A 72089-nucleotide genomic window follows, 5' to 3' on the forward strand; every position below is an offset into this window, starting at 1 on the left:
TTTCGATTCACTAAATGAGTATGTGGAAAAATAGCCAGAAAACATCATGGTATCCACAAACAAAAGTCAGGGATTAATTTCTTTCATTGGAAACCCAACTGATATCCATTTCTGCACACTGAGCAATAACTGAGTTTCATGCTTTACATGTCCCTCCATAAATGATTGCAAATCAGAGTAAAGCCTGATTAACCAAACCTATCAGCCATCTTTGTCATTCTCGCTTAACATGGAAGATGGAAAGTGCCTTCACAAGGTCTCTGTCAGCAAAGCAGTCCAAGCTGCTATACCTGTTGCTAACATGCATTATAGAGTTGACACAGCAAGTGACCAAACAAGTTAGCTGCTTTCTCAGGCCTCTACACAGATTTCCTTCTCCTTCACTTTTGTCTGATTTGATGGCTTTGGATCCTTCTAAAAGATTTCAGAATTTTTGTCCCCTCATTAGAATTATAGAATAATGAGGTCTTGTGGCACTATAATACCGTCCCTACCTCTGGGCCAGAAGTGCCTGTTGAAGTCCCACTTTAGAACTTGATGGCCATGACAGGTGTGTGCATAACATAACCAAATAGATTAATGATCCATAGGTAAATCTTTCCAATGTGCCTGATGGCAGAAGGTAAAGAGAGGGAGAGTTTCCTGGTCAGCCATAACTGCAGAAGGCAATGGCAAACCACTGCTATACTCTGAAACAAAAATAGAAAATGCTGGAAAAACTCAGCAGGTCTAACAGCATCTGTGGAGAGAAAAATCAGAGTTAACGGTCTGAATTTTCCGTTCGTCTGGCAGGCGGGCCTGACCCAATCGCAAGCGGGTGTGGAGCCGATCGCCACCAGCGATTGGGGCCGCACCGCCATTTTACAATGGCAGGCTAATTAAGGCCCACCCAGCGTGGTGTCCACCTGGAAGCGCTATGCGCTCCCTGTGCGGGCAGGGGGTAATCCTTAAAATCAAGAGTGAATAAGCTAAGTGAAGCCTGAGGGAGATCGCCTCAACTTTTAAAAATATTAAAAATAGAGAAAAGAAAAATCTCTTACAGGTCCCCTCGTGTGACAATGTCACATGAGTTGGGACATGTTCATAATTTCCATAACAAATTTATTACAATTTTTAAAACCCTACATGAAACCTCATCCTGCCCATGGATGAGGTTTCATGTTTTCTCTATTGCCCGCCGGGGCTCCTGGCCTGTCCGCTAACCTTAAGGTTGGAAGGGCAGGACCTTTAATTGATTAAATGATCCTGTCAATGGCCTCAATTGGCCATTGACAGGTCAGCAGGTGCACAGCTGATTTTGCTGCACCCCTGCCTTCCTGAAAATTTAAATGGGGCGTGGTGACGTCGGGGGTTTTGCTCGACATCATCCCGCGCCTTTTTACGCGTCAGCGAGTGGGCCCCACCCCCGCTCGCCGATGGTAAAATCCTGCCCCGGGTCACATGGTACTTGAAGGAGGAGGATAGAATTGTACAGCAGGAGCAATTTAGCCCTCTGTGTCTATGCCAGCTCTTTTAAAGAGCAATCCAGTTACTCCAACTCTTCCCCCATATTGCTGTAATGTTTTCTCAGTACTTCCATTTATATTTCAATTGCTGACAAACTAACTTTCATACCAGGAGTTCTGACTTACTCTTTCCTATCTGGATCTGTGATTAAAGAGGTGACCCAGGAACTTTGAGTGGGTCTGGGACCTGCAGTCAGATTCTGCACCAGGACAACAAAAAACAACTTGTATTCATACAGTCCCTCTAATGTAATTAAGCACCCCAAGGTGCTTTACCGTGGAATTTTAAACCAAAATATGACACCGAGCCACATAGGCATCTGATCAAGGGTGTAGGCTTTAAGGAGTGTCTTAAAGAAGGAAAGTGAGGTAGAGAGCTAGGGAGACCAGCAGAGAGGTTTAGAGAGGGAATCCCAGAGCTTAGGGCCTCGACAGTTGAAGGAATGGTCACCAATGGTGAAGCAATTAAAAATCTGGGATGCCCAAGAGGCCAAAATTAGAGGAGGTCTTGGAGGGTTGAGGGGATTAGAGGAGTTTGCAGAAATAGGGAGGGGTGAGGCCATGGAGAGATTTGAAAACAAGGATGAGAATTTTAAAATCAAAATGTTGCTTAAACGGTGAGCCAGTAGTGGTCAGCGAGCGCAGGGATGATGGGTGAATGGAATTTGGTGTAAGCTAGGAGACAGGCAGCAGAGTTTTGGATGGCCTCAAGTTAATGTTGTGTAGAATGTGGGAGGCCAGCCAAGGGTGTGTTAGAATGATCCGGTTTTAAAGCAACAATGAGGGTTTCAGCAGAAGGTGAGCTGAGGCTGGGGCAGATTCTGGTGTTTTTACTGAGGTGGAAACAGGCAGTCTTAGTGATGGTGTGCATATGTGTTTGGAAGCTCATCTCAGGGTCAGATGTGACACTGAGGTTGCAAACAATCTAATTTAGCCTCAGATAGTTGCCAGGAAGAGGGATAGAGCCAGTGCCAGGGAGTGGAGTACATAGTGGGAACCAAAGACAATGGTTGCAGTCTTCCTAAAATTGAATATTTAAGAGGAAAATCAGTGCCCCAAAGTATTTTGATATCCTCTCAGTGTTTTGTCTCTATGTTTTCCCTTGGGGACTTTTCTTTTAAACTTATTTGCTGGCTCTCTGCTTTGTTTACATTTTTCCTAGTGTTTAATGTTTTTTCCTGCAAAATCCTTGTGGTTTGCTGTTGGAATTATTACAGCATTTCATCTCGAGCTGCTTTCACTGACAACTGTCATTGCGGCTGCTGAATGTTGCTGTGTCTCTCCATGTCACACCTAAGAAACCAAAGAGAAAAACCGAGGCCCATAGTCCAGGGGGATACCAAGGCTGACAAGTATGAAAGATATGGGCCAGGATTTCACGGCCCTTCTCGCCCGGAGGGATATTACAGTCCCACTGAACTGAATGGAGATTTAAATGGCTCACCACATCTGCTGAGGGAGACACGCCATGGTGGGCCGTAAAATCCTGGCCATGAGGTAAATCAAGAAAATTGAAATATTGGTTGAGGGCATAAAACAGGAAATACTGGAAGTATGTTGCCATTTTCCAACATCCAGGTGGGAATAGATCGAAGGTATCAACACTGGAAACTGGGAGAACAGCAAGACCTTTTATAGAATGAACAAAATCAACAATTGAGGGAAGGATGAGTGGGCGTTTAACATCAGCATGATTCCACATTAAACTTTGAATGTAAGCCTCACTACAGGACTTATGCAAACAATCCAAGACGCCACTACAGCACAGTATGAAAGGAATGCTGCATGGTCAGAGATGCTTTATTTCAGGTGAGAACTTAATTCCAGGTCCTGCTTTAGTAAAAGATGTCCCATACAACAAGGCAAGAGCGAAGTTCTTCCAGCGTCCTGGCCAACATTTTTCCCTCAGTTAACACCACTATGAATAGATTAACCAGTAATTAATAATAAATCCAATATGCCGTATGTGGGGCCTGTGTTGGCTGCTGACTAATATGTTTGCTGGTGTAGCAACAGTGACTGACTTTGAAAGTATTCATTAGCTGTGAAGCATTCTGAGGCCAATACAAAGCACAGAATAATTGCAAGATCTGCCTTTCATTAGCTTGAGATAAGAATTAATTAAATTTACTTTAAAAAGAACTTTACTGGAAATCTATTGCACTGAATTTTATGGACATAAATCATCCCTGAATATTATTTGAATATTATACATTTACCTGCTGCAATCAATTTTTACATTGTAGTAAAATAATCCATCATCTTCTGCACTAAGGGCATCATTAATATGTTCATGAGTTATAGGAAACATATTAATGCTCCTTAGGCTAAGTTAACATTTATATATTTCTCAGTGATTGCTGTGTGAGAACTGTCAGGCACCACTTGGAATCACATGAACATCTTAAAGTCACCTAAATTCCAAAAAAACAATTGTAAGCTTGTGAAATTTAAAATTATACTGAAACAGGTAACATAGAGACATTAATCATTTTGGAACTAGATTAGTATGGCAGTTGAGTAGTAACATGAGAAAAAAATTACTACTGCCAAAATATTGCACATTTAATTAAAAATATGTAATATAAAAGTACAGAAAATGGAACAGAACTCGCACATGGAGACTTAGAAAGGGACCTGGAAACAATAATAGACTTGGCACCTCTGGTGTCTAGACAATGGGGTGAAGCAGGCATGCCCGCATTTTTCTAAAACTTTGAAAGCTCCTTAGGGCAATAAATGGAACCTCTAGGGCCAGCAATAAAGTTTAAATCAATGTCCCTGTTAATTTACATTATATCCTAAGCGCAGATATTGATGGATTTTGGTTTCTGGCCTAGGATTTTTCCAGCTTTTCCAAACCTCCAGGAAGACAAAAGTCAAATAGGGCAACTCACCAAGAAGGCTTGTGGGTCATATGCATCTATGGGCTGCTGTTTGGACACCCTTGTGATAAAAAATTTTCCTTGGAGCAGCAAAGGTTGAGAGGGAACCTGATAGAGGTGCATAAGATTATGAGGGGCATAGATAGGGTGGACAAGAAGGCACCTTTTCCATTCGTAGAGGGGTCAATAACCAGGGGCATAGGTTTAAGGTAAGAGGTAGAAGGCTAAGAGGGGATTTGAGCAGAAATTTTTTCACCCAGATGGTGGTGGGAGTCTGGAACCATCTTGAAAGGGTGGTTGAGTCAGAAACTCTCGTAACATTTAAGAAGTATTTAGATATTCACTTGCATTTCATTTGAATTGCCATAGCTTCCAGGGCTATGGGCCAAGCATTGGAAAATGGGATTATGTAGTCAAATCTTTGTTGACCGGCACCGACATGATGGACCGAATGGCCTCCTTCTGCGCTGTAAACATCTAAGAGCCTATAATTTAAAAAATATATGATAAAGCAATTTTTAAAAAATGAATGTTGGAGTGCACAGTCGGAATACAACAGAATAGGCCTGCCAAGGTTATCAGTCAGAGAATAGGAGGAGCCTATTGTTCCAATACTGAATCTTTGAAAGAGCTACCCAATTAATTCCAACCTCCTGCTCTTTTCCCATAACCCTCCAAATTTTAAATTTTCACGTACTTATTCAATTCCCTTTTAGAAGTTACAATTGAATATGCTAATGCCAACCTTTCAGGCAGTGCAGTCCTGATCATAACAGCTCGCTGTGTAACCACATTTCTCCTCATCTTCTCTCTGGATTTTTTTGCGAATTATCTTAAATCTGTGCCCTCTGGTTACTGATCCTAGTTACGTCAAGGCTTTACAATAAATTAATCAGAACACACTCAAAGGGTATTACCATAAATATTTGAAATGTTAGAATTATGTAAGTTTACAGCACATGCCTATGCTAGCTCTTTAATACTGCAATCTAAAGTTTATGCTACTACCTGCTGTCTCCATATTGACTTGTGCCTTCTTTTACTTCATATGTTTATCTGCTCTTCTCTCAAGAAATTTAATGGCCTGTGCTTCACCTACATCCTCTGACAATGCAATATATGCTTTAACAACTCTATGTAAAGAACTTTGTTTAACCTCTCCCCTCATTTTCATATTGGCAGGTTTAAATGGAAGATTCCTCTTCACTGACTTCTTAACCAGAGGAAATGCTCTTCCCCTCTTCACACCATCAAAGCATTTCAGAATTTTTAAAACACTCCATTAATTCTTTTCTTAGCCTTCTCAAACCTCATTTCAAGAACTATAGGGCTAAATTTTACATGTATGAAGGAAGTCCTACCACCCGGATCCAAAGCGGGTCCTGAGACCTCTGGGGCAATAATACTGGCCCATTATTATTATTAATATTCCCATACCTTGACAACCACCTCTCTCAAAGGACAACATTGATGAAGAGATCCAACAACAGGTCAGGTGCGCCAGCTTAGCCTTCTACAAACTACAGCAGTGAGTGTTTGACAGCAAAAACCTCCACAAGTCAACAAACGTCCTAGTGTACAGAGCTATTGTTGTCACCACACTCCTGTGCTACAGTGAGGCCTGGACGGTGTATCAGTGACACATAAGAGCACTAGGGAAATTCCATCAGTAATGCCCCTGCCGAATCGTTCAGATTCAATGGGAGGACTGTTGCATGCTAGCATCCTTCTTGCTCACAAGCAATCAGGCAAAACTCCTGAAAACCAGCTTTGGGGAACTCGACACTGTCCGGATTGCTGAAAACAAATCTCCCCTGCCAGGTCTCAATTCTCTCAAATGGCCAACGTTCCAGGGGAGGACGAAGAAAATGTTTCAACAACACTCTGAAGCTCTCCTTGAAGTGCAGCAGCATTGACCTTAATGACTGGAAGGAGTTTGCTACCAATAGTTAGTTCAAAATGGCAACAGCTTGTCCATCAAGCTGCATCACACTTAAAGTCCCAATGTCTTAATGATGAGGCGGTGCGGAGGCAGAGAAGGAAAGAAAAGGGAGCAAATCCTGCTTCACTCTGAATCCTACTACCTCATAGAACATCCTGCATATGTGCCCAAATATCAGTGGGTCAAGAGCTGATCTGTTCAGTCACATGAAGACCCATGGCAGAAACTCACAACCCCTGAGTACACATCATCCTCAAATCGAAGAACTGCCAAAGATTCACTAATGACCCTCACACATGAAGAATGGCTACTAAATGAGCTGCCTGGAATTGTGAAATCATAGCCAGCAAGAGTAACTAGTCTGGATTTTCCATCTGACATTATTCTAATACTGGTGGTTAAGCAATGCTGACTGGAAAATGTAATCCACAGGAGGGAAAAGACAACAATTACTAGTATTACTAGAGGCCACCGCTAGAACTGCCATGCAATTGAGGGCAGTGGCTTGCCTCAAGCTACTGGACTAGTCAGAGGGCCAGCAGCTCGGCAGCACCACTGATAGAGATGGCTGCTTCCCCAAGTAACGAGAGAAGGACAGCGCTCTTCCGTGTCAAAACATATTTGAAGGGCGGATAAGAATTTTTTTTAATGTGCTGGGGTCAGGTAGATAGGCAGACCCTGGCAATCGAGGGGTGAACCCTCCAGCAATGGCTTTGGGCTTGTGGGGATGGCCATTGCGGCAAAGGGCCCCCCCTGTTGGCCATACAGTATCCAGAAAGGAAGACCCCCACTGTCCCCCCACGCCCAACTTTGCCTGCCCCAGGAAACTACTGGGAAACCAGCATTGTGTAACTGGGGATCTCCTCAGGTTGTGGGGGACAACGGTGCCACTGGTAAAATCCCTACAACATGGTAAAATTACTATTAATTGGTTGGTTCATTGAATCTGGGAGTATCCCATGGGAAGACATCTTCTGTCACTGTTTTATGAATTCTCTGGCCTCCCAGTCCAAAGGGCTGGTAAAGTTCATAATGTGTCAACATAGATCCTTGAGTTTATTGCTCTTTTTATACTCAAATGTGCAAAACATCAGACAGTACTCTAATTATTGTCTATCCTTTTGCTGTTGCACTTTATGCACCTATTAATTAAGCAACGTTTAAAAATGACATTTTGGATTTTATCAACTTGCACATGCCTAGCATAATAAATGGATTCAAACAAATAAAGCACATTCAAAATTCTGTCTTGGAAAGTTAGGTAACCAGGCGGGCTAAATACTGTCCTTCATGTCCTTCGCTGCTCATGTATTTTTCTAAAGCAGTCTTGTACCTCTCTCAGGGAGTTTTCAGGCCAGTAATGAACCCAGTGGTGATGACAGATTGATAATAGATGTCTACTTCAAGATGGGGTATAACTTGGAGGAGAAATTAAAGGTGATGGTGTATGCTTGGCATTGCTGCTAGAAGTCAGGAGGCTGGAAGGTGCTATTGAAGCACATTAGCAAGTAGTTGCAGTGTATTCTGTAGATAGTACACAATGCAGCAATAATATTGCATCAGTGGAAGGGGTGAAGTGAGTTTATTGACAGAAACGCTGAATAAACAACTCTGTCCTGGATGGTGTGGAGTGTTTTGAGTGTTGTCCTAATTGATCCTACCCAGTTAAATAATGAGTATCACCTCACTCCCTACTTTATCCTTGTGGAGGAGATGCTTTGAAGTGTTAGGAGTACAGCCATTTTCTGGTCTACACATGTGGTAATGGTAGCTGGTCCAATTATGAACCGTTCTACGTTGACATGTTCTGCTTATTTACTGAAGATGCCCACATCCTGTGAATGAATTTAAAAAAACAACTACATCTGCATTGCCACGTGTTAGGTAGAATTCCAGCCACTGGAATATTTTTTCTTTGATCCCCATTTAACTTAGCCAAGATTCCTTGATGATCTACTTGGTCAAATGCTGCTGTGGTATGAAAGACAGTTACACTCTTCTCTGGCATTTAGTTTATCTCAATCTGCATCAAAGGCATGAGAAGGTCTGGCATTGAGTAATACTGGTAGGACATAAACTGAGCAGCTAATGAGAATTGATCAGGTGAGAATCTGTTATATCATCAACTTTTATAAGTTAGTTTTTGCAAAAGTGTGCAGATTTTCTTTGCAAACAAACGCTTGGTCAATACTGTTAATATGTATTTAACTGCAGGACTATTTTTATCCTTATTTTAACACATATTCCCAACAGCTAAAAGGGCATATGAAGAGTTACGGTCACGAAAATTTGATCAGATCATACAACTGGAAGAAATGGAATTATGATGTTATGAAACATATGGTTGTATTTTGTCTTTTTTTAATTCCCTTCTTGGCAATGGACAAACACTAATGCAAATAAATGTGACATTCATGGGGACAGTGGGATAGCAGTAATGTTACTGGACCAGTAATCCAGAAGTCTGGCCAAGTGCTTCTGAGACTTGAGTTTAAATCCCACCATAGCAGCTGTGGGAATTTAATTAATTAGCCTTTACAATCTTTTTTTATTTGCTCGTGGGATGTGGGCGTTGCTGGCTAGCATTTATTATCAATCCCTAATTGCCCTTGTTCAGAGGGCATTTTTAAGAGTCAACCACATTGCTGTGGGTTTGGAGTCACATGTAGGCCAGACCAGGTAAGGACAGCTGGTTTCCCTCCTTAAAAGACATTAATGAACCAGATGGGTTTTTACGACAATTGACAATGGTTTCATGGTCATCCTTAGGCTTTTAATTCCAGATATTTATGGAATTCAAATTCCATCATGTGCCATGGTGGGATTCAAACCCAGGTCATTAACCTGGGTCTCTGGAATACCAGTTCAGTGACAGTACCACTACGCCATCACCTCCCCTAGATGATCATAAACTTACCAGATTGTTGTGCAAACCCATCTGGTTCACTAATATCCTTCAGGGGAGGAAATCTGCTGTCCTTACTGATCCAGGCTCACAGGGCTATGGTTGACCCTTAAACTGCTATCTGAAATGGTCTGACAAAGCACTCAGTATAGGAGGCTCACCAGCTGGTCCCAAGGTCAAAAAGATATGAGCAATAAAAGCTGGCCTTGCCAGAGAGGCTCACGTTCCAGAAATGTTTTCTTTTAAATCTGCTGTAATTGCAATTCATGCTTTAAATTGCAATGGCGTAAGTGGTGCAAACATCATGAATTTGACGAGGGTGCACACTGATTCTCCAGGAGTGAATTCACGCTAGCTGGAAAAATAATCAAAATACCTCACCAGGAGCAAAGCAACAGATTGGGAGAAATAGGCTGTCACAAAACTATAATATTTTTCACAATATTATTGTAGGTTATGAGTGTGAGTGTGGATGGTTTGTTCTGTGTGACTGATTTAATTAAACTGGAGTCCGATAGACTGCAAGGTTGAAGTTATCAAGAGAAGTTAGGTGTAAAAGACATTTGAAATGTTAATGAGTAAACATGGATGAGGGCAACATATAGGGTGTGAAGGAACTTTGCATTTTAAGATAAGTGGGAAGGTGTTGGGGTTTCAGATGGATGGTAGGATGTTTACAACTAACAAGACAAATAGCGCAAGATTCTTATATTTATTTTCCCCAAATGAAAGAGCACATATTGACAACATGAAAGATATTATGGGAAAAGTAAATTTTCAAAGGCCTATAGAATAATGGATATTACAGATTAAAGAGAGAGAACCATATATGGAGAGTAATGGAAGACTATGTAGGGGGCGTGGCCAGGTGAGATCAAAAGGTCCACTTTGTGAAGCAGTCGTTGGGGAAAAGCCTTCAGCCACTTTAGCAGAAGTCTGCTGCGTCCAGTGACTAAAGTTGTGCTACAAGCCTTTGGAATTCCACTGTTGAGTGAGTGCTGTGGTAACCTTGCTGGGTTGATTTTATTACTTCAGATCTGTTTTGAACTGCTGCATTAAAGGGGGGTGTGTAGTTGGGAGCCTGTTTAATTAAGAATTTTGGAAATTATTAAGAGTAACTAACCGTGCAGTTGTAACCTTGTGTGCGTGTTTATTGTTTTGTTTTCTTTCTTTTGCTAATAAATGTTTTAACTTAATTTTAAAATCTCTAAAGGTGTTAGTGGACTCAATTCAGTGCATAAGCCTTGGTAATAAATACAAATTGCAAAACAATTGTGATTGTGTGGCCAGGTTTCCCTTGTGGATTTGCTCTGGCTGGCACACATCACCTGCCATGTCATAACAAGACCAATACCTGATACAAAACCAAGATACAGGGCCCAATACAGAATGGAATAACATGGGACAGAATTTAATGCCCCCACCTCCATCTCCAGAGGTGAGTTTGGAGGCCGTAGGGAGGTGTGGTGGGCAACATTTGACCAGCCTAGAAGGTGCGGAGTGGAGTCGCCACTGCCTTCCCAACACTTTACCCCCAACCCCATGCTCAAGATCAAGATCTGGGGGGTGGTAGTAGTGGAAGTGTGGGGGACTGTCACTTGTGGTCCTTCTCATCACCGCTAAAATTCTACCAGTGGCTGGCAAAGAACTCATTGTGCAGGACAATTGCCCACTACATACTGTCAAGTTTACATGCAGCCCAGTGGGAAAGGGGTCCCTCATGCTCCGGTGCCTAATCAAGGATCCACCCCCAGCTCTTTCTAACGACCCCTTCCCTGTTACTCCCATCCTACCCGTACAACCTCTCCGTTCCCATCATCAATCCCTGTTGAAGGCTCCAGCACAGTGACAGCAGCGGCCACTGTTCATAGTGGCACTGCTGGTACAGGAGAGCTACTGGCCTCTTATTGGCTAGCAGCTCTCAGGGACGAGTTTCTACCCCGTGCCAGGTTTAATTCACCTTGAGACCCAAAGCTGCCCAGATAAGTAATGATTGTAATAAAATTCCATCAGGCTTCCCAAAAATGTTCGAGGCAGGGTTCCCACCATTTGTCCAGCTGGTTGATGGGAACTCTACTGCAAACAATAAATTCCACCCATGCTATTTACTAGTGTTACCTTTTGGAACAATTTCTCTAACCTAGTATTCCTTGCAATGATAAGCAGGAACCTTCTGTTCCATTCAACCTGTCCCACACAATTGTGATACCCCGTGTTATCACAATATATATATAATTCACCCCACCTGGAACCATATGATTTCCTGAGATGGGGTGAAGCATGTCTGGGAGAATGTCCAGGTCAAGGTTAATTTAATTAATGACTTTATAATGGAAAAGCATAAATATATAAATTGGCATTAAGAAGTGACCCGCAAGTATAAGGATTGTCTCCCAAATAGTGTGCGATCCCTAGACAGATATTATAACCGGTTGCAAACCAGGCTTAGTGCACAAGTTCAATAAAGGTTGGCGGGCAGGTTGGGAGCACTGGCGGCCACCTGAAAAAGCACGGGCGGAATGAGGTTTCATTGCTGAATCAAAAAATCAAGAGACACTTTTAATTAACGTTATGTCCATGTCCCAACTCATGTGACATTGCAATAACTTTTTTTTACTTCGGGAACTGATCTCTCTGAGGCAGCACTTAGTCTCAGGGAGATCAGAGCACTCCGTCGCGCATATCGTACTTCTGACTTTAGGAATCTCCCCGCCCACACAGGAAGCACATTGGGCTTCATGGCTGGGCGGGCCTTAATTGGCCTGCCCACTAAAAATGGCGGCACGCCCCTAATCAGGGGCGCCGATCAGAGCGCTGCTCGCCCACGCCCGCCCCTGCACTTCCCCCCGCCCCCCGACAGGGGGATAATTTTGCCCCGGTGTAATATAGGTAATGGCTAAAGTTACTCTCATTATAGTTTCCTGCCATTTATACATGGTAATAATAGTGTTGTAATAATAGTGTGCAAATTTTCAACATATGAGGCATGATCTCAGACTGCTTATAAGAGTCATAAATAGGAAAAAATTGTTCCAGTGCCCTAACATTGCTATCATTTACTTGGATTAGCACAAAGTTCACTCAAAACATACAATAAAAAAATCAGGTATACTTATTATTTTGGCTGAGAGTCCTACTGTTTCCACACTTTTACCGTTTCTACACTCTAGGGTTGCACATTATGTTTATTGTTTGAGCTAACAAGCTTGCCAGACCAAGTTTAAAGGAAGGCATTTATGGCTTGTTTTCTAACATATTTTTTGTGGTTCTAATGCTCCTACCGTCTTGGAATTTGGATGCATTATTGAAAAAGAGCCTCTTTAATGAACATTTAATAAAAGCCTTCATCTCTAAAACGCTCGAGCCAGGATCTCCCGTTTCCATTCACAGTGGGCATCATGGTGGGTGGGAGTGGAAAATATTGCGAGAAGGCCAAAAATCGGTTTTGCGGCATCGTAAAACTAGTTCGTGATTGTGCGCTCCAGCCGTCAATCAAGGGTCGCGTTTCCACCGTGGCATGTCGGGAATATCATTTCAATATATTTGCATCTCATTACAAGGGCTCCTCATCAGAATCATCCCCACCCCCCCGGGCTGGATCATCGGGACACATCAGCGTCAAGTTGGAACAACATGTTTCGCAATGGTATATAAAGCGATGTGCACCTGGCGACGTGCACTTCACTCGTGACTTGGAGGTGCGTTCGCCTACCTTGCATCATGCAGCACTCACGGTAACCAGCGCCAGACTTCGCAAGTAGCACGTTACTTTCAGAGGGGTGTCACAGGCAAGTCCTTTTATCAGCAAATCCTTTTATGCCGGATTGTATGACGTGAAGCCCACAGACAGCACGGCCTCCCAGTCCTTCCTGTCCTCTATCACGGAGGTCTTAGACGACAGTACAGGGGAGAGCCTGGACAAAGCACTAACTCCTGACGAACTGACTAAAGCCCTTGAGTCCTTCGAGAAGAGCAAAACTCCCGGAAGCGACGGCTTGCCGGCGGAGTTGTATTCGGCTCTGTGGGACTGGATCAGCCCGGACCTGCTAGAAGTGTATGAGAGTATGCTCCTGGCCGGCAGTATGTCAGAATCCATGAGGAAAGGCATTATCACCCTCATCTACAAGCACAAGGGGGAAAGGGAGGAAATTAGAAATTGGCGACCCATTTCACTGTTGAATTTGGACTATAAGATTCTGTCCAAAGTCATCGCCAATCGGGTCAAATCCGCTCTGGAATTGGTGATCCACCCTGACCAGACCTGCACTGTGCCGGGCAGGAAGATCTCTGACAGCCTCGCGCTGCTCAGGGATACGATTACCTATGTACAGGACAGGGGTGTGGATACCTGCCTCATCAGCCTGGATCAGGAGAAGGCCTTTGACAGAATATCGCATACCTACATGGTGGATGTGCTCTCCAAAATGGGGTTTGGGGAGGGAATTCGCAATTGGATCCAACTGCTCTACACTAACATCAGTAATGCAGTCTCGATCAATGGGTGGGAATCAGATAGCTTTCTGATTAAATCTGGAGTCAGGCAGGGCTGCCCTCTCTCGCCTGTTCTTTTTGTGTGTTGCATAGAACCCTTTGCTGAGTCCATCAGGAAGGATCCGGGCATAAGAGGAGTGACAATCCCAGGCAGTGGAGGCACTCAGGTCAAAGCCTCCCTGTGCATGGACGATGTCGCCGTCTTCTGCTCGGATCCCCTGTCAGTGCACAGACTGATCCACATCTGCGACCAGTTCGAACTGGCCTCGGGAGCCAAGGTAAATCGTGGGAAGAGCGAAGCCATGTTCTTTGGGAACTGGGCTGACCCATCCTTTGTCCCCTTCACTGTCAGGGCTGACGGCCTGAAGGTGCTGGGGATATGGTTCGGAGGAACCAGGGCACGCGTTAGAAACTGGAAGGAGCGAGTGTCTATGGTGAAAAGGAAACTGGGCATGTGGGAGCGACGCTCCCTCTCCATTGTGAGTAAGAACCTGGTCATCAGGTGTGAGGCACTCTCGCTGTTGCTGTATGTGGCACAGGTCTGGCCCATTCCACACTCCTGTGTGGTGGCGATCACCCGAGCCATCTTCCGCTTTATCTGGAGGTCGAAAATGGATCGTGTCCGCAGGGACACGATGTACAAGCCTTTAGATAAAGGGGGAAAAAACCTGCCTAACATCGCCCTCATACTGATGGCCACCTTTGTGTGCGGCTGCATCAAGCAGTGTGTAGACCCTCAGTATGCAAACACCAAGTGTCACTACATGCTGAGGTTCTACCTGTCCCCAGTGTTACGAAGGATGGGTCTGGCCACGCTGCCGCGGAATGCTCCAAGTAGTTGGACTGTGCCGTACCACCTGTCCCTCGTGGGAAAATTTATGCAGAGAAACACCTTTGACCACAAGTCCATCAGGCAGTGGTTGGCTCGTAACGTCTTAAAGGCCCTGAGGGAAAAGGAGAGGGTGGATCCTGTGGGATGTTCCCTGAGCAGACTGACAAAGTCATTTGGCAGAATGCCTCATCGCCAGAACTTTCCAACAAGCACCAAGATGTAGCTTGGCTGGTGGTGAGAAAAGCCCTCCCCGTCAGATCCTTCCTACACGCCAGGAGTCTCACCCCCTCTGCACATTGCCCTCGAGGTGGCTGTGGTGGGGAAGAGACCATTGTTCACCTCCTTGTAGATTGTGCCTTTGCAAAGAAAGTCTGGAGAGAGATGCAGTGGTTTCTGTCGAGGTTGGTCCCGAGCAGTTCTGTGACACAGGACTCCGTGCTCTACAGGCTGTTCCCAGGGGCACACACTGAGACAAACATCAACTGGAGCTGGAGGATCATCAATTCGGTAAAAGACGCTCTTTGGTCTGCCCGTAACTTGTTGGCCTTCCAGCGCAAAGAGTTGAACCCGACTGAGTGTTGCAGACTGGCACAGTCCAAGGTCCAGGACTATGTGCTGAGGGACACAGTAAAGCTTGGGGCAGCCGCCGCAAAGGCGCAATGGGGAAGGGTCACTGCCTAAGACCTTTCTACCATAGTGCACTGAGGGGCTGGGAACTGTGTAGAGCCCCTTGGGCTGTACAGCTCAAAATGAATGTCTGCAAATGATTGTAATATTCATTGTCTGTACTATACACCTTGTGATTCATGTTGTAAAAGTTGAACCTGATTGTATTTTTGTAATGGTGATTTTGAAATGCTTCAAAATGTTGTTGAAGATTTATGAATAAAGTATATTTTTGCAAAAAAAAAGGGTGTCACAGGCAAGTCTTTATCTCCCAGGTCAGCAGTAAGGTTGGCTGTTGGTGGGCTGCACTGGGGAAGTGGGGCAACTGGCCTCAGGCATGGGCAGGGGCTGCAAGGCTAGGGCTATACTGGGGGGTGCAAGTGGGGAAGGTTGCGCTCAGATACATGACTGGGGTGGGGGAGAGGCGGGTTTGGGTGTTAGCATCCTCAGTGCCAGGGTGGAGAGTATGTTACAGAATGTCATAAGCCACTAGAAGGAGCGCCGAGTGAAGAAGCACTTCAGTTTACATTGTTGAGCTTGCAAAGGCTATCCTTGTCCCAGTCCAAGGAGGGGCAGGGCGTGGCAGTGCAGTCTCAGTCGTGCCCAGCATGTTGTGCGCAGAGCGTGGTCATAACATCATGTGCCATGGTCCATGGGATTTCCAGCATCAAACTGGGCCACAGGCAACAGTCAGGGTAGGCATCTGCAGCCTACTGATAGAGAAAAAGGCATTGTGGGGGTATCTGAGTGCGTGTGTGGTGGGGGGGGCAGTATATGTTTAGCTGTGCAAATGGCCTCAAGATGGGGAGGGGTGAGTTCCACAGGGGGCACAGGCACATCCACCTCAAAACATTCAGGGGCTAACAAATATATATCCACCACAAACATGATGGGATCAAGGAATACAGGGGAAGGATGGAGAGGTCTGTGATGGAGGGAAACCTGAACACTACGCTTCTCCAGGACAATGGGAGGGGTTTCCATACTCACACAAGAAGGGCCCAAACTGGTCTGGCAGTGAGAGCTCAGCACCACCATCTGCCAAACTGCAGCAATGAGAAAGTACAACATTAAAATGAGGAACATCTCTGCTGATGAGGGCTCTGCAGGTGGATGGGAGGGTAGCTGCATGCATTGGAGGGGGCACTGAACTGTGCATTCCCAAATGAGGAGAGAGGCACAGCTGAGATGTTAGGAGCCTTTCAATAACAATACAGGGAATCAGGAAAGTGAAGCAATGATGCGCAGACCGATAACACACTCCAAAGCAATTGGGTGACTGGATAAGTTTCAGAAGCACTTCAGAGTCATGGCACTGCAGGATTCACAGAAGAAAAGCCTCAAGCCCCCCCTCCAATACTCTCATTTCCTGACTAAAAGTTTATCCCCATGTTTATTCCAAAGCCTGTAGTATTAGAGTGCAGTGAATCAGGATCCCAGCACCTGGGCTGAAAGAAGCACATCCAAGCACCTGGCCAAAGCAATCTCATAGCAGTTGATCATGTAAAGAGGTGGGGGGAGTCGCTGGTGGGAGCACATTGATATGCACTCTGCATTGGCCATCATTACAGGGGCAAGTTTTGACAATGCAGGAAGAAAACCCTTGAATCACATTCACTGATAAATCAATGACAGAAAGAGGACCTTTGGAGACAAAAGCTGACCCTTGTCTCTTTCTCACTGATACCGCAGAGGGGAGACCATCAGGGAGATGGGGGCTGGATTTATCACTGCCTGCATTATTGCAGGAGAGAAGGAGAAGATTGTGACGGAGGAACCTGACTCACCAAGAGGAGGTGCTAAACCCTCAGGACCAAGGGACAGCAGGGCCCCCTCCGGACACAGAGGATGAGCCTCACACAGACGTTGTGCGTAGGCACTTCACAAGACTGAGGGTGTATAGAACACAAATGTCTTATCTGCAGATGAGTAAGAGACAGTGTCGCCGACACCGCCACATGTCCAGGGACCTGGTGACTCATGTTTGCCACGTTCTCCAGGAATTGGTGCCGCAGGGACTGGGTAGGCGTCCATTGCCAGTGGTTCTGAAAGTAATGGCCGCACTTAACTTCTATGCCAGTGCGTCCTCCCAGGGTTCCACTGGGGGCCTCTGTGTGGTCTCTCAAACATCCACACACAAATGCATACATGAGGTCACAGACACCATTTTGCCAAGGCCCACAATTACAGAAACTTCCACAGAGATCAAGCAAGCCAGGACACCAGAGCACTGGGCGTTGCAGCAATTTCAAGATTCCCACAGATGCAGGGTGCCATCGACTGCACTCACGTGGCTATAAAAGCTCCCTGGCAACAGGCAGCTCCAATACATAAACTGGAAAGGCTACCACTTGCTCAATACACAGCTGGCCTGTGACCACAAGAAACTGATCATGCAGGCTTGCGCCAGATTCCCAGGAAGCGTCCACGACTCATTCATCTTGAGTAGATTGCACACCCTGGACATTTCTGAGGGATCACACAGGATCCAGGGCTGGCACTTCAGTGACAAAGGGTAACCACATAGAACTTGGCTGATGACACCTGTGTGATTCTTGCAGAGAGAAAGTACAATGAGGCTTATGCCGCTACCTGAACATTGGTGAAGCACTCCATGGGGATCCTAACGACGCGATTCTGATGTCTGGACAGATCTAGCGGAGCATGCCGGTACCTTCCCCAGAGGGTCTCATGGATCATCATGACTTGCTGTGCATTGCACAGCCTGACACTGCAAAGGGAAGAGGAATTGCCAGATGCCGACATGGAGGAGCTGAATGTCCTTCCAATCAGGAGGACATTGAAGAAGATGAGGGCGTTGACTTTGAGGAAGCTGAGGCTGCAGAGAAAGATGGCATAGCACTGGCCAGACGAGGCAGGCATGACCAAGAGGCCCTCAAAGCCACCAGATTCCACAAGGAGGATGATGAGTTGCAGTGAGCACCCTCTTGGACAAGTGCCCTCCATCATGAGCCAACGTTAACACCAGCATAGCTATTCCTCTCATTTCGCCCTTGCACTTCAATATGAGAGTGAATAATTACACATCAGGTTCTCATTGTGCTGAACCTTTGAAGGAGGATGAAGCCTCAGGAGCATGTGTCCCTGCTGAGATGAAGTGGTAACTCGAGGAGGGAGTCCCAGCATCAGACAAGAGAAGGTGCTGTCTCTTCAAGTATGTCTCCAGCATCCCAGCTGCAGCTGCAGCTTACAAGAACCAGGAGCTGTTCAATATCCTCAGTGGTCTCGTAGCTGCAGGCCTTCAACCTGACAAAGGTCCTCACAGAGATCCATCTCCAGCAATGGGACTTCCCATTCTGTGTAATGTCAATGGTAAAACTGATAATTGACACTTGGGCCAAGGCAGCCGTGGACATTCCGCAGGTATCCATCTATTCTGAGATGACTCAATCCTTTGTGTCGCCTTCTTCTCTATCACATTAACATCTGGCACTCTCAGGTAGGGATGCTGGCCTGCTTTTATCCACACCTTAACCTGCATGTGAACCACCTGAAAATGACAACATTCAACCACTTGCGTACCAGACATTAAAATGCTTCCTCTTAAGACACACATTTTGCCCTCATGCCCAGCCCTGGCCCTTGCAAACTCCAAAGTTTTCTCATACATGAAGCCATCAAGGTTACAAGTCATTGCTATGGGGCAGGTGCACCCTCCTCGGCCTGTGGAGCTGGAGGTGATGGAGTTACAGGAAGAACGGATTGGTGTCGGCCAGACAATCCTGGAATCACCTGGGAGGATGGCACCTGGGTTGTCCAGCTGCTGGTCTTCCCCCCTTTGGGTGGCTGAGGGTCCCTGGCTGAATCCTTGAATATAAGGGGCAGCTGGAGTGGGATTTGTGTGTCCTGCCCCACTCTCACATAGCCATTGATGGATGCCACCAAGGACTACAGCGATGGAGTGCTGTTCGTGCAGCAGTGCAGGACCGATGTCCTGGACCAAGGTCTCCATGGTGGATACCATCCTACCAGCATTAGCCTCGTTGCATTGACATGTTGGTATTATCACCTCAGATTGAACTCCCCCATGAACAGTTGCAATCTGAGGAATGCAGCTGACAACCCTTCCTGATGTTCCCGTGACTATCACTCCACCAACTGATTTAGGACCTAGTCCAGGGGCTTGTTATCTGGCTCGGACTAAGAAGAGTCATGGCCACCAACAGCCCTCTGGGTGCTGATGACCTCAGATGTCCCTGCCTCCACCTGCTGTGTACCAGATTATGTGCTGTGCTCACCAGGTTTTAACCCTGAGCCTGCTCTAAAACTAGGTCCCACTGAGGTGTGTGTCTCTGTACTGGTGGAGGGTGTGGGTGAGCGCTGCAACGGGTCTTCTTTGGTGCTCTTCTCTGGTTCCTCATCTGTGGTGTTGTCATGGCTGGAGCTGAGGCCTGGATGCCCTTAGGCACTTGCCAGAGGTGCCTATGAAAGAAAAGAGAGATAATTACTCCATGTCAAGTGACTCTAAAACAGGACAATGCACTCACAGCATGGTTGTCTGAGGAATGAGCTGGTGCAGGATCCTCACTTGGGTGTGCATTGCCCACCTCACCTCTCCAGCCAGCTCAATGGCTTAATTCTCGTAGTGGGTGAGGACCTTGATTTCCACCACTCAGTCTGAGACCTCTCCCTTCGATTGTGTGTGCGCTTGTCCTGCATAAAGAAAGATGGAGTGTGTGAGCAGGGCACATGCCAAGGCAGATGGTAACAATGCTTGCCATGTGTGGGTAGTGAGTGCAGCCATGGACAGGATGAGAACGCAAACTGCAGAGGATATGAGCCCAGTTGGAGATGTGAAGGTGCGTGTGAGAGAGTGAGTAGTGATGTCCCTTGAGCTGGCAGTGAGTGAGATGCCAGTGAGTGTGAGAGTTGAGAGTGACAAGATGGTTGATTTATTTGGCAGCACGAATGGGAGCGTTCATCCTCGTCCTGCACTAGGTGGCTGACCTCTTCAGTGCTGTGTTGGCGCTGACTGCCACTGCCACCACCTTGTAACCCAGAGTGGTGAGGTAGGTGGATCTCCTCCAGCCATCGTAGGGGCAGAGGATATTGCAGCGGACCTCAACTGCGTCCAGCGGGCCTTCCAGTGAGGTGTCTCTGAATTTCGGAGCAGCATGCTTCTTCCTTTTGTGAGCCATGTCTTCTGTGGAACAATCATGGGAGGAATTCAATAAAAAAAGCTGTGCACGGGTGCCGGTTTAAGTATGGTGCCTGGATTAAGGAAGTGGTGAGCTCACGGTGGGGTGGGTGAATCAGAGGCCACCCAATCTGCGATCCGGCATGTTTCCCGTGTGTGCACAATTAATGTGGCGGGAAGCGGACGATATGGTGCAAAAATACGTCATTGCAGCCAGTGGGTAGAAAGCCATTTTTCACATCTGCTGCTGCACTTAGTGCAATGAGGAGAAAATCCCGGCCTAGTTGTATAATTGTATAGTCTATACATCATAACACAAGAGCAAAAAAAAAAATGGTCAGTAAAATGCAAAATGTGAAGAAGTAGACATGAGAATGCAGGTCATTTAACTTGATCTTTTTTGAGTGTCCTTTTTAATTTTAATCAACATCAGGGCCGATAATTCTAGGAAATCAAAGACCCTTCAGTATTTTAAGATTACAGAAATAAAGTCATTGCGAACATTTGAATAACGTTTTCAATATACAAATGTGAAAATCACAAACTGAATCTGAAAAATCTGAATACAAACAGGGAGCCTTGCAAAATGAGAGTTGCTCAGAAATCTGCCAAGGGTCTCAGGGTAACTTGTAATATTGAGGTAATAAGGGTATTTTTGTAGAATTTCCTATTGGCTTGGATTTCATGGTTAGCGGTGAAGTAATGGTATATGCCGCTAATCTCGAAGGAGGTTGCCCAGAAAGACCTATTGATCTCTATAGTGTGGATTTCTCTTTTCTTGACGTCAGTTTGAATCCAGTGCCAAGTGAAGGGGATCTCCAGGCATGCAGCATCAGTGATATAATCAAGCAAGGTAAACAGCCAATCAAATTTAAGCATTCTCACAGACAGAGAACCAGAAAGTAAAATACACTCATTTTTTTCACTTTTAAATTAACTTTCTATAACAAAGGAAGAAATAGTTGCATCATACATTTGGAATTAAGGTAGGAACTAATATCCATTAAAATAATTGTTTTTCTTAAAACCATAGAGAAAAAAATTGCTATTCTACAAATAAAAAATTAGTTTTTCCAGGGCCAATGACCCTGGTTAATTATCAACTAAGTATGCCACTAAAAACCTGAGTTCCACTTCATTCAACAAGCTGCAACTTTTTAAAAAGGTTTTTAACCAGGAGAATAATAATTTAAAACAACTTTTCTTCAGCGGTTTCTACTTGATTGCAGTCAGGATAACTTCAACAGTATACCCTGTAGGAAAGCACAGAATCACTGACAGCAATTTTCGAATTCCATAATCATCTGTGCTTTTGTATGTTGTAGGGTGTTGGTTACAGTTCGGTAGATCTGAAGCAGTCTTCATAGTCATACGTAGGTTCACTATAAGTCTTTATTGACTCTTAGAACTACTTACAAATAAACAGTAAAGGATACAAACTAGGAGCTGTCTCCATGCTTGCTGATACACTCAGCTCTGTCCAACCCTGGACTGACCCTGGGTGCAGGTCATGTGCTCTCTTACAATACTATGGGGGCAGTACTGTACTCAGTCCCACATTATCCCTACATATGGCAAACCTTTATACTACAGTGTGGGCTCGAGAAGTTGCCATCAGATTCAGGGGAGTAATAGCAGTGAACACTGACAGTTTTGCCATCATTGCTAGCTTATGGGGTTGATTTTCATCCTGCTCTATTCATTAGGCAGGCAATGGGCGAGTGAATCCATCACCTATCCAGTGAACTTCGCTGGAGGTCCAAATCATTTTAGTGGCCTCACTAAAAATGCTTGCCAGCTATGGCTCTGTGGTAGCACTCCTGTATCTAATTCAGGAGATTGTGGATTCAAGTCGCACTCCAGAATCTTGAGCACGTATCCAGGCCAATGCTCCAGTGCAAAACTGAGGGAGCACTGCTGACTGAGCTGCTATCCTTCAGACGAAATATTAAACTAAAGTCCTGCATGTCTGCTCAGATGGACATAAAAGATCACATGGCACTTGTCAAAGAACAACAGGGGCGTTTATCCCTCAGCTATCATCACTGAAACAGTTCGTCATTATCATATTCGTGTTTATGGCAGTAAGCAAAATGGCTGCTGTGTTTCCTACACTATAATGATGACTGGACTTCAAAGGTACTATAGTGAGTGAAAAACACTTTGGGATGTCCTGAGGTTATAAAAGGCACTATATAGATGCAAGTCTTTCTTTTCATTTTCATTATCAACATGCTGTGCACACCTTGGAGTAGTGACAGGCACCTTGCTGAGGGGGACAAAATCTGGCAATTCTGCTCCAGAGATGAGGTGGTGGATTGTATGTGTGGGGGAGGGGGGGCGCAGGGGGGTGGTGGGATTGGCAGCGGTAGAAAGGAATTCTGCTCCTCTGAACTCTATATCATGTCTTAAAAAAACTTCACATTAAGCATTTTCCAAGCAGCTTCGAGAAAGCCGTTTATTGCCCATTACTTTGACCTCGATTTCCACCCACTAAGCTATTCAGCATTTCAATTGCATTGGGGTCCCACCTACAACAACTAATGGGCTGTCCCCTGTTTCAGGCAGGCATGCTGGATGCCTATTAGCCTGCTTCAAAATCCCAGTAAGCCTGTGATTGATAGAATAGGATGGTAAGTGGTGCACGGAGATTTCTGTACTGATCCCAAAATTAGCACCACATTTTACAAGAAAATTATACAATGCATGATGCGTTATTCTCTTTAAGATCACAAAGCTTTATTATTGTAAGAATACAACCCAAGGTCATTCAAGATTTAATTTGCTTAAATTTGCAGATTAGGAAGTGTTCAAATGTTTCCTGCCTCAAGTTTTTTTTTAAATGTCCATTGTACTTTTATTATTTTGAAATACGGTGGGGGTGAATTTTCACTTACAACAAAATTTTGAAGGCTGTGAAATAGGCAGCTGACCTGCTACTGCCTTTTTTGTCCAGTAGTTCAACTGATCCCATGGACATTTTTAAAGATGGATAAGATATTATTAACAGTGCACGCGACGCATCCAGTGTCAGTTTTACACATGTGAAATCTCACTTTTACTTACATTGCTTTAAAATTTCGATAGTAGAAAGACTGTCAAAGTTAAAGTGCCAGCGTTGCATTCAGCTGGAAAGCCACAAAGCAATTGTAACTTGACAAACCACTTCTGCATACTTTTAAGATGTCATAAAAACGGAAACTGTTCTTTAACTCCATATTTGCATGCCCATGCAGCAGTCTCTTCATGATAATTGTTCAGCACCACTTTGAGCGCAAAACTTTATAAAAGGCAAAGCGACTTGGGACAGAATTATAATGGGATTCCCAAATGCTTAAAATATAGATTACTGCAGTTTATCTTTTTATGGCTAAGCTTTCTCATTGCATGTGTAGGAGTTTCCTGGTTGGTTTGCTTCTTTCCCCTGCAAGATGATATTTACCTTTCCTGCTCCAAACTGGTAGCTCAGAAAATGCTCCAGAAGTAAAATCTGGCTTTTGGAAAAATTCTTTCAGGAAATAAAAGCATGTGCATGCTTGCCAACCCTTTAAAAATTTTTAATAAAATCTCCAGTAATTTATACTCTGACCCAATTTTTCAGGGCTGGTGACAGAACTTCCAGATTTTTAATATAGTTTCAAATGCAGGAAGGAAAGATTTGGTTAGTTCTTTTATTGTGCCAGTCCATCTGCTAACAGTTGCAAATCATAAATCTACAGTAACATGATTGAAAAAAAAATGCCACTGGCCATTGAACTGAAGGATCATGAATCATATTTTGTTTTTGACACCCCTAATAAAAAGTTTTTGGAATTTTCTGTCTTTATGAGAAAAAATATAGTCAAAATATTATGAAGTGATTCAGGAGAACTAGAGCATGTTTCCATATAGGAACAGAATCAGCGTGAAGCACCAATAAATTGAAAAATCATGCAGGATAGTATCCTTTCAAAATAAGTGGAACTAAATCTCTTAAGAGACCAATTAAAAAAGTTAAGTTTATGGTTAGAAGAGAAAAAGAAATACTTGGATTTATACAGTGCCTTTCACAATCACAGGATTGTTCCAAAGTACTTTGAAGTCAATGAAGTACTTTTGAAGTATAGTCATTCTTGTAACACTGGAAACGTGATAGCCAATTTTCATCAAGCTCCTACAAACAACAACATGATAATGACTTGATCACCTGTTTTTGGGATGTTGATTAAGAAATACAAATTGGCCAGGACACCAAGGATAAATTCCATACCCTTCTTTGAACAAGTGTTGTGGCATAGCTTATGTCCACCTGTGAGGGCAGACGGAGCCTCAGTTTAACATCTCATCTGAGAGAACTCCCTGATTTTTGACTTGATGTACTTGCAAAAGGTGCAAGTGTCAATGGTTACCATTTTAATTTAAACATGCAATAATAATGGAAGAATAGACTGCAATGCCTAATAGGTTTGACTTGTTATTGTATCAAACAAGTAGGTTTTACAATGTGGGATTGTTCTAGATTTTGTTCAAATACTATTCTCTTTATGCCAAATGCTTCCAATTAAATCACATAAGAATATAACAAAACAAAAACAGAATTACCTGGAAAAACTCAGCAGGTCTGGCAGCATCGGCGGAGAAGAAAAGAACTGATGTTTTGAGTCCTCATGACCCTTCCACAAAACCCAGTTCTGTGGAAGGGTCATGAGGACTCGAAACGTCAACTCTTTTCTTCTCTGCCAATGCCGCCAGACCTGCTGAGTTTTTCCAGGTAATTCTGTTTTTGTTTTGGATTTCTAGCATCCGCAGTTTTTTGTTTTTGTCTAAGAATATAACAAGTTCCTCTGTGTAAAGCCCAAAAACCAAGTCTACTCTATCCAAACCAATGATGAATTATTCGAATACAAATGTCTGTTTCATATAATCTGTTGATTCTCTATTTTAAGAAACACTAACTTCCTTCTTCTATCTACAATAAAAGACAAGTGTTGCTAATTATCTCTATAATCCTCAATCCAACCTCTGAACAGATATCTACTCAGCTCCTTCTGAAAAATGCCAATTGAATCCAAATCAACTACTTCCTCTAGTAGATTCAACCTGGACTAATGAAAGGGAAAGCATGTTTGACAAATTTATTAAGAGTTATTGTTGAGTGTGTAGCTAGTTAGATAGATAAGGTGGAACCAGTACATGTAATGTATTTTGATTTCATCGAGCATTTGATAAGGTGCCACACAAGAGGTTATGACACAAAATTAGGACTCAGGATTGGGGGTAACATATTAGCATGGATTGAGGATTGGTTAATGGACAGCAAATAGAGAATCACAAATAATGAGACATTTTCAAGTTGGTGGGGTACCACATGGATCAGTACTTGGGTCTCAGTTACTTACAATCTATACTAATGACTTAGGTCAGGGAACTGAGTGTAATGTATCCAAAACAAAAACAGAATTACCTGGAAAAACTCAGCAGGTCTGGCAGCATCGGCGGAGAAGAAAAGAGTTGACGTTTCGAGTCCTCATGACCCTTCGACAGAACTTGAGTTCGAGTCCAAGAAAGAGTTGAAATATAAGCTGGTTTAAGGTGAGTGGGGGGTGGGGGGGGGGGGCGGAGAGAGGGAGAGAGAGAAGTAGAGGGGGTTGGTGTGGTTGTAGGGACAAACAAGCAGTGATAGAAGCAGATCATCAAAAGATGTCAACAACAATAGAACAAAAGAACACATAGGTGTTAAAGTTGGTGATATTATCTAAACGAATGTGCTAATTAAGAATGGATGGTAGGGCGCTCAAGGTATAGCTCTAGTGGGGGTGGGGAGAGCATAAAAGATTTTAAAATATTTAAAAATAATGGAAATAGGTGGGAAAAGAAAAATCTATATAATTTATTGGGAAAAAAAAGGAAGGGGGAAACAGAAAGGGGGTGGGGATGGGGGAGGGAGCTCAAGACCTAAAGTTGTTGAATTCAATATTCAGTCCGGAAGGCTGTAAAGTGCCTAGTCGGAAGATGAGGTGTTGTTCCTCCAGTTTGCGTTGGGCTTCACTGGAACAATGCAGCAAGCCAAGGACTGACATGTGGGCAAGAGAGCAGGGTGGAGTGTTAAAATGGCAAGCGACAGGGAGGTTTGGGTCATTCTTGCGGACAGACCGCAGGTGTTCTGCAAAGCGGTCGCCCAGTTTACGTTTGGTCTCTCCAATGTAGAGGAGACCACAATGGGAGCAACGAATGCAGTAGACTAAGTTGGGGGAAATGCAAGTGAAATGCTGCTTCACTTGAAAGGAGTGTTTGGGTCCTTGGACGGTGAGGAGAGAGGAAGTGAAGGGGCAGGTGTTGCATCTTTTGTGTGGGCATGGGGTGGTGCCATAGGAGGGGGTTGAGGAGTAGGGGGTGATGGAGGAGTGGACCAGGGTGTCCCGGAGGGAGCGATCCCTACGGAATGCCGATAGGGGAGGTGAAGGGATGATGTGTTTGGTGGTGGCATCATGCTGGAGTTGGCGGAAATGGCGGAGGATGATCCTTTGAATGCGGAGGCTGGTGGGGTGATAAGTGAGGACAAGGGGGACCCTATCATGTTTCTGGGAGGGAGGAGAAGGCGTGAGGGCGGATGCGCGGGAGATGGGCCGGACACGGTTGAGGGCCCTGTCAACGACCATGGGTGGAAAACGTCGGTTAAGGAAGAAGGAGGACATGTCAGAGGAACTGTTTTTGAATGTAGCATCATCGGAACAGATGCGACGGAGGCGAAGGAACTGAGAGAATGGGATGGAGTCCTTACAGGAAGCGGGGTGTGAGGAGCTGTAGTCGAGATAGCTGTGGGAGTCGATGGGTTTGTAATGGATATTGGTGGACAGTCTATCACCAGAGATTGAGACAGAGAGGTCAAGGAAGGGAAGGGAAGTGTCAGAGATGGACCACGTGAAAATGATGGAGGGGTGGAGATTGGAAGCAAAATTAATAAATTTTTCCAAGTCCCGACGAGAGCATGAAGCAGCACCGAAGTAATCATCGATGTACCGACGCAAGAGTTGTGGAAGGGGGCCGGAGTAGGACTGCAACAAGGAATGTTCCACATACCCCATAAAGAAACAGGCATAGCTGGGGCCCATGCGGGTACCCATAGCCACACCTTTTATTTGGAGGAAGTGAGAGGAGTTGAAGGAGAAATCGTTCAGCGTGAGAACAAGGTCAGCCAGAAGGAGGAGAGTAGTGGTGGATGGGGATTGTTCGGGCCTCTGTTCAAGGAAGAAGCTAAGGGCCCTCAGACCATCCTGGTGGGGGATGGAGGTGTAGAGGGATTGGACGTCCATGGTGAAGAGGAAGCGGTTGGGGCCAGGGAACTGGAAATTGTTGATGTGACGTAAGGTGTCAGAGGAATCACGGATGTAGGTGGGAAGGGACTGGACAAGGGGAGAGAGAAGGGAGTCAAGATAACGAGAAATGAGTTCTGTGGGGCAGGAGCAAGCTGAGATGATCGGTCTACCGGGGCAGTTCTGTTTATGGATTTTGGGTAGGAGATAGAAGCGGGCCGTCCGAGGTTGGGCGACTATCAGGTTGGAGGTAATGTATCCAAGTTTGCTGACAATACAAAGTTAGGTCGGAAATTAAGCAGTGAGGAGAATGCAAAGATGCTGCAGAGAGAGACAGATTTGACAAGTTGGCAAGAACAGAACAGATGAAATACAATGTGGCAAAGTGTCAAGTTGCTCACTTTTGATGAAAATAAAGTTCAATATTTCTTGAATGGTGAGCGATTGGGAACTGTTTTTATTCAGAGGAACCTGGGTGCCCTTGCACATGAATCACAGAAAGTTAACATGCAGGTACAGAAAGCAATTAGAAAGTAAATGCAATACTTATTTTTGTTACAAAGGTATTGGAGTCATATAAATCATATAGTTATACAGGGCATTGCTGAGGCCACCCCTGAGGAAGACGTACGTGCCCTATAGGGAATGTAACAAAGGTTCACTAGACCGGTTCCTGGCATGAAAGGATTGTCCAATGGGGAGAGATGGAGCAGACTCAACCTATAATCTCTGGAGTTTAGAAGAATGGCAGGTAATTTACTTGAAACATAAAATTCTTCAGGGGATTGACAATGTAGCTACTGAGGCAATGGGTGAAATTTTCCGTCCCCATTGGCATCAGGCGTCTTGGCAGGCAAGAAAGGACAATATGGCGGGAAGGCCAAAAATCGGTCTCATACCGTCATTAGTTTGTGATCGTCTGCTCCGTCTGTCAATGGCAGGCCACCTTTCCCGCCGCTGGATGTTGGGAACTTCATTGTAATACATCTGCATGCTACTATAAGCCCTTCTCAGCAGAATCTTTACTCCAGGTGAAATTTAAAGCCCACATCAGTGGGAAAACACACTGGTGCAGAACACGTCTTGACAAGTGTGACGTGCAGAAGTCAGGACTTACAGTCAGGGCCTTGCTCACATCGTGGACATCTGAGGAGCAGAAGATGCTGGAGCCCGACAGCAACTAGACTCTGGAAGAATATTTGCATCACATGTTGGGTGGATTTATATGGACCTAGCTCTGCTGCAAAGAGGGTCAACTTTGGGACATCAGTGTCTTGGCCATGGCCTGCTACGGATGATCATTGAGAGGGTGGAGAGGAAGGTCCAGCTGTGAGAGGGAGAAGAGAGTGTAACGGGGGACAATGTGGCAACTGGGAAAGTAGGAATAAGGGTGGGGGAAGGGAGTAAGGGTAGGGGAAGGGAGTAAGGGTGGGGAAAGGGAGTAATGGTGGGCAAAGGGCTTGGGAAGGAAGTAAGGGTTGGGGAAGGGAATAAGGGTTGAGGATGCCCAGGTGAACATGCATATGGAGTGGATGACTGCCTCCTGGGGAGAGAGCTGAGGGTGGGCGTGGTAGGAGGGAATGGTGAGAATGAGAGAGGGCAGAGTGAGCCATTAGGTTGGGAGGTGAGGATTCGACTGTAGTGGTAGAAGGGACGGAGAGGGTCGCTGGTGTGCACTCGGAGGCAGACATGGACTAGGGATGGGAAGGAGGAGGTTGGGAAAGTTAATGTGGATAGGGGTGGGGTTCTCGGGAAGGTTGGGAGCATGCACATACACTTGGACATCCCAGGAAGAAAAGGGTTCTGGCTGGTAGCTGAAAGTGAGGAGGTGGAAGGTGATGCCAGGGGGGTCAACAGTGATGGGGGAAAAGGACATGGGTGACTGGGGGAGAGGAAAGGACAAACTTCATCAGTACCATTTTGCAAAATCGATAGTCAAAGGAGCCTCAAGTTGGATGGGAACAAATGTTGCATGGGAGTGGGTGAGCGGAGATGCAGGTCAGCTCAGATGGACAACTGAAAGAGAACCCCAGCAGGCAGCATTGAAAATACTCAGGACAGTGAGCCAAGAGTGATGGATGAAGGCTCCATATGTGTGGGAGAGCACTTGCATAAGTCTCCGAAAGGCCCTGCCACACACATACTTCTCCCTCCAGAATCACTCATGGGCCAGCTGCATTCAGCTGAACCACTAGTGGCGGGGCGGGGGATGCAGGGGGGTGGTCTCACGAAGCCTGTAAATGAAGCTGAAAGACACCATTACACAATATTGAAAGAGAAAGTGAATATGTTTTCAGATCATAAAGTGACAAAATGTGTTCACCAGTGTAACCACGTGATTAGGAATCCTTAACTTTTCTAGGCCTACCACTTCTAGATGCTGCCCTGACATCTTCAGCAGGGGTGGAGACAGCCTGTGCAATGGTTGGCCCTGTTGCTTCTGATGACTTTGGCGTGGGTCCTCTGGAGAGCTGAGGCCTTGGGGCCCTGGCTTTCTTTGGCTGCCCTCCTATGGGCTAGCTGCTCCCTCTGCGGTGACAGAGGATGAGGTGGAGGGGCTCACAGGCAAAGGGGACTTGGAGGGAGAGGACAGCCTCAGATTCCTGAGTGGGTGACCCAGGGGTGCCCAACTGCTGCTCCTCTTCCCTTCGGGTGCCTGAGGGCTTCAGCCTGACTTCTTGAGGGGAACATAAGAAATAGGAACAGGGATAGACCATTCGGCCCCTCGAGCCTGCTCTGCCATTCAATAAGATCAAGGCTGATCTTCTTGTGTTTCAATTTCCACATTCCCATCTAATCCAGATAATCTTTGATTCCCTTGCCTAACAAGAATCTATCTACTTCTGCCTTAAAAATATTCAATAACACCCCACCTCCACCAGTCTCTGAGGCAGACAGTTTCAAAGTCACACAACCCTCTGAGAGAAAAAAATTCTCCTCATCGCTTCCTAAAAGGGCGACCCTAATTTTAGCACAGTGCCTCCTATTTCTGGACTCACCCTGGAAGGCTTTGGGGTGCCCTGTTTCCCTCTCATGTTGCCACTGCAGGAACTTGCCCATGTCTATTGTGATAGACTGCAGGTCTGCACGCATCTCTAGATTCTCCTGGACCAGGGTCTCCATGACATCTGCATCCTTCCCATGGAAACATCCAAATGCGGACAAGTGGGCACTACTTCACCAGAGAACAGGCGGACGCACTCTTCTAACTCGTGGGCCACTCTGTTGAGGGCTTCCAACAGCTCTGCGTGATGTTCCCCCACCTTCTGCTGACTCTCCACAATGAATTGGAAGGTCGAATCCAGAGGCTCGTCATATGACTCAGGTCTTCCCCAGCAGCCCTCTGAGTTCCAGGGAGCTCAGCTGAGCCTGCCTCTTCCTGTTGCCGGCACATGTCTGTGCGGTAACCTCCAAATTGTGAACCCGAGCCTGCCCTAGATCTAGGTCCTGACTCTGCGCTGGTGGAGGGTCTGGGTAAACACTCTGACGGGTCTTCTAGGCTGCTCATTTCCAGCTCTTCAATGGAGGTGGTGTCTTCTTGGCTGGAGGTGAGGACCTGGGTGGAACTGAAGGACTGGCTGCCTGAGGATGTCGGTTGCTTGGCAAAGCTCCCTGTGAACCAAAGTAGAGATGACTAATGCATAGCAGCAGAGTTAACAGAGGGATGATGTGGTGCAGAATCCTCACATGGGTGTTCACTGCCGACCTCACCTTTGCCACATGCATGGTCCACGTCCTTACCAGTCAGCGCTATGGCACGCTCCTCAAGCTGAGCAAGGGGCCTAATGTGGGCCACTCCACACCCCCACCCCGGCCCCAGTCTGGGACCTCTCCCTGCTGATGTGAGCAGGCCTCTCCTGCATGAAAGCAGATGGAGACAGTGTGAGCTGGTCGTATGGCACTGCGTGGCACGTTTGTGTGGTGAGCGGAACCATGGAAGGGATGAGGCTACAAGGGGATATGTGCCTGATGGAGATGTAAGGATGTGTATGAGAGTTAGTGGTGCTTTCCCCTGAGGTGTGAGATCATCTGTGGATATGTGGTGGGTTTGAGAATGCATGAATTGAGAGTGATGAGAAGAGTGACTTACCCTAGCAGAATGGATGAGACATTCATCCTCTTTCAGCACTGAGTGGCTGTCATCTTTTACAGGCATTGGCGCTGGCCACCACTGTTACTGTATCCCATGCAGGATTGCTGACCTTGCCTGCTGGCCTTCACCCAGAGCAGGGTAGAGGTGGGCCTCCACAGCATCCAAAAGGCATTCCAGGGAGGCCTCACTGAATCGGGGGGCTGCAGTCTTCTTGTCTTTTGGGTTCTTGTCATCTGTGCAGTGGTCCTGGGCTGGAAGCACTAAGAGGAGTGCGCACGGCTGCACTTTAAATATGGCGCCTGACATGAGGAAGCAGCGAGGTGATGGCATACTAGTGAAATAGCATGTTTCCTGGGAATGCGTGATTACTGAGGCAGGATTGGGACGATACAGCACTGAAAACCCACTTGGTGCAAATCTGGGCTGATTACACCCAATGTTTCTCCTGGCTGGAGAATCTGGAACACAGATTCACAATCTCAGAACAGAGGGTTGGCATTTAGGACAGAGGAGGAGAAATTTCTTCTTCCATAAGGTTATGAATCTTTGGAATTCTATACCCTCGAGAACAGTTTTGCTCAGTCAATAAGTGTACAGTATTCAAGATAGAGGTCGACAGATTTCTGCGTACTAAGGGAATTAAGAGAATATGGGGATATTGTAGGAAGAAGTCTTTGATATAGATTATTCTTATTGAATAGGCATAGGAGGCTCAAAAGGGCCAAATGGCCTAATCTTGCTCCTCTTTCTCATATACTTCCACTAGAGAGTTGGGCCCATCAAAAGAGGCAGCTTTTACAGATACCACTGGATTTACTGTCATCCACAATGGCAATGTAACCATTAACAAATTATCTATCTGCTGCTGGCTGAATGCTAGGAAAGATACGGGTACTAGCAACAAAAGCATAGAAAATAGTTCATATTGGACGTGTTTTCAAGGCAGACAATTGGGACTGTAATTGTCTCCATTTCACAGGACACCCAAAAGAAAACACCTGAAAAAATTTCTAATACCCTATTGGATGTGTACGCTTCCCAGATATCCCAGGCATCCTTCCATCCTATCTTAAAACAGGCATTAGGCTGCTTGCCTTTCCTAATGAACAGCTTGTTTTAGGCCCCTTCAGTAAAATTTGACAGTGCAAAGTGAAGCAAATGCCAGGCCTGTTTCTCAGGTTCTGGCGAGATTACTGCAACCTAATAAGCAGCTGTCACCCAAAATTAAGTTGTGTTTTTGAACACAACCCTGAACTGGAGTCAAGAAGGCAGCAGTGATGCTCTCACCCCCTACTCCCTCTCTTTCCAGGACTTGCCTTAGGACCATTGCTGATGAGGCAAGCAGCCCAAATCTGATTAGGCCGCAGGGCTGAGGTACCTCTGAAGGTGGTAGTATATGTCATCAGTTTGCCACAAAGATCAAATTAAGGCCAAAGGTCCAATTTTGGATCAGCCCTGGGCTTCCTGATGTAAAGTCAGTTAAGCACACGAAAATGAGTCATAATAAATTTTATCCCAATGTTACCATTAAACAACTTTCTAAATTTCTCAATTGTACCTCCTTTTACAATGAAAAATGAGGGTCAAAGGGCCAACACAGTTAATGCAGAGCTAACATTGCTCTTCCGCCTCTCAGTGCACAAGAATTTATGCAGGCTGTGAACACTCCAACAGTGCAAAATCTTTCTTTTTAATCTTCATAAAGGTTAATAAATCTTGGTGGTTTCCAGAATTTGTGTGGTATAAATATAATACGCAATAGGGAGCAGTGGTTTTCTGGAATTTATATCACGTGTGCAGGAAGCTTTGCAAGTCTACACACCAGTGCTACATTCATTTCAAACATTTGTTTGTGTGTCCTCCCCATTACGGGAGTCAATGCTCCAGGGAGGGCTGACCACCTAGCTTGATTTAATTTTCTCTCAGCTTTTCATCCAAATCGCAGTTGTAAACATCCACTCCAAAATATGTTTAATTTTCAGGGCACTTTGTGTTTTTCCTCCCAGCTTTTCCATTACTTCTGTTTTGATCACCAGAAGCTTATCTAACTCTCTACCATGCTGTTCCCAACATCTTCCTCTACTGAATTCTGGCAAACCTCTTGATCTTGTTTTAAACTGCCCGATTGCTGCTGTCTTGTTCCTTGCTTTGACGTGGGGTCCTCGAGTTCTGCTCCAAAGGTAGGTGCGCAGAGTTAGGAAATTTTCCAGCTCAAACACACCCACCTCTGATTAAAAAGTGCTCCAAGCGGCAGGATGTTCGTTTCGGGTGGGGGACTGGCATGTTCTGGAGTTGGGCCCGCCACCCCTGGACACAGATTGCAAGTGGCGGCAGGGGCTGCTGAGTGCTGAGGAGGGCTGGTTAAAAAAGCCCACCTCAGCTCTCTGGGTCTTTGTCCCAGTTGCACTGTTAAATATTAGGGCCCCTAGCCCTCACCCCTCACACCCCCTCACCCACATCCCATCATGCCAACCCATTGACCTCCAACCGCACCCAATGGCCACTCCTCCTCTCCTTGCCAAACCATATCTCTCCACACACTCACACTGGGCCTCTCATATGCTTCATGCCAATTCATGCGCCTCCACCACCCACTGGCCCCTCGTACCTTCGAATATTTTGGTCTTGTTGCGCGAACACAGAATAGTTCCAGAGTCTGCTGAGGTGAGGAAAACAATAACTTTGTAAAGAAATACCTTACTGTGGTTTCATCTTGCTCTCTGTTGTTAAAGTTCATGTAATATTGTGTCTCATTAGCATATCACAGTTCGAATAAATCCCTTAGACTACATTTCCCCCACTGCCAAGTCTCTGATTCTCCCCATTATGCTACATCCATCCTTCCCATTCCCCCACCACCCTAGTCTCTGAATTAGTTTTTATAAGGATATGCACTGTGGCGATTTCACTAGTCTACCCAAACGGGTCCTCAATTCCTTTGGAGGAGATTGAGAATTTGAACTCTCTAGGTGATTTTATTTATCTTATTCATTCATGGAATGTCAGTGTCACTGGCTAGTCCAGCATTGACTGCCCATCCCAAATAGCCATTGCGAAGGTGGCATTGAACTGCTACAGTCCACGTAGTGTGGGTACATCCACAGTGCTGTTAGGGAGTGAGTTCCAGGATTTTGACCGAACAACAGCAAAGGAACAGTGATATATTTACAAGTCAGGATGGTGAGTGGCTTCGAGGGGAACTTCAGGTAGTGGGATCCTTATGTGTCAACTGCCCTCGTCCTTCTAGGTGATAGCGGTTGTGAGTTTGCAAGGTGCCATCTAACGAGCCTTGGTTAGTTACTGCAGTGCATCTTGTAAATGGTACACACTGCTGCCAATGTGTGTCAGTGGTGGAGGGAGTTAATGTTGTGGATATGGTGCCAGTCAAGTGGGCTGCTTTATCCTGGATGGTATCAAACTTCTTCGGTGTTGTGGGAGCTGCACTCATCCAGACAAGTGTGGAGTATTCCATCACACTCCTGACTTGTGCCTTGTAGATGGTGGACAGGCTTTTGGGAGTCAGGAGGTGAGTTATTCGTCGCAGGATTCCTAGCCTTTGACCTGCTCTTGTAGCCACAGTATTTATTTGGCTAGTCCAGTTCAGTTTCTGGTCAATGGTAACCCCAGGATGTTGATAGTGGGGGATTCAGTGAAGGTAATGCCATTGAACATCAAGGGGCAACGGTTGGATTCCCTCTTGTTAGAGATGGTCATTGCCTGATGCTTGTGTGGTGCAAATGTTACTTGCCGCTTATCAGCCCAAGCCTGGATATTGTCCAGGTCTTGCTGCATTTGGACATGAACTGCTTCAGTTTCTGAGGAATCGCAAATAGTGCTGAACATTGTGCAATCATCAGTGAACATCCCTACTTCGGACCTTATGATGGAACGAAGGTCATCAATGAAGCAGCTGAAGATGGTTGGGCCGAGGACACTACCCTGAGGAACTCCTGCAGTGATGTCCTGGAGCTGAGATGACTGAGCTCCAACAACCACAACCATCTTCCTTTGTCCTAGGTAGGACTCCAACCAGTGGAGAGTTTTTCCCCTGATTCCCATTGACTCCAGGTTTGCTAGAGCTCCTTGATGCCACACTCAGTCAAATGCTGCCTTGATGTCAAGGGCTGTCACTCTCACCTCACCTCTGGAGTTCAGCTCTTTTGTCCACATTTGAACCAAGGCTGTATTGAGATCAGGACCTGAGTGACCCTGATGGAACACAAACTGGACATCAGTGAGCAGGTTATTGCTAATCAAGTGCCGCACGATAGCACTATTGACGACACCTTCCATCACTTTACTGATGATCGAGAGTAGACTGATAGGACAGTAATTGGCCGGGTTGGATTTGTCCTGCTTTTTGTGCACAGGGCATACCTGGGCAATTTTCCACATAGCTGGGTAGATGCCAGTGTTGTAGCTGTACTGGAGCAGCTTGGCGAGAGGTGCAGCAAGCTCTGGAGCACAAGTTTTCAGTACTATTGCTGGAATATCGTCAGGGCCCATAGCCTTTGCAGTATCCAGTGCCTTCAGCTCTTTCTTTATATTACGTGGAGTGAGGTGAATTGGCTGAAGACTGGCATCTGTGATACTGGGGACCTCGGGAGGAGTGTGAGATGGATCATCCACTCGGTACTTCTGGCTGAAGATTGTTACAAATTCTTCAGCCTTATCTTTTGCACCGCTGTGCTGGGCTCCTCCATCATTGAGGATGGGAATATTTGTGGAGCCTCCTCCTCCAGTGAGTTGCTTAATTGTCTACCACTATTCACGACAGGATGTAGCAGGACGGCAGAGCTTAGTTCTGATCCGTTGGTTGTGGGATCGCTTAGCTCTGTCTATCACTTGCTGCTTATGCTGTTTAGCACGCAAGTATTCCTGTGTTCTAGCTTCACCAGGTTGACACCTCATTTTTAGGTATGGCTGGTGCTGCTCCTGGCAAGCCCTCCTGCACTCTTCATTCAACCGGCGTTGACCCCCTGGCTTGCAGTCAATTGTCAAGTTCCTTGGGCATATTGTGGATGCTTGTGTGTCAGAGTTGATCCACAGAAGATGAGAGGAATCAAGGAGTTTCCAGCTCCTCACAATGGGTATGGTAAACCAAGTTGGAAAGTCCTTGCTCAACCTAGCTGTTGTCACAATGAGTCACTTCATCAGCTATTATGACACAACAGTACATGGTGCAGGGAGGAAGCACAAATGAAGTATTTTGATGAAATTAAGGCAATGCTGATATCACAGAATCACAGAAAATCACAGTGTAGAAGAGGCCCTTTGGCCCATTGAGTCTGTACCGACACGTGAGAAACACCTGACCTACCTACCTAATCCCATTTACCAGCACTTGGCCCATAGCCTTGAATATTATGATGTGACAAGTGCTCTTCCAGGTACTTTTTAAAAGATGTGAGGCAACCCGCCTCCACCACCCTCCCAGGCAGTGCATTCCAGACCATCACCCCCTCTGGGTAAAAAAGTTTTTCCTCACATCCCCCCAAACCTCCTGCCCCTTACCTTGAACTTGTGCCCCCTGGTGACTGACCCTTCAACTAAGGGGAACAGCTGCTCCCTATCCACCCTGTCTATGCCCCTCATAATCTTGTACACCTCGATCAGGTCGCCCCTCAATCTTCTCTGCTCCAACGAAAACAACCCAAGTCTATCCAACCTCTCTTCAAAACTTAAATGTTTTATCCCAGGCAACATCCTGGTAAATCTCCTCTGTACCCTCTCCAGTGCAATCACATCCTTCCTATAATGTGGCAACCAGAACTGCACACAGTATTCCAACTGTCGCCTCACCAAAGTTCTATACAACTCCAACATGACCTCCCTACTTTTGTAATCTATGCCTCGACTGATAAAGGTGGTAATGCATCCAACCAAATCCAACCTGGCCAATGACTGCCTCATCAGTCTACTCTCGATCATCAGTAAAGTAATGGAAGGGGTCATCAACAGTGCTATCGTGAGGCACTTGATTAGCAATAACCTGCTCACTGATGTCCAGTTTGTGTTCCATCAGGGTCACTCAGCTCCTGATCACATTACAGCCTTGGCTCAAACATGGACAAAAGAGCTGAACTCCCAAGATGAGGTGAGAGTTTTAGCCCTTGACGTCAAGGCAGCATTTGACTGAGTGTGGCATCAAGGAGCCCTAGCAAAGCTGGAGTCAATGGGAATCAGGGGGAAAACTCTCCGCTGGTTGGAGTCATACCTAGCACAATGGAAGATGGTTGTGGTTGTTGGAGGTCAGTCATCTCAGCTCCAGGACATCACTGCAGGAGTTCCTCAGGGTAGTGTCCTCGGCTCAACCATCTTCAGCTGCTTCATCAATGATCTTCCTTCTATCATAAGGTCCGAAGTGGGGATGTTCACTGATGACTGCACAATGTTCAGCACCATTTGTGACTCCTCAGAAACTGAAGCAGTCCATGTCCAAATGCAGCAAGACCTGGACAATATCCAGGCTTGGGCTGACAAGTGGCAAGTAACATTCGTGCCACACAAGCTTCAGGCAATGACCATGTCTAACAAGAGACAATCCAACCATTGTCCCTTGATGTTCAATGGTATTAGCATCACTGAATCCCCCACTATCAACATCGTGGGGGGTACCATTGGCCAGAAATTGAACTGGACTAGCCATATAAATACTGTGGCTACAAGAGCAGATCAAAGGCTAGGAATCCTGCGATGAGTAACTCACCTCCTGACTCTCCAAAGCCTGTCCACCATCTACAAGACACAAGTCAGGAGTGTGATGGAATACTCCACACTTGCCCGGATGAGTGCAGCTCCCACATCACTGAAGAAGCTTGACACCGTCCAGGATAAAGCAGCCCGTTTGATTGGCACCATATCCACAACATTCACTGCCTCCACCACCGACGCACAGTAGCAGCAGTGGATACCATTTACAAGGTGCACTGCAGGAATTCACCAAGGCTCCTTAGAAGGCACCTTCCAAACCCCTGAGTACTACCACCTAAAAGGGCAAGGGCAGCAGACACATGGGAGCACCACCAGCTGGAGGTTCCCCTCCAAGTAACTCATCATCCTGGCTTGGAAATATATCGCTATTACTTCACTGTTGCTGGGTCAAATCCTGGGACTCCCTTCCTAACAGGTTTGTGGATGTACCTACACCACATGGACTACAGTAGTTCAAGGAGGCCGCTCACCACCTCCTTCTCAAGGGCAACTAGGGATGGGCAATAAATGCTGGCCCAGCCAGCGAAGCCCACGTCCCGTGAATGAAAAAAGAAGAATTTGTATATATTACTGAGTTTAAGTCCTACTTCCAGTAGATGTTGTAGCACAGCTCACACTCTAAATGTCATGTTCTGCGAGAGTGGATCCATGGATCAGGACTTCATCACTTAACATACAATGCCATTCAGTCCTTCTAGGATAATTGACATTGTCTTCTGGAAGATTTTTGGCACTGATGTGATGTTGAAGGGTATTGTGTTGAAACAAAACCTCTCCATTGACGTAATGAAGGTTGTGAGCAACTTAGACTCTTCATCAAGGGGGTAGTTGCCAAAAGCCACTATTTGCATCTAGCTTCATGAAGATTAAACTCTTTCCCAATTTTGCTAATCTCTTGCTCACAAACAACATAGGATAAACTTCGCATTCTAGTGGCTTGTTCGGCCGGTTAAGATCTATGCAAATTCTGATAGATCTGTTGACCTTTGGCACTCGGACCAACCCCAAGGAGCAGCTCGTTGACTGTCACCTGTGACAGAACCAATTTCCTTCTCTACTTTTGGCAAGAGCAGATGCAGAACTTTTCTTGGTATAAACAGGCACACTGGTTTTGTTTCAGGACAGGGGGAAGTGGTATGCTGTCTTCAACTTTCTTAGCCCTGTGAACAGTTGTGCAAATTCAGCTCTGAGATTTTTAGGCTGATCTTCTCAGCTTTCCAATTCCTTTACTCTGAAAACCTGATGCAAGTCAGTACAGGCTTTTCTGCTTTAGAGTGGACAGCTCTGGTTCAGTATCACATATAAGGTTTCAGTGATTTTTCTGTCTATATTGAAAGGTTGCATTCAACTGTCCTATGACCTTGCGTTCTATACCTCCAGGCCCATGTAGTTTTTTGCATGATGGCTGAATAGAACTTTTCTCCAAACGTGGATCACCATTACAAAGAACGAAAACTGCTGTACCTGTGTTTACCTTAAAGCGCATGTTGTTTCCCTGCACTAGAACATCAGCACACCAGGAGCTTCTGCTTGGTTCCTGAATCTCTCCAAGGAAAGGCATCTCAATATCATTGATGTCTTCTAATTTGTGGATCTTGCCACCTTTTCAAGGCTTCTCTTTTTGCTTATTCTGTATAGGCTTCTCGCTGCGACACAGCCCAGAAGCGACCCTTCTTTCTGCAAAAATGTCGTTTGGCCTCTTTGGCAGGACAATTTTCACACCTGTGCTTTTTCCCTTCAAACCAATTACAGTTAGCTGCAGAAGTTGGTGGATGCTCTTCCTGCCTTCCCTGCTTTTGTACAGTTATCTCTCTGGTTTTAAATTTAATATACTCCATTGAGTCAGTCGTTTTTGGAATATGGTTCTCCCCAGAATCTCAAATCACCGATTGGTTTTGCTTCCTGACCTCAGCTTGTCTGCTCAGTTGAATTGCCTTTGTTAGGATTAAATCATCACTTGACTGCAAGTGGTCAAACAATGCTTCATCCAAGACTCTGACAACAATTCTGTCCATAATTAGTTCATCTTTTAAGCTGCCGTATTCATAGTTCTCTGCAGGTCTCTACAAATCATTGATAAATGGACGAATTTTTTCCAATACTTGTCAAATTTAACCTACTCGATAATGGTATTTTTTCATGGATTGAAATAGGCATCGAGTGCTTTATTACTTCATCGTATTTTGCATTTTTTGGTTGACCCCATGCTAGAATATTGTCTGCACAACCACCCTTTGTGTTTAATAAATTCCTGATTTGTTTACTGCTCTCCTTTGCAATGAGGCCGGATGAGATGCAATATCTGACAAATCTTCTGTGCAAATTCAGCCGTGCTTCTGCTTGATCGAGACCTGCAGCCTACTCAAAGCTTTCTGCTAATGGCAGAGACCTTTCCATGCTTGTGCTTTCACTCGCTGTCACCAGATAATATTTTTTGTCTTGTGCGAACATAGAATATTTACAGAATCTATTGTATGGAAAATGCTAACTTTATTATGAAACAACTTACCGTGGTTTCATCTTGCCATGGGTTCAGCAAGACGGAGCAAGATCATGTGGCATTGCATCACTTCCTGTGATGATATATACTTATCTCATTAGCATATCACAGTTGAATTACACCCTGCATGCCAACCCATGCTCCTCTACTCATCCCTATGGCCCTTTATAGCCCCTATGCCAACTTAGTGCCAACTCATACCAACCCATGCCCACCCACCACCCTTTGCTCTTACACCCTCCATGTCAACTCACCCAATGGGCAGACCTCAGAAGCCATATTGAGATGAAACAAAATAAAGTTCTAACTGTCTATTACAGACTTCACCATATAAAAAACTATTCATTCATAAAAGCCTACTCAATGCATTTAAATCCCCTCAAGTATATATAAAAACAAACATTTGTATTCATAACTCCACAAAGGGGGAGATTGTGGCATTGTGGTATTGTCGCTGGACTGTTAACCCAGAGATCCAGGGTAATGCTCTGGGGACCTGGGTTCAAATCCCACCACAATCCCAAGATGGTGGGATTGAATTCAATAAATATCTTGAATTAAAAGTCTAATAATGACCATGAAATGATTGTTGTAAACACCCATCTGGTTCACTAATGCACTTTAGGGAAGGAAATTTGCCATCCTCACCTGGCCTGTACTTTGTGTGACTCCAGATCCACAGCAATGTTGTTGACTGTTAAATGCCCTCCGAAATAGCCTAGGAATCCAGTCCATTGTATCAAACTGCTAAAAAATCAATGAGGAATGAAACCGAATGGACCACCAGGCATCAACCTAGGCACTGGAAATGACAATGCAGGGTCAACAGGGCTGGGTGTGCCAAAGTACTCCTTACTAACATCTGGGCTTGTGCCAAAATTGGAAGAGCTGTTTCACAGACTAGTCAAGCAACAGCCTGACATAGTCAGAATCATAATTTACAGATCATGTCCTAGACACCACTATCACCATCCCTGGGTATGCCCTGTCCTACTTGTTAAGACAGACCCACCAGAGGTGCTGGCACAGTGGTATATGGCAGGGAGTTGCCCTGGGAGTCCTCAGCACCAACTCCAGCTCCAATGAAGTCTCCTGGCATCAGGTCAAACATGAGCAAGGAAACCTCTTGCTGATTGAGACGTACAGCATTCCAACCATCAGCTGAAGAATCAGTGCTCTTCCATGTTGAGGAAGCACTGAGGGTAGTAATGGCACAGAACGTACTCTGGGTGGGGTCTTCAATGTCCATCACCAAGAGTGGCTCGGTAGCACAACCACAGGCAAAGTTGGCCTAGTCCTAAAGGGCATAACTGCTAGACTGGGTCTGAGACAGTTGGTGAGGGAACCAACAATAGGAAAAAGCATACTTGATCTCATCCTCACCAACCTGCATGCCACAAAAGCATTAGTACATGACAGTATCAGTAGGAGTGACCACCACACAGTCGTTGTGGAGACGAAGTCCCATTTTGGAAGATTGCCCTCTGTCATGTTGTGTGGCATACCACTGCGCTAAAAGGAAATGATTTTGAAAAAATCTAGCAATTCGAGCTTACGCATCCATGAAGAACTGTGGGCCATCAGCAGCAGCAGAATTGTACTCAAAGTCAATCTGTAACCTCTTGGTCCAGCATACGCCCTACACTACCATTACCATCAAGCCAGACCATCAACCCTGGTTCAATGAAGAGTGCATGACGGCATGCCAGGACCAGCACCAGGCAGACCTAAAAATGAGGTGTCAACCTAGTGAAGCTACAACACAGGACTACTTGCATGGCAAGCAACATAAGCAGCAAGTGATAGACAGAGCTAAGCGATTCCACAACTAATGGGTCAGATCTAAGCCCTGGTGGTGGACAATTAAACAATTCTCCTCACTGGAGGGGAAGAATCCAGAAATAACCCCATCCTTCATGATGAAGGAGCCCTGCACAACAGTGCAAAAGATAAGGCTGAATGGTTTGCAACAACCTTCAGCCAGAAGTGTTGAGTGGATGATCTATCTCAGGCTTCTCCAGAGGTCCCCAGCATCACAGATGCTAGTTTTCAGCCAGTTGGATTCACTCCATGTGATATCGAGGCACTGGCTGAAGGCACTTGATATTGCAAAGGCTATGGGCCCTAACAATATTCCAGCAATAGTACTGAAGACTTGTGCTCCAGAACTTGCCGCGCCCCTAGCCAAGATGTTCCAGTACAGGTACAAGACTGGCATCTACCCAGAAATGTGGAAAATTGTCCAGGTATGTCCTGTACACAAAAAGCAGGACAAATCCAACCTGACTAATTACCGCCCCATCAGTCTGCTCTCCATCATCAGTAAAGTGATGGACAGTCATCAACAGTGTAACAAGCAGCACTTGCTTAGCTCAGTTTGGGTTCTGCCAGGGTCACTTAGCTCCTGACCTCATTACAGCCTTGATTCAAATGGACAAATGAGCTGAACTCCAGAGATGATGTGAGAGTGACAGCAAGGCAACATTTGACCGGGTGTGGCATCAAGGAGCCCTAGCAAAACTGGAGTCAATGGGAATCAGGGGGAAAACTCTCTGCTGGTTAGAGTCATACCTAGCACAAAGGAAGATGGTTATGGCTGTTAGGGTCAATCATCTCAATTCCAGGACATCACTGCAGGAGTTTCTCAGTGTAGTGCCATAGGCCCAACCATCTACAGCTGCTTCATCAGTGACCTTCCTTCCATCATAAGGTCAGGAGTGGGAATGTTCGCTGATGCTTGCACAATGTTCAGCACCGCTCACGTCTCTTCAGATACTGAAGCAGTCCATGTCCAAATGCAGCAAGACCTGGACAGTGTCCAGGCTTGGGCTGACATGTGGCAAGAAACATTTGCGCCACACAAGTGCCAGGCAATGACTATCTGCAACAAGACAAAATCTAACCATCGTCCCTTGACATTCAATGGCATTACCTCATTGATTCCCCCACTATCAATATCCTGGGGGTTACCATTGACTAGGAACTGAACTGGACAAGCTATATAAATACTGTGGCTACAAGAGCAGGTCAGGGGTTAGGAATCCTGCAGCGAGTAACTTACCTCCTGACTCTCCAAAGCCTAACCACCATCTACAAAGCACAAGTTAGGAGTTTGATGGAATACTCCCCACCTGCCTGGATAAATATAGCTCCAACAACACTCAAGAAGCTTGACACCATTCAGGACAAATCAGCCCACTTGATCGGCAGCCCATCCACAAACATTCACTCCCTCCACCACTGATGAACAATGCCATCAGTATGTACTATCTACAAGATGCATTGCAGTAACTCACCAAGGCTCCTTAGACAGCACTCCCAACCCACGATCACTGCCATCTAGAAGGACAAGGGCAGTAGACACATGGGAACACCACTACCTGGAAGCTCCCCTCCAAGCCAGGGGGGCCAGTGGCATAGTGGTATTGTCACTGCACTAGTAATCCAGAGACCCACGGTAATGCACTGGGGGCCTTGGTTCAAAACCCACCATGACAGATGGTGAAATTTGAATTCAATAATAAATCTGGAATTATAAGTCTAATAACTACAAAACCATTGTTGATTGGTGTAACAACCTATCTGGTTCACTAATGTCCTTTATCCTCACCTGGCCTATACCCTCCAGCCCATATCCCATGAATGAATAACAAAAAAACCACTCACCATCCTGACTTGGAAATATATTGCTGTTCCTTCATTGTCACTGGGAACTCTCTCCCTAACACCTTGGGTGTATCTATACCACAGGCAGTTCAAGGGCAATTAGGGATGGGCAAATGTTGGCCTAATCAGCGAAGCCCACAAATCCCACACCTGAATTTTTAAAAATGACAGCTAATCCTTTAATAATCTCTAGGAGCTGTCAATCAAACTGTGAATTTACACCATGATAATGACAGGTTGTGCAATCAGTCAAGCAGTAATGATGCTCTAATGATAGGAAATAAGGTTATGTCAACAAACATCTATTGAAACAGCAAGCACAATTTTTTTCAACTTACAGACACAGGCAGGCTTTTATTCAAAATTTAAAGGGCAGGGCATTTAAATAACTTGACAGCTTGACAGTTCCACAGAATTTATCTGCCCTTTATGAGCATTAATGTCTACTCTAAAAAAAATTCATGACCCACACACTGCAGGATAAGGCCCTTACACCAAGGAAAATAAGTCTGCAATAACTCAGCAATTAACTCAACTGGCCTTGCTGAGTTCAGGTTTCTCCCATCTGCGAGTCACATCCTGTACCGCTTCCGGCAAAAATAGGATTTGTTGGAAATGTGAGTCAAACTTCCGGATGCATGTTCCCAGTGCCATTTTGGATAAGCCATGGAGCCTCTACAACTCAGCAAAAATCTCAACCAAGAAAATCAGCAGTGGGATGAGACTAAGCAGTAGAAGCAATGGAAGTAGGGAGAGATGTCAAACGGCTAGCAGAAAAAAAAAGTGATGATCGGGGTTGTGGGGGGGGTGTGGTGGTGTGGGATGGCAGCAGGAGAAAGGACATCAAAAAAAACCTTTAAATATATATATAAAAGAAACATCTCAACATTCTTTCATTCATAAACTCAACAGAAGTCTCCCTTCATTATAAGCTTAGTTACAGCACCATCTAGGTTAATGCTGCAGAATCTTGGGGCTGGATTTGCCCTGTGAATTTCAGGAACCTGTCATCAGGCTCAAATGGGGGTCTGAAGTCGGCACTGTGTCGGAAACAGTCACTCAATGTGATTTTCCTCAGAGCAGCCAATCAGAGGCCAGAGGGTGGACTCCTCATCCAATTAGTGTTATTGTGCAGGCACCCGGGACTGGAGGGCCAATCAAAATCTTCCAGCTTGAAAGTAGCAGCAGGATGTCATGGTAGGTAAGTGAGTGAAAGACTCTTCAAAATGGAAGTGTCCTTTTGCTAAAAATCTAAATTAAAAAGTGGCCTTTGCAACCAGGCCACTACTGTGGTGGGTGGGGAGGATTCAGGTTTGCCTGAGGCTACTACTGTAGCCAGACAGACAGGGAGACTCTAAGCCTGCCTGGAGTTCTGGTGTCCCATTCTGCCACCCAGAGGCTGCCTCTAGGCAGCTAAACAGTCTCCCCCACACCTCCAGCAATCTGGAGGCCAGCCAGGACTTTCCTTCAATTGACCCTAAGTGGCCATTACCTAGCTTAATAGGCTACCGGCCGCGAGTGGAGTGTAGCGTTGGCACTTCTCCCCCCCTTCACTTCCTGCCGCCAGGAAAATGGCCCAGGAGAGGGTTGGAGACGGAAATTGCTACATTGGGCAATGCATGAAATTCCGTGCTACCCCACCACCCACCTCCCATGGGGACTCAAAATCCAGCCCAATATTCTGAACATAAGTGTTGTCTTTATCTGATTAGAGACCATATACTTTAGCAGGCACCTTGTAATGACATCAAAATATCTGCCACCCAAAGAGTGTAACTGAAAGGAGAAAAGTTATGATTTTTTTTTGCTTTATTGTTGAAGAGATTTCACTATTAACTATTACAGGACCAAATGCAATTGTACAAAAAGCTCAGTTGACTGACTTACCCATCACTTCTACTTAAAACCTTTGTTTAAAGCAGTCAAGTGTTAAGAACTATTCAATAAATTATTACATTGTTCACTGCCTTCCTTGGGAAATTCAATAATGTTAAATATACAATATAATTGAGTTACATTAGATGGTTGGGACATAATCATGTATTCAACTAATTATGTACTTGCATCAGAAGAGAGTGAGGCCAATTACCTCTGGAGTAGCTAAAGAAGTTCATTTCTTTAATTAGGGGAGCATTGCAGTGTTGTGGGATACAATGGATTGTATTGTTTTTTTAAAAACCTTTTACACTAAGCCACTTTCTTCATGTCATGAGACAGTAGTTGCATGCTGTTATTCTCTTTGATTGAACACATTCAATGGTTGGTGTAATTCCCTTCAGAAAATCGTGCAAGTGACAGTGATGCAAAGAGCCTAGAATGGCTTCAACCTATTTTCCACTCCTGCCTAAAATAAGACAGATTCAGAGCAGAAAATCCAAGCTTCAGTGCAACGGTAAAGCATTTAAAAATATAAATGCTGCAGATGAATTGAATACTCTCGAATATTGAGTACATCATGCATAGTAAATACCTGCATCAGTGTACAAAACTCTTGAATATGGGCCACATCCCAAGCCTGGGCCCACCTCTGAGGAAAAATAACTTGTACGTAAAGAAAGTAAAAAAGCATTACAAAAGAAAAGCCCAAGTGCTATGGACTTATAAAGAAAAGACTTGCATTTTTATAGTGCCTTTCACAACCACAAGGAGTCCCAAAGCAATATACAGCCAGCAAAGAGCTTTTTGAAGTGTTGCAATTTAGGAAACACAGCAGCCAATTTGCACACAGCAATTTCCCGTAAATTGTAAAGAGATATTGACGAGATAATCTATTTTACTGCTGTTGGTTGAGGGATAATTGACACCAGGATAATTCCCCTTCTCTTCTTCGAAATAATGCCACCCTGAGAGGATGGCCAGGTCCTTGGTTTAATGCCTGGTTTGAAAAACACTACATTACACTGATCGTATTGCAACACTCCCTCGTATCTTTAGTAGAACGGCAACCTAGATTTTATGCTCAATTCTGTGGAGTAGGACTTGAATCAATGATGTTCTGACAGAGAGGGAAAAGTGCTACCAACTGAACCACGGAAGACTCGTTAGGCCGTGTCTTCAATAAACTTAAGTACAGGCTTTAGAAATAGTCAAAAATGAGATGCTTACTATTAATATGAAGCTATAGTGGATCATTGAGTGAACACTTATTTATTAAGGACACTTTAGTATTCCCAGTGTAAATTGAGTCTTATTGTGCAATGCTATGGCCAATTACAACAATGAGATCTTTCTGAGCTTCAGTGAAGTAACACTGTCAATCTAATTAGGTTTCTCTATACATCCATGTGAAAGTCTAGGAATGAACTGAATAGGTTAATTCAGAGGTTTTGCAGATTTGATTTATCAGTAGCATAGAAATGCCAGAAAGTGAAACTAAGAAAGAAGGATCTTTGTTTTTAAGGCACTTGTTCTTAATCTGAACAATGGAATTGGGGCAGTTGAAACTCAGCATTAATTAATTAATGCATTAGTTACAATGGCAAGTAAGTTTCACTATTAAGACGCCAGTAAAGGGGATCTTTTTGCATTGCTTATTATTTTAATATTATCGCAACTTCAAAATTCTGTGTATCCGAGCAACTAGCATCTGAAACCAATCATGGGAAAAGCATGTGCTCCCTTACAAACCCTGCATCCAGAGTACAACCAAGAATGCACCTTGTGCAAACAGACATAAAAGAAATCAGTCTTTCACAAAAGTAACTTTCAAACCCTTTAACTAGTGCTTTTTTGGCATTTTTGTTTTGCTTAGCCAGTATGATCTGGCCTATATGTACTAATTGTTCAATCTAAATTGCAAACATATTTTGTTCCAGTCCTTCTTTGATATTTTTTCCAACTGGCCATCTCATTTGGAACAACGACTGTAGCCAATTGTACACTAAACTGTTTTCTACTTCTCTCCCCTTTTTTTTTAACTTACTGAACAACTAGGTCACAGAAGTGCAGGAAAATAAAAGCTTGGAGTGAAGCAACAGCAAATGATGTACCAGTTCACTAACTATTGCAGTTTAATCCCACCAAATTAATTGGTTAGTCTTTAATGAGGATCTTTACATCAGTAACACTTCAAAGAATTCATTTAATGACTAATGACTTGGTAGTTTACTAAACTTTAGTGTAATAGCAATTAACTTTCCAACATTTTTCAGAAGCTTTGTCAAAGGTAAACCACATTACAGTAGTGGTCAAATGTCAACCTCCCTACTGTTCTGCATAGTCAAACATGTAGTCAATCACACATCCATTCAACCAGTCATTCAAGGCAGTCTCTCATCCATCAAGTGCCTACATAAAATCTTTCACCCACCAATTACTCATTGGTGTAGTGATGTGTATGCCCCTGTTATGCTAAAGGGCAGAGTTCAGTGCCAGCTTCTGATATGGAATTTACATGTGCAGATTTAGAAAGAATGGACCAGTTATACTGGCGGCTTACACAAACACATCTGCAAGGCAGTACCACACATGCATGATGCTCATACAATGGCTAATAATAACCATATTTTGAAAGGTGACATTGATCTTTGGAACGAAATTAGTTAGACAAAGAACCCTTCCAAGTGAGAAAATGTTTAATGTCCCGCATGGTGGTCTGGATTTTACGGCTCCCCCATCGGGTATGTTTTCAGCAGGGGTGGTGGGGGGTGGCATATAAAATCTGATGGGTGGGTAACTGAGCTTTTCACCCACCCTGACCCATGCCCCATAACACAGGGAGGGGGCAGTCAGAATGGTGCCTAAACTCCCACTCACCCTTAGGCCTATTGAGGCTTTTAACTGCAGAATTTAGTGGCAATTAAGGGCCCCAATCCACATCGACTGCCATATAATGCTGGGCAGTGGAAGGCAGGAGAGAGTGGGAAGGTCTTTTTTATACCAAAGTTGGTGAAAAGGTGGGAAGGCAGAGGGTTATATCTTTGAGGGGTGCCCTGTGCACATCAGGGGCAGCCCCCCTAAGATCAGGGCCAGGGAGAGAAATCATGGGCCCCACTGCTTCTTCTGTTTCTGGGCTCTCAGGTGTTTCCATGCAACAGAACTTTTAAGAGACCAGAGAACAAAGACTGAAAGATACAATAGTGAACCAATCTCCCTCCAAGTCTCCCCCTCCAACCTTCCTCCCCACTGCCCCCCTCCATACCTCTCTCCAACCACCACCACCATCACCCACCACGGCCCCCACCCACGCACCCCACCACACTGCGTCCAATTGGCTCTAAAATTACAGGGATTTGACTTACCATTCTTCAAGCAGGTACATTCAATTGCTGCTGCTTCCTACCTTTGGGAAGGTTCATGGTTTCCCGGCGGGCTTTTCAGAAATAAATTGCAATCCGAAACCTGCCCAAAGGTCGGAGGCAGCAGCAGCGACTAGTGAAATTGACCTCACACTGACAGACCGGCTTAAAAAATATTGGGACTCTCAGCCTGACAAATCATTTTTTTTATGCTGGTCTTTCAGGCCTGCAGGTCTGGCTGTTCAGTGTGGATGATGAGAAACTGAAACACCAAACCTGAGCCTAGGCACCCACAAATCCCAGGCCCTGGTGTTTGGCATGGTCTGCAGCCCTGTACCACCCCGCCCCCCTTCTCCCAGGCCCTGCCTAAGATCATAGCTCCCCCAATGTGCCCCCTCATCGGGCCTCCAAAACCAGGTCCCCCAACCCCCTCACCCCCCTCCCTAGGGTGCATAATCCTTCCCGCCCAAAAAGACTTACCTGGGTCCAGTCACCATCAATTATTTTTTGGAACTGCTTGCAATCCCAGTAGTGCCCACTACTGAGATTGAAAGAGCTACTAGCCAATCAGATTGGCTGGCAGCTCTTGAGGGCAGATCTTCTTCTCACTGAGGGTCGGAAGTCCCTCTCTCTGCTTGCTAAGCACACTTACAGTGTAATGTCACTGCAGGGTGGCCTTTTTTTAAAAAAAGTTGGTAGGTTTGCGACCAACCTTTCTAACAGGGGAGTGAGAAATATACTCCACTGTAAAATTCACTCTGGTGTTCTGAAAATAATATAGCAAAGCCAGCTGGCAGGCACACAGCTATCTTAGAGTTTAGTTGCCTGTCGGAGGCTTTCTGGTTTAGAAGGTACAACTTCCAATTGACAAAGTTTACATAAAACTGCTTAACTTGCTCACATGATATTCCTGTAAACACCATTTTCTTGAAGAAGCAAATCAATTTAAAATATTTTATTTTTTCCCTTTATCATCCTTGCACTTACCTGCAAATTGAACATATTTAATTCCTCACAAGAACAAAGCATGGTAGCCTTAAATACAATGGGCACAGAACATTAAGTGGTGGCAATGATTCAGGACAGCACCTCTAGTGTTATTAAAAGATTGTTATTTCACATCCAAATTGAATCATCTTGCCTAGTCTGTTACCTCCTCCAACACAATTAGCAATATTTAAAATTTTAAGAAATATGGCTTGAAGAAAACAGAAAGGACTTAAATAACTACTTGTGCAGCATAATATTGCTGAATACAATTGCACGCAATGGGAAACAGAATGCATTACTTAATGTAGGATGAAGTTTCATTCACAAATTCCTATTGACAAAACTTGCACATTGCCCAAGGCCAACAGAATGACAATGGTTGTGCAAATATTTTGTACCATGTATAATAACCTCAGTTAAATAACTTTTGAACTACAAGGCTAAATTCAGCCATCCCAAGTTAATTCCACTGTTCTCTGCCATGGCAAAGAATTCATGTTTACTCTCATGTACAAAGAAATTTCTCTAAAACTTTTTCATTCTCATGCTGACAATTTTAAATTGATGATCACTCACTGATTCTTCAATCAGAGGAAATAAATGTTCCTACTTGCTTGGTCAAAATGCTTCAAAGCATTAAACACATCAATTAGGTCTCCTTTTAGCTTTCCCTGATCCAATGGAAATAGGCCCAGTGTTTAAAATGAATCCTCTTAACAATAGTTTCTCATCACTGGAATCATACCAGTTAATCTATGCTGAATACTTCCTATAATTTTAATGTTTCCTCTATTACAGAGAGCCCAAAATTGTACATTGTATTCTGATTACAGCCCACTTATTGTCTTGTACAAATTTAGCACTGGCTCTATACTCCTTTCTCTATGTCCCATTTATAAAACCCAAAATGCTACTGACCTTTATTTTGGCTTTATTCATCTGCAATCAAACTTTCAATCAAAAGTTGAACCCTAGGTCTCATCCTCTGGTACCTTTCCATTGAACATATAGTCCCATTTCATCTCATTTTTCTCAAATATATTATCCCTCAAATCTCCATTCTGTTAACCTGCCTACAGCTCTTCCAGCTGTTTAACGAATCCCTTTGTGGCACCATCAAATTTCTATATTTTATTCCCTACACTCAAGTCCTAATCTTTACACAGATTGAGAGAAAAAGTTGACGTAGCACTGATCACTGGGATGCACCACTTCAAACCCTTCTCCACTCTGATGAGCATTCATTAACCCTTTGTTTCCTGACATTAATCATCTTTCTATGCTTAATTTAGTCTTAGATCATATATGTTTCAGTGTTGCAGTGGGCTCAAGTGCCTGGGCTTATGTAAAGAGGAAAAAAAGACTTGCAATTATACAAAGTCTTTTACAACCTCAGGATGTCCCAAAATCCTTTACTGCCAATGAACTTTTTGAAGTTCAGTTGCAGTTATAATGTAGAAAACATGGCAGCCAAATTGCTCAATTAGCAATGAGATAATGATCAGGTAATCTATTTGTTATGATGTTTGTTGAGGAAGAAATATTGGCCAGGACAACGTGGAGAGCTCCCTTGCTCTTCTTTGAATCTTAAAATCCCGAGAGAGCAGACCAGGCCTCAGGCAGCTCCTCTGTCAGTGCAACACTCAACGGTATTGCACTAGGGTGTCAGAATAGACCTTGTGCTTAAGTCTCTGGAGCGGGACAAAACGCATTAATATAAGACAGAGACGAGGTGAAATTTTTTCTCTCAGGGCGTAGTGAGTCTTTGGAATTCTCTTCCTCAAAAGGCAGTGGAAGCAGAGTCTTTTGAATATTTTTAAGGCAGAGCGAGATAGATTCTTGATTAACAACGGGGTGAAGGTTATCGGGGGTGGGCAGGAATGTGGGGTTGAGGTTACAGTCAGATCGGCCATGATCTTATTGAATAGCAGAGCACACTCTAGGGGCCGAGTGGCCTACTCCTGCTCCTAACTCGTATGTTTATATGTAAAGGATCGACCTCTTTGAAGAAAAGTATTTAGTAAACATTTCTTTCTTTGCAAATGTGCCATCATCACCGTCAGTTGACCATTTTTCCAATCTGATGGCTTTTTTGTTAACTTGTTATATACTGCTGCTGCATCTAGGTTTGCAGGTTGTGGATGCTGATGGCTAATTCAAAGATTAGTTCATCCACCTTTTGATGGCATTTTCTCCATCAAAGGTCCGAGCACCCTCCTGGAAACACTCATCTGCCATTGGAACTTGCTGGTAAATTTCCTTAAGCACTGTCTGGCACTCAGCACTGACTATCTATTATGATTATGGTAGCAATGGTTAACAGCTGACCTGAGACTAATATGCAACATAATGATGTGAATTGGGTTAAGGCATTATTGGGTCATTTGTGTGTAAAACAGCAAGAAATGTCAGCAATTGTTGAAAACATAAATTAGCTCCTTTAGCATATCCTAACATTTAGGTTTGTGAATGAACAATAAAAGGTCTTTACATTTCTTGGTTTATCCAGTGGAGAGATGCCATTGCTGGGGGATTCATGATAATGACAGTGATTGACTGAAGCACTCCCAAGTCAGCTATACCACAAAATGTTGCAGAGCAATTTCTGTCCACTCTGTCCCAACCATGCACTTTATTCCAAACTTCACACAAGCACTTTCTACTAGACCAGTGTGGCATTTTCTCATTTCCCACATCAATCAGCCCAAGGTCCATCTGGGGGACATTATCAATTATTGTAAATTAGGAACAGTTGTTTGCTGTGGGCTGCTGCTCACTGAAAGCTGATGGAGACATCGCAAACTTAATCCATATAGGAACATTACAGCTGATAAAGCACGAGATCAGTCTGGGCTGGATTCAAACCCTTTAAACAAACTTTCTTTTCAACAAAATAGACAACTGCTATATATTTTCAGAGAAAGAGATTATTTTGCCACGTCGATTTTGATCTAGCTCTAGGAATAGCAAAGTTAATTACCTTCAAATCATTGTTTTACATTGGCCAGACCTTTTCAGCCCTGTTGGCGTTGGGCATCAAGATGGGCAGATGGTGTGGGGGGGCCTGGAAACAATATGGCAAGAAGGACAAAAATTGGTTTATGCCATCGTGAAACCAGCTTGCAATTGTCTGCTCCACTCGTCAATGGCGGGCTGCGTTTCCTGCCGCCGGATGTCGGGAATGTCATTTTAATACATTTGCATCTAATTATAAGCCCTGCTCACCAAGTCATCCCCTCACATCAAATTTACCGCCCACATCGGTGTGATTTCAGAACGGCGATTTTCACAGCTGCCTTAAAAGGCTTGCGCCCGGCGACCTGAACTTCGAAGGGAACTTGGAAGTGAGCGCACACAACCTTGCGCAGTGCTCGTGAGCGTCCCTCATAGGACATCAAGGATGAGGTGACGCGTGTCGGCGTGCGGCACAGGCAAGTTGCTTTGACCCGGCTGGTTTTCAGTACGGTACCGGGGCAAGGTCTCCAGTGCGGGTCAGACCAGGAGGGGCGGGAGGGTGTAGTGGGAGACAAGGCTGCGTAGATAGACTGAAGGAAAGACTCAGGCACATGCTGGGGGCGTGGGGGAAAGCAGCCATGTGCTTTGAAAAGCTTGCCAAAAAAAAAAGGGTGAGCCTTTTCAGCAGCTGAGACCGTTCAGCTGCAGCTTCATTGACATGCTTGGAGTCGGGCTCCTGAAGCTTTTCTGTCCACTCGAGCAAAACAATAGCTTGAAAAGTGACACCAAGCACTCCAGAATTTTTCACCCCTCGAGCACATACTGCAAATTAACATTCATTTTAAGGGGCAGCAGAACAACTGGCCAACTGGGCAAGTAATACAATGCCCTTGTGAAAGGTGGCTGTGGTGCAGTCACCGGTGGAGGTGCTCACAGCCCCTTACAATGTCTTCATTAAAGTTCAGACCAGTATCCAGGTTAATAGCGCAGACTTGCAGTGCAGGCTAGGGAGAATGTCTCACGGCCGTCCTCTGGAGTGCCGAGACCTGAAGGGCCCCAGCCTGCTTTCGGGGACCTGCTGTGTGGCAATGGCGCCTTCCTCGGCCTGTGGAGCTGGAGCTGCTAGGGCCACAGAAAGAGGGGATTCAGAAGCACTGGACACTCCTGGAGTCACCTGGGTAGATGGCCCAGGTGTGTGCACCTGCTGATCCTCCTCCCTATTGGTGCCCGAGTGCCCCTGGCTGACTCCTTGGGGAGAAGCACCCTTCTCGCATTGACACTTTTGGAGGCCAACTATGGCGTCAGTGATGGAGTTAAACCCACACAGCAGCACAGGACCAATGTCCTGGCCCAAGATCTCCTTGGCGGCCGCCATTTTACCAGTATTGACCTTGGTGTGTTAGCATGCCAGCGCTATCACCTCAGACTGAAGGCGGGCGGACTCCTCCATCATGCCTTGCAATCTGAGGAGTGCAGCGGCCATCCCTTCCTGATGTTCCTCAACTTACCTTCACAGCTCCAGCAACTGAGGTTTGACTGAGTCCAGAGGCTCATCATCTGACTCGGACCCAAGCAGAGTTCTGGTCTCCAGCAGTCCTCTGAGAAGTCCCTGCTGCTGCCTGCTGTGCATCAGACAGTGCGATGTGCTCACCAGGTTGTGACTCCGAGTCTACTCTAGAACTAGGTCCCACCAAGGTGTGTGTCTCTGTGCTGGTGGAGGGTGTGGGTGAGCGCTATGGCAGGTCTTCAAAAGGGTGTCATCAGATTCTTCTTCTGAGGTGTCTTCGGGGCTCCAGTCAAGGACCTGGATCATGGACCCCCTTGGCTGCTTCCCAGATGTGCCTGTGAAAGCAAGGAGAAATAATTAGTGCATGGCAGGGGACTGCAGTATAGGAGAACTGATTGACAGCATGGTTGTCTGATGGATATTGCACCGCTAGATCCTCACTTGGTAGAGCACCGCTGACCTCACCGTCAGCACAGGAATGGTCCAGATCGCCGCCGGCCAGCTGGATGACTATTTTCAAAGTCTGTGAGGACCTTGATTTCTGGCATCCCTCCACCAGTCTGTGACTTCTCCCTTTTGTTGTGTGCCAGCTTGTGCTGCATGAATAGAGATGGGGAGAGTGTAAGCAGGATGTTTGTCAGGCCAGATGATAAGGATGTCCGGTGTGAGTGCATGCTGAGTGGTGCCATGGACAGGATGAGGACACAATCCGCAGGGCAGTGGAAGGTGCGTGTGGGAGAGTGAATGGTGACGTCACTTGAACTGGCAGCGAGTGAGGTCCCTGTGGGTGTGTAATGGGCTTGTGAGTGTGTAAGTTGTGAGTGATGGAAAGAGTGACTTACCCTGGCAGAGGAGATGATTCATCCTCTTTCGGCACTGAGTGGCTGAACTCTTTTGCAGGGCATTGGCACTGACCACTGCTGCCACTACCTCCCATGTGGATTGGAGATCTTAATTGCTGGTCTTCACCCAGAACAGGAATAAAGACTTTACAGCGGGCCTCCACAGTGTCCAATAGGCACCTGAGGGAGGTGTCGCTAAATTTGGGGGCAGCATGTTTCAGTCCTTTGGCAGCCATGACTTTCCAGCAGCTTCCACTGCCTTAGAGAGTGCTAGCTCTATGCAGGGGCATCCTTTAAATATGGAGCCCAGATTAGTGAAGACCTGAGGTGACGGCAGGGCAGGCAACTCATAGCCCACCCCGCCAGCGATCCGATGATATTTCACGGGAATGCATTATTAGTGAGGTGGGACGATAAGGCATGAAAAGCCGCCATTGCGGCCTGCAGGTAAAACGTCCTTTTACACACCCGCTACCGCACTTTGTACAAGTCTGGGGTGATTCCACCCATTGTCTCCTTCATCTTAATCACGTGCCATGAAAGTGTACAATTAAATACAAAAACAATGGGAGTGTAAGTACTTCAGCCATTTGATGCAAACCTTCAGAATTTTAATCTTGTGCAATGCAAATTTTATAATAAATTGTAGACTTGCTTAAATTTGCTTGAGATCTTAGGCCCTATTAAGAAACCCATGGTAACTTTGGAAACCTTGATATTAGGACTGGCCTTTACAGCTTGCCAAACATATGCTGTGACTTGTACAATGTTATGGTGTTATATCTGTCACATATGGTTCCTTCAATAAATCTCTACATATAACAAATAAATGCCTAAAATGAATCTTTTCAGTGTTGTTTGTAAAACTTGATGGGTCAGGGTGGATTGTTGCTTTTGATGTAACAGAACACCATTCCATCATCCCATCAGTTATATAAATGGAATGTTGAATATCCTCCACATATGGATATGTTAAGCAGCTCAGTCACTTATTTGAACTACACTGCATGTATCTACACAATCTGTCCATTTTCACATTTATAAACAAGCCTGGAGCCCATCATTTTATGACATAGTAATTTACAGTCACCTCACTGCTCTCTCACACAAATAGATACACTGTTAACCGTCAGTCCCTCACAATGAATTGCTCTCTATATGGAAGCTGGAATTTGGTAACATTTTTTCACACAAAAATAAATAAAAATCACACATTGAGCTCCCACGGCCTCTAAAACATTCTTTCTTCTGCATGCGCCTCCCCAGGTTATTTATGTTAAATTATGGTCATTGCAGCATAATGTGAAAATCAAGCAAGTGTGTGGAGCCAACTGCTCTGACTTGAACAGCTAAATGAGATTCAGCAGTGGTTGGTTAGCCAGTGTACAACAGTATGAGTTAGCCATTTGCATTTACATTTCAAACATGTCTCTGTGGTTCACAGCTGTCCCTCTAACCCAGCTGGAGAACAAAAAATAAACTTCTCACAGTGTAAATGTCAAACTTCTAACAGGGTAGGGAAAAAGTTGCCAAACAAAGCACTTCCCTTTAACTGGAAATGTAGTTTGTGTGCGAGAATTTGAAGTGGAAAATAAAAAGGGAAAGGCCACAGTAGAATTTCATAAAGTCAGGTCTTCTTGTTGCATTGCGTACAACACTCGTAGAATTCTTCTTTTCTTCCAATAAATGCTCCAGAATAATTTGAAAATCAAGCATCTTATAGAACAAAGTGCCAAATAGAAAAAGAAATAAGCAATGTGGGCAAGCTTTACAACTTCTATAAAAGTGTGTACCTATTTGTAACAGTAAAGGTCAAAGTAATTTAGATCAGTGAGTATTTTTCTATTTGTCTCCAGTGTAGCCATTGCAGTGCCATAGGTCTTGATGCATGTCATCTACAGATTGTCATTTGACTGCAATTCTCCTCGAACATGGTGCAGCTGAGTACGAGTCTGTTTGCAATTGAATTTGTAACATATTGTTGCAAGCCACATGTGTTCATGGTGAACGCTTTCAAGTGAACATTGCTTGGGGCATAAAATATTGTTTACAGTGGAGTTTACAGTCTAATCCTTATGTGCGTGTCCCCAGAGCGCATTAGAGAAGAATGGAATGCGATAACTTCAAGTTGCTGGCCAATACTTTTACGCTATTTTTGTTGCTGGGTGCACATGCCCATGGGTCAGGCAGGCCAGAAAGAGATGGTCATAATACCAGCTGTAATAAAGCTGGAGTAGGGAGAGGCTGTGAGGGTGGTAAGTAGGATCCAAGCTATGACTTTGGTTACAGCAACAGCTGCAGTTACAGAATTGCCAGCAACCTGGGTACACAGACCAACAGAGGCTATTACATTTCTGACACAGCCTTATTTTTAAGTTATTGGTAGTGTTTTTGGAAGGCGCACTGGCGACAAACTGTAAATGCACCAGAAATTGTCATGTTTTCCTAATTACAGAAGCATCAGTGCTTGATTTGTTTATCAAAACAAGGCTGATGACAGTATTAAGATTAACAATCTGATTACTAGCAATCAAGATTTCCAACATAGTTGTAAAGGATTAATTCCTATATTGCTAAAAAAAACCTGGTAAACAGACACTTCATCAATCAAAGCAGAGAGGTGCTTGAAAATGTTCCTAAAGAAGGAACAAAACAGTCTTTAACTTGCTTAAAATACAATTTCTTAGTCTTCACTGGATAAGCTGTTCAGTATTTTCAATTAGAGTGAATTTTGCACAAAATGGACAAATACAAATGTGACAAATAAATGGGAAGTTAATGTAGAATAATGGAATGATTTGCATATTCTGAAATGTTTGAAAGATTTATTAAGGTAGATCACTCACTCAATTCATAACCTTCTTCATTCTCTGAATTGTGTACAGTCCTCATAGGCAAATAAGATAATACCATCTAACGTTGAGTAAAGAAGAAAGTCATGTAATGACACAATCCCTCGAAGAACTTCAATTTGCAAATCTTTGCTACTTAGCTGGGTAAGCAGTCATTTTGTGAATTCATGGTTCTGACATGGAACTTTACCCATCAGAACATATCAGGAGTTCAGGTGCGGATGTTATTAATTTAATACTAATTTTAATGGGCTAATAATTCTACTGGGTTGCTGGATCTCTATACCTGAAAACCCGATGTGTGCTCTCAGCTAGCGAAGATCCGTATCATGAATGCAATTTATCAAATTTACCCCATTGTCTCATTCTGAACATAACCTCAGCATCTTTAATCAGAGATAACAAAAGCTCATTGCATGAGTATTTTTATTGCTAAAGTTTTAAATTGCTCATATAATTACACCCAGATCAAGTAGACAATAAAGATCTAAGCTGATGATGAGGCTTTTTACATTCTTATGTCACAGCCCACCCCCAGCTGAAGTTCCCCAAAGTTGTTGATCTAGGCAAGACTCCTCAATTTGTCACCGCCTGGGTGGGACATCCCCAAATTGTTATACCCCGGGTGAGAAGGGATGAACTGGCTCCCTGTCTTTATTCAGACCACCCTCTCTGTTGGTCACAACAAAATTTAATCTAAAAAGGATCCCTTTCACGGATATCTTTTTCCCAGACCCAATTGTTCTGGTTTTGAAGGAGCCAATTTAATCAGACTTTCTTGAGTTAAAGGTAAGAGTAAGTTTATTAACTACTAAAGGCAAGAAAGGATAAAACATATGCATATATGGTCAGACAGGTTAAAAGTAAGAATTTAGTTTGAAGTAAGTGAAATATATATATATATATACATATATATATATAAAGGTAGATGGAACAGTCCTTAACTCATGGGGAGCAGATAACTGAGCGTTTCAGCCATTGCGATTCAAGATTCCAGTAGCATTAATTCCAGTAGATGAATAGTCAGTTTCAAGGTTCCAGTTGAGTTGACTCCGGTAGATGAATAGTCGGCTTCGAGGTTCCAGTAGTGTTGAATTCGGTAGGGAGGGAGAGAGATCAGGATACCTGCAAAATGGCGATTTGCAGGGGTACTGTGTGTGGCTGTTACCTCTGAGTCAAACTTCTAGCACTTGCTGTCTCTCAGAACACCCACCAGACAGACAGCGGGGCAGCTTTTCAGCTCGCTTTTAACTCCTCCTTTGTAGTTTCCAAGTGGGAAGCAAATTCACAAATCTGTCTGGGCACTGTTCATAGGATTTCTTGATGAGATGATACTCATCTTCCATTATATCCCATTGTTTCTATTGGAGGGAGCAATCAGTTTCTGGGTGTTTTTAGAAGTACTTTGTCTGGTAACAGTGTGGAGTTCCATTACTTCTTAGACATGTGTTAAAAACTCAGGTCTTATTTTTAAAGTCCACTGTTTCCGGATGCAATTCAGTGTTTTTTCCTTCATTATCATGACACTTTGCATACTTCATTTAAAGAATAAGGAACAATATATTTAAACAGAGAAATCTACCATTCTCCTCCATCCATCAAACTCTACATACAAATAGGCATATACTAATGAAGTACTAGAAGTGGTTTTCTCAATCCATGGCTGGTATAAACCAGTGATATCCCAGATAATTCAGCATGGAACAAACAAAAATCTCACCCTGATCATCTCCAAAGGAAAGAAAGATCCTTTTTTTGCCTTTTTAAAAAAATACTACAGGAAAATAAAACTGAGCATCCCTTCTATCCAAAGTATAGGAAACTAAGGTGAAGATTCAAAACTGGAGTGCATTTGATCCATACTGCTACCTCTAAAAAGTCTAGTGAAATTCTCAAGAAGCATAGAAGGTTTCTTCCACAAAGTACTCAATGCCCAAAACTCCTGCCAAATTGGGGGGGGTGGTGGTGGGGTTGTGTGTGTGTGTGTGTGTGTGTGTGTGTGTGTGTGTTTGTGTGTGGGGGTGGGGGGGGAAACCCAGATCCATTACAGTATGTCCTCAGGTGGAGGGAACTTTTTCTTATGTCCTCCCTGTTGTTCACATTGCATAGCTCCACTTATCTCAGGAGAGAGGTACTGCTTTGGCAACTTACCTTGAAAGATACGTTGAGCTTTTGGGACTAGGTCCTCGGGTGTAATATTAGGAATAACACTCAAGTTCTCCTCATATTCCTTACAGGCGTAATAATGGTTAGGAAATGGTTCTCCGAATAGTTTCTTTCTCCAGATATGTGCACAATCAACTGTTGGTCTGGGTTCCTTCATCCAAAACACCCATTTTATTCAGAAAAGAACATCTCATTTACACTTTAATGCATTTAACATCTCCCCAGGGAGCCTGTTCCTTAGATTGACCACCCACTCACAGAAATATTGATTCCACCGATCAGTTTTAAATTTGCCTAATTTAAAGGCAACTTGTGACCTCTGGTTCTACAGCTCTAGACAAGATGAAATAGCTTGTCATGGTATGCATTATATAATGCCTTTAGGAAACTGGAAACAGCATTCTCATTAGATCTCAGCCTATTTTCCAGCGAGAAATGTTCAATTTATATTTTAACAGAGAAGGGCAGCATCATCAGCAAAGATGGCAAAGGTGAAGCCTGAAAAGGAATATTTTCAGAAGAACAATTTCTTGGTTATTCAACTTCAACAGTGTTGTTTTAAAGATTTATTTATCCGTTCAATTGCCTGTTGTAACTTATCCTTTTAATTCTGTTTTGTTTTTGTTAGTTCTCTGAAATATGCATGTTATTAAATTTTATAGTTAGCATTAATTTGCAAAGTACAGTTTTTTTTTGCAATGTATTATATTAAACAATATTCAGATGCATTCATTAAGTTACCAATTACACTAAAAAATTCAAATATTAAATAAAGGCAAATAATGATCCTGTTTAAAAAATGTTTACTTGTGAACATTGTCCAATGACAAATGTGTTAAATCAAGAGTTGTCATGTTGAGAGGGATCCAGCTCAAGAATGTTAGAAACATTCCCAACATAAATTAGCCCCAATGCCTGTCCCTTCTGCAGTGCATTTTCAGCAAGATTAACAGCCACCAGGGCTCTACCTCTGGAGCATCCAACCTTCTCATTCGAAAATAATATTTGCATTTACAACTTAAACAAAACCTACCCAGAATTATTCTAAAGGATGAAAATGTAATCACAGCCCCTTATTGTCAGTACGATGTATTAAGTTGGAAACTATAATGAATTGGAAGCTAGATTTTGCCAGCACTTGATTAAGAGCATATGACTGCTTTAAGTTGCAAGTGAACTATTGTTGAAGTTTGTCATTTTAAATGGGGCCTTTTCCGTTAAATAACTAAAATCATATCTTCTGTGTTGAATATAAGCAAATACTGTAAGGCAATTTTAACAAAAAAATGCACAACTGTACAACATGGCAAAGGAAATATAGTCCAAAAGTACAACATAGAATATAGCATGTACAGTTAAACAACCACCTTTGGGATTTAGAATTGTTGTGTTGTGCTACATAACTATATAAGGACTTGTTCAAAAACTCAATTAGAGGTGGAGATATATATCTACAAACCAAATGATCTGGTGTAGTTTATATGCAACTCTAAGTAAGTGCCATCAGTTTTAAATACAAATTTATTTCTACATTGAAATTATACTAATCTACCCAAACTGTATATGTGACCAGTACTTGCCTTATTAAAGTCAGCAGTCATAATTATGACATTAGTATACTGTAGTTAGTACGTAAGTTAAATACAAGTTTTCTTACTTAGCTCTAGCTTTCATGACAGTGCTACCGAAATGAATGGGATTTATATAGTACCTTAAACATAGAAAAACGTCCCAAGTTGCTTCACAAAGGTGCAAAAAAAAAGGTACTTAACCTTTCCATTTGCTGTTTGCTTGCCACGTGATGAAAAAGTAAACTGATTTCATTTCTGAATGAATGTTAATATATAATGTTTCAGTGATCAAACACAGCACTCTGCAATAACTGGCATTAACTTTAATTAACTTCTGAAATAGAAGCAGGATTATATATTTAAGTGATAAACTATCTTCAGAAGCCAGACACCTGCTATTAGATTTTCTTGCCTGTGATCAGAAACTTTCTATTCCAGGTGCAAAATAGTCATGTACAATTCTAATCGTAAAATTTACATAAATAAATATTTTTTGGAAGAGAAAGCCCCAACAAGTTTGTCTCTTTTTGAACCGTCTTTATATTTCATACCATCTTTTCACCCTTTTCAGTAATCTTTCTTTTCTTAAATTTCATCTTAATAGCCCCCAAACTCCTTCATACTATCTGTTTCCATGACCTTCCTTGGCAAATTATTCTACAAGTCTATGGTTAATGATGTTAGAAAGGATGGCTTACCTGATTTCTTAACTTTTAGATTTATTACCAATTTTCTATATTAGATGATATATAGGTCACACTGGGCCACAATTTTTTGAACCAATGAATCATGCTGCCTATAGTTCTTCAATTTCCATGAGATTTTGCTGTGCAAGTTGCTGAAGTGGGACAGTGAAACAGCACAATGCCCTCTACAGGACATTTGGGATTTGTGTGAACAGGCCAAGAAACTGTGCATTTCCTTAACCAATCAGATTGAAGATTTGTTCATGAATAGTTCAGAGTCTGAACCAGGAGCTGTGGGTGGTATTTAATGGCAGAGAGCCAATGAGAGCCCTGCTTCACCCTTTTTAGAAAGGCCCATCAAATTAAGTGCCAGTCAGTGGTCAAGGCTCCTTGGGATGTAAATGCCGCCCCAAGAGCTGCCGGCCAATCAGGGGCTAGCAGCTGTGCACTGCTTGGCAGCGCTAGTGGGAGCAATGGCAGCTGCCAGCAATGCACCTACCTGAGGGACATGGTCACTGAGGGTCCCTGGCCACAGATGAGTGATGATGGGAAAAGTGTCACGGGGGAGAGAGGGTCAGCAGCAAAGGCAGGGGTTGGATCTTAGCAGAACCCCTGCTTCCAATGCTAGGTCCCTCGATTAGGCACTGAGAGCCTTTTTACAGGGGACCCTTTCCCCCAGTGGCCTCCACCCCAGAAGCCCACAAGCAACCCTCACTGGATTTGTTCTTTGGGCTTTCCCCATCGAGGGTTCCCACCTGCTGTAGGGTGAATATTAGCAGCGGTAGATGAGGCCCATAAGTGTGCATTAATTGCCCATTTAAAGGGTCTCAAATGGCAGCGAGGCGAGAAAGCCATCCATAACCCTTCCCACCCTGGACTTAATCAGGGCAGAAGTGGGAAGGTGACAGGATCCCCATCCACCATCCTTCTGCCCAATTAACTGTCCGCACCATCAGACTTGCCTGAGGGCAGAGCACTAAATTCCATCCCGTATTTTAGAAACATAGAGACAAAGAAACTAGGAGCAGGAATAGGCCATTCGGCCCTTCGAGCTGGCTCCGCCATTCATTATGATCATGGCTGATCATCCAACTCAATAGCCTGCTCCCACTTTCTCCCCATACCCTTTGATCCCTTTCGCCCCAAATGCTATATATAACTTCTTCTTGAAAACATGCAAAGTTTTGGTCTCAACTACTTTCTGTGGTAATGAATTCCACAGCCTCACCATTCTCTGGGTAAAGAAATTTCTCCTCACCTCAGTCCTAAATGGTCTACCCCATATCCTCAGACTGTGACCCCTGGTTCTGGACTCCCCCACCATCAGGGACATCTTTCCTGCATCTACCCTGCCTAGTCCTGTTAGAATTTTATAGGTTTCTATGAGATCCCCCCTCATTCTTCTAAACTCCAGTGAATATAATCCTAATTGACTCAATCTCTCCTCATATGTCAGTCCCACCATCCCAGGAATCAGTAGGGTAAACCTTCACTACACTCCCTCTATAGCAAGTACATCCTTCCTCAGATAAGGAGACCAAAACTGCACACAATATTCCACGTGTGGTCTCACCAAAGCCCCGTACAATTGCAGCAAGACATCCCTGTTCCTGTACTCGAATCCTCTGGCTATGAAGGCCAACATACCATTTGCCTTCTTTACCGCCTGTTGAACCTGCATGCTTACTTTCAGCGACTGGTGTACAAGGACACACAGGTTTCGTTGCACATTCCTCTCTCTCAATTTATAGCCATTCAGATAATAATATGCCTTCCTGTTTTTGCTACCAAAATGGATAACCTCACATTTATCCAGATTATACTGCATCTGCCATGCATTTGCCCACTCAGCTTGTCCAAATCACACTGAAGCATCTCTGCATCCTCACAGCTCACCCTCCCACCCAGCTTTGTGTCATCTGCAAAATTGGAAGTATTACATTTAACTCCCTCATCTAAATCATTAATATATACTGTGAATAACTGGAGTCCCAGCACCAATCCCTGCCGGACCCCACTAGTCACTGCCTGCCATTTGGAAAAAAACCCATTTATTCCTACTCTTAGTTTCCTGTCTGCCAACCAGTTTTCTATCCATCTCAATACACTACCCCCAATCCCATGCGCTTTAATTTTACACTCCAATCTCTTTGTCAAAAGCCTTCTGAAAGTCCAGATAAACCACATCCACTAGCTCCCCCTCATCAACTCTACTAGTTACATCCTCAAAAAATTCCAGTAGATTTGTCAAGCATGATTTCCCTTTCATAAATCGATGCTGACTCTGTCCGATTCTGCCACTGTTTTCCACGTGCTCAGCTATTAAATCTTTTATAATGGACTCTAGAATTTTCCCCACTACTGACGTCAGGCTGACTGGTCTATCATTCCCTGTTTTCTCTCTGCCTCCCTTTTTAAATAGTGGGGTTACATTAGCTACCCTCCAATCTGTAGGAACTGTTCCAGAGTCTATAGAATCTCGGAAGATGACCACCAATGCATCCACTATTTCTAGGGCCACTTCCTTAAGTACTCTGGATGTAGATTATCAGGCCTCGGGGATTTATCGGCCTTCAATCCCATCAATTTCCCCAACACCATTTCCCTACTAATACTGATTTCTTTCAGTTCCTCCCTCTCACTAAACCCTGTGTTCCCCAACATTTCTGGTATGTTAAGACAGTATGTGAAGACAGAACCAAAGTCTGTATTTAGTTAGTCAGCCATTTCTTTGTTCCCCATTATAAATTCCACCCTTTCTGTCTGTAAGGGACCTACATTTGTCTTCACCAATCTTTTTCTCTTCACATACCTATAGAAACTTTTGCAGTCAGTTTTTCTGTTCCCTGCAAGCTTACTCTCATACTCTATTTTCCCTTTCTTAATCATTCTCTTGGTCCTTCTTTGCTAATTCTAGTAACCAATCATCAGATACAAAATGTAAAATACAGAGAGAGAAAGAAAGATTGGATTGAAAGAGACAAAAGAGTCAGAAAGAAAAAGAAAAATAATCATTTTTTCCCCCAAATCTCTAACAAGAATTAGCATCTGAAGGAATGAGACTCCACCTCTGCAAAAGTTAATTTTCAGTTCCAGAATGGTTGTTTGGAAAAACAGTAGACAAATGAGAACAAGTAGATGTAGTGTATTTGGATTTCCAAAAGACATTGGATAAGGTGTCACATAAAAGGTTACTACACAAGATAAGTGCTCATGGTGTTGGGGGCAATGTATTAGCATGGAAAGAAGATTGGCTAACCAACAGGAAATACAGCCAGGATAAATGGGTCATTTTCAGGTTGATAAACTCTAACTAGTGGAGTGCCACAAGGATCATTGCTAGGGCCTCAGAAATTTACAATCTATATTAACAAAGTGGATGAAGGGACAGATTATATTGCATTGCTGAAACCACATTGGAGCACTGTGTACTGATTTGGTCTCCTTACTTCAAGCAGGATATACTTGCACAGGAAGCAATTCAGGGAAGGTTCACTAAGTTGATTCCTGGGATGAAAGGGTTGTCTTATAAGGGAAGGTTAAGTAGGTCGTACTTATTGGAGTTTAGAAGATTGAGAGGTGATCTTATTGAACAATATACAATTCTGAGGAGGACTTGACAGTGTAGATGTTGATGTGTTGTTTCCACTTGTGGGGGAGTCAGAAACTAGAGGACACAGTTTCAGAATAAGCAGTGTCCCATTTAAGATTGAGATAAAGAGGAATTTCTTCTCTCAGAGGGTCATTAATCTTTGGAATTCTCTATCCCAGAGAGCAGTGGAGGTTTGATTATTGAATATATGCAAGGCTGAGTTAGACAGATGTTTGATCAACAAGGGAATCAAGGGTTATGAGGGCAGACAGGAATGCGGAGTTGATCAAATCAACCATGACCTTATTCAATGGCAGAGCAAGTTTGAGGGGTTGAATGACCTACGGTAATTCCTAATTCTTATGTTCTTATTACCACCATATGTAAATTCCCCTCCAAGATACACACCACCCTGAATTGGCAATATATTGTCATTCCTTCACTGTCACTGAATCAAAATCCTGCAACTCCCTCTCTAACAGTACTGTGAGGAAGTGCAAGGTCACTTTGGTAATAAGAATAGAAAAGCAGAGTTTTTATTAAAGGCATGAGGCTTCTAATTGTGATATTCAGAGAGACTTGGGTGTTAGCCTTAATGCTAGGGGATTGAAGTACAAGAACATGGAAGTCTTACTACAACTGTATTGGAATTTGGTGAGATCACACTGGTACTGTATGCAAATCTGAGGAAGAATATACCTGCATTGGAAGCAGTAGAGCAAAGGCACATTAGATTGGTTCCTCGGATGAGAGGGTTGTAATATGATGAGACACTGAGAAATTGGGCCTCTACTTTCTGGGATTTAGAAGAGTGAGGGGTGACCTCATTGAAACATTCAAGATTCTGAAAGGACTCAGGGGTTGTCTCCCTTAGCTGGGAGTCTAAAACACAAGGGCACAGCCTCAAGATAAGATACAAAGAGAAATTTCTTCGTTTAGAAGCTTATGAATCTTTAGAATTCTTTACTCCGTGAAGACTTTGGATTCTCTATCGTTGAGTTTATTTAAGGCTGGGATAGAAAGATTTTTGATCTGTCAGGAAATCAAGGGATATGGGGAGCAGGTGGAAAAGTGGAATTGAGGCAGGAGATCAGCCATGATTGAATTGAATGGTGGAGCAGGAATGAGGGGCCACATGGTCTATGCCTGTTCCTATCGCCAGCTGTCCAGAAACCAGAGGTATCCATAAAATGAACATTTTTAGAATGTGTCATTGTCATGAAGCTATTAATGTATGTAATATTTTGGAAAATATTTTTCTTTCAAAGTAGAGGTTTAGTCTGCGGGTGTGTCTTATTTGGATTAAAACCAGCTTGTCTGGGTGCTTTGAAAGGGACTAGTTTTAGTATATAAGAAAGATAACATGCATTTGTTGAATAGAGCATTCAAGAAGTGGGGTGAAGATTGATGCCTTTCTAGCAGCTACCAAGCAATATGTTTACATTACTAATAAAGTTGGTGCTATGAAAGGAGTTTTATTGTTCGAGAGGTTTAGTTCAGAGGTTGTTGATACAATAAGAATTAACATTCAATGGGGGTGGTAGGTATAATTTCAGCAGTTTTCGGGTGTGCAGAGCAGAGGCAATGTGAGATCAAAAGGCAGCTGCAAGCCTCCAACTGTCTCCACAGCAACCAAAGTGAAAGAACCTCATTTTGAATTCATAAGGTGAAAACGCTTTGCCTGGTGTCTGGTTAAGTCTATGGGTTGCTGTTGCCTTAATGGAGATTAGTTGGGGGAATTTGTTAAAAGTTATGATAGTAGTAATTTGAAACCATGTGTATATGTTTTAACCTGTGTAAATTAATAAGGTGTTTCCTTTAGTTTAATGTAAAACATCAAGAACTGGTGGTCTGATTCCTGAAGTTAGAGTCCCATCTCAAACATAACACTTTAAACAACTGTCATAACCTATAATTTTAAGTTTCCCTCTGGGATTTTTAAATAACTCTGCTTTACCAACTGCGTCAATCATAACAGACATGCATGAATTGTAATTGATTCAAATTTAAAAAAAAATATATCTGGACAATTCAGCTAGGTGCTGCATTGGCATGGGTGTGGTATATGGCTTCACCGCTTGTGTGCTAGTCTATTCCTGCACTCTGAGTGACCTGTGACCCCACCCAACCTGACTTTACCCAAGCTGCTCATGGCCCCAACCACCTGACCTGAAATCCAACAAAATGCCAGTTGAGACACTGTACCTGTATATCTGTTCACACTTCTCTGGGTTAAATTACATCCACTATGTGTCTGTCCATGTCTTGCTGCACTCTGTTACTATCTTCCTTTTTAACTGCATTTCCAAGTTGTGTGTTATTATATATAAAAAAGGGCGGTGCTCCTAATAATGACCCCTGGAGAACCCTCCTGTCTGAAAAACAACCATTTGTCACTAATATCTGCTTTCTGTCCCTTAGCTTTTTTCACATTCTACTTCTATCTCTTTAATGCCAAGGTTTTAATTTTGTTACCATTCTGAGGTACTAAATTATAAAAAGACCATAAATACAACATCCATTCTACTGCCCCTATTAACCTTCTCTGTTACCTCATTGAAGAACTCAATTGAATTAATTAAATATGAATTGTTATTGACAAATCTGTGCTGATTTTCATTAATCAGTTCATAGTTTTCCAAGTGCCAATTAATTTTGTTCCAGATTATTGCCTCTAAAATAATTTAAGATAATTGCCTTAACCAAATCTACAGAATATCAACAGATGAGTAAATGCATGATTGGTTCAAACTGACAGTCGTAATTAGATGACTTTTATAACCTGGCTCTAATATAGCCCCATTGAGACCAATTCAGTTTGTTTCAGGATAATCCAGAGCTGAACACAGTCCAGTAAATGTCGTACTGACTATGAGAACAGAATCAATTCCTTTTCATGTTCTAGGAGTATTGGGTTACTTCACAGATGTGTGTGTTTAGTTTATCTTCTTGTTAATCAATAGTAGTAGATTTAAATGGCTATTTATACCAGCCAATGCAAAACACCTGCTTTATGGACACAACTGACTTAAAGGGTGAGGCTTGAGAAATACAGTATCGATTGAATTGCTGTGGAAATAATTCTGCAACATTTACACTTGGCTGTTTGCTACTGTTAAAGCTCCCATTCACAATGGGTAAATCATTCACAGCCTTTGCATAAACATTCATTCTAAATTAACACCCCACCTGGTGAATGCTGCATTTATCAGATTTACCATCTTATTGAGTCAGTCCTGGCTACCTTGGCAGTCTGAAAACAAATCTCAGTTTTCTTTGAATGTCGTTCCTCACAGATTCTGATGTATTCTGGCTGAACAATCATGTCATTCTGTTTGTCTACCATCCAGCTCCCTGACAGGATTTTGATATGACTCTGGTCAAGAATATCAAGTTAAAAGCAGCAATATCAGAACACAATAAATCATATGTGCAAAATAAACAGCTGTGACTTGCAGCTGAATGTGTCTTCTGTTCTCAATTATTTTAACGGGTTAGTTATCAGAAAGAGTTAATACATTGCCTTTTCAATCTAGGAAGGAGAAAGTTATTCTTTGGCTCACTAATAAAGCACATCTACACTTCATGCCTATATTGCTTGCCTGCCAACAGATAGAAAACTCAAACAGGATTTTCAAATGCCTGTGTGGTGACCTCAGTCTCTGGGATCTGCCAAATAATGAGCTATGTCATATTGGAAGAGCGTTCTGTAATGACAGTGAATCTCATTTGCTCTGTTATTGTGCTGACAGGAACCCATTGTACTCCTGGCTCACCAGCGAAAGATGAAGACTGCCCTTGGCTTCAATCTCAGTGCCAACAGAATAGCTGCTACAAAATTGTCAGCGTGCTTAAACTGCAGAATGAATAAACATTAGTTCAAATTGATATTTAAATTAGTGAGAGCAAATAATACTGTTATATTGATGCTCAATGAGTTCTCTCTATATGCCAATCCAAGTTATACAACATTACAGAATTGTAAACTCCAGCCATGTCAAATTAAATAATCAATAGCTACTTACAACTATCTTGAAAGATCCAATAGGCTGGGATTAGGACAGACTTCTTATAATTCCGGAATGCCAGAACGGTATCAGGGACAGCAACGGAGAGCTTCAATCAGAGGGTGCAACTCTCTCCAATCTCTATTCAACTGGACACAGATGCTGTACCCTGTGGTCCGACAATGAAAAAGAGAATCTTTGAGCAGCAGAAAAATGTGTGACGCATTGACTAAGCCTCTCAAGCATTAAGTTAGTTGCTGTCACACGCATCAGAATTTTCAACATGACATGTATCCTGTGGTCTATAAGACATCTTGTTTGAACCATGCTGGGCGTGAGATCAGGTTTTGAACATGGAGCTGGTTGAGATAAAGTTGCTCAGCTTTCAAAAACCTATTCACTTTCTGGGCGAATACAGTTATGAACAAGGGTTTCTACTGATATGTGCATACAAATACTTACATTTAACTGCTGGAAGAGTCTTAAGTGAAATGAATTTGAGAAATCACAATCAGTTTTAATAGGCAAAAGTCTATAGAGCATAAAGTAGGCAACAATTGACCAATGGTTACTGATTAAGTTCCATATAGCTCAGAAAGCAAATGGATACAGGAAGTGGAAATGCCACACTAATGCACTAACATCTATACCTCTACCCTTAAGGATCAGTCACATTGCTGGAGTTTGTATCTAACCATTTCTAAACATGATATGGAAGTGCTGGATGCTGACATTTGGTGAAAAAAATTGGCAAAATATTCCAATGACCAACACTAGTATTAGCATGAACCATAAAATCATCAAACAAATATACACTGCTAATTGTTGCATTTTGCATACAGCAAATAATCTCCAGTAATTTCTCATTTGTGGTCATTTCTTAAGGCCATCTATGCTGCCAGGATTTCAAAACAAATCAGGATTCAGTCTACCTGTTTCAGTGCAATTTTACTTTTGAACCTGTATTTCAGAAGATTGCAAAGCACTCCCATAAAACTGGATGGTCTGCTCCAACAAGAATGTGATCTGAGAAAG

Source organism: Carcharodon carcharias, chromosome 14 (genome assembly GCF_017639515.1).
Source record: "Carcharodon carcharias isolate sCarCar2 chromosome 14, sCarCar2.pri, whole genome shotgun sequence".
NCBI classification, from domain to species: domain Eukaryota; kingdom Metazoa; phylum Chordata; class Chondrichthyes; order Lamniformes; family Lamnidae; genus Carcharodon; species Carcharodon carcharias.